This window comes from Schistocerca americana, chromosome 5 (genome assembly GCF_021461395.2).
Source record: "Schistocerca americana isolate TAMUIC-IGC-003095 chromosome 5, iqSchAmer2.1, whole genome shotgun sequence".
Classification (NCBI taxonomy): Eukaryota; Metazoa; Arthropoda; class Insecta; order Orthoptera; family Acrididae; genus Schistocerca; species Schistocerca americana.
The window spans coordinates 765,934,441-766,006,529 of record NC_060123.1 but is presented as its reverse complement, the minus strand read 5'-3'; positions in this window follow the sequence as shown (position 1 = coordinate 766,006,529).

The following is a 72,089-nucleotide window of genomic DNA, read 5'->3' as shown; positions in this document are numbered from 1 at the left end:
GTACAAGAAAACTGACTCTTCTTGCTGTCTATACTTCGAACCACTCCTGTGACACTTATTATAGATTCCGATGCTTCACTTCAGGTTGACTGTATCCCTCTGACCTTCTTATTGACGATGAAACACAGAAATTGCATCGGAATACAAACAAAAGGCACAATGCCAACTCATGTACAAGAAGACTGACTCTTCTTACTGTCTATGTTTTGAACCATTCCTGTGACACTAGTTATAGATTCCGATGTTTCACTTCACGTTTACTGTATCCCTCTGACCTTCTTATTGACGTGAAACACAGAAATTGCATCGGAATTAAATACAAAAGGCACAATAAAGACTAAAGTACAAGAAGACTGGCTCATCTTACTGTCTATGCTTTGAACCTCTCCTGTGAAACCGGTTTTAGATTCCGATACTTGACTTCCGGTTTAATGTATCCCTTTCACGTTCGTATTGACGATGAAACACAGAAATTGCATCGGAATCAAATACATAAGGCACAATGCCGATTTAAGTACAAGAAAACTGACTCTTCTTACTGTCTATGTTTTGAAATTTCCTGTGACACTAGTTATAGATTCCGATGCTTCACTTCAGGTTTACCGTAGACCTCCGACCTTCTTATTGATGATGTAACACAGAAATTGCATCGGAATTAAACAGAAAAGGCACAATGCCGACTTAAGTACAAGAAAACGGACTCTTCTTACTGTCTATGGTTTTAACCATTCCTGTTACACTAGTTATAGATTCCGATGCTTCACTTCAGGTTTACTGTATCCCTCTGACTGTCTTATTGACGATGAAACACTGAAATTGCATCGGAATTAATTAAAAAACGCACAATGCCGTCTTAAGTACAAGAAAACTGACTCTTCTAACTGTCTATGTTTTGAACCATTCCTGTGTCATTAGTTATAGATTCCGATGCTTCACTTCAGGTTTACTGTATCTTTCTGATCTTCTTATTGACGATGAAACACAGAATTTGCGTCGGAATTAAATACAAAAGGCACAATGCTGACTTAAGTGCAAGAAAAATGATTCTTCTTACTGTCTATGCTTTGAACCATTCCTGTGACACTAGTTATAGATTCCGATGCTTCACTTCAGGTATACTAAATCCCTTGGACCTTATTATTGACGATGGAACACAGAAATTGCATCGGAAATAAATACAAAAGGCACAATGCAGACTTAAGTACAGAAAACTGACTCTTCTTACTGTCTATGTTTTGAACCATTCCTGTGTCATTATTTATAGATTCCGATGCTTCACTTCAGGTTTACTGTATCCGTTGGACCTTCTTATTGACGACGAAACACAGAAATTGCATCGGAATTAAATGGAAAAGCTCAATGCCGACTTAAGTACAAGAAAACTGATTCATCTTACTGTCTATGTTTTAACCATTCCTGTGACACTAGTTATAGATTCCGATGGTTCACATTAGGTTTACTGTACCCCTTGGACCTTCTTGTTGGCGATGAAACACAGAAATTGCATCGGAAATAAATAGAAAACACAATGCCGACTTACGTACAAGAAGACTGACTCTTCTTACTGTCTTTGTTTTGAACCATTCCTGTGATACGAGTAATTGATTCCGATGGTTCACTTCAGGATTACTGTATCCCTCTGACCCTCTTATTGACGATGAAACACAGAAATTAGTTCGGAATTAAATACAAAAGGCACAAAGCCAACTCAAGTTCAAGAAGACTGACTCTTCTTACTGTCTATGTTTTGAACCATTCCTGTGACACTAGTTATGGATTCCGATGCTTCACTTCAGGTTTAATATATCCCTCCGACCTTCTTATTGACGACGAAACACAGAAATTGCATCGGAATTAAATAGAAAAGGCACAATGCCGACTTAAGCACACGGAAACTCACTCTTCTTACTGCTATGTTTCGAACCATTCCTGTGACACTAGTTATGGATTCCGATGCTTCACTTCAGGTTTACTGTATCCCTCTGACCGTCTTATTGACGATGAAACACAGAAATTGCACCGGAATTAAATACAAAAGGAACAATGCCGACTCAAGTACAATAAGACTGGCTCTTCTTACTGTCTATGATTTGAACCTTTCTTGTGAGACCGGTTTTAGATTCCGAAGCTTCACTTCAGGTTTACTATATCCCTCTGACCTTCTTATTGACGATGAAACACAGAAATTGCATCGGAATTAAATACAAAAGGCACAGTCACGACTCAAGTACAGGTAGACTGGCTCCTCTTACTGTCTATGTTTTGAACCATTCCTGTGACACTAGTTATAGATTCCGATGCTTCACTTCAGGTTAACTGTACCCCTCCGACCTTCTTATTGATGATGAAACACAGAATTTGCATCGGAATTATACAGAAAAGGCACAATGCTGACTTAAGTACAAGAAAACTGACTCTTCTTACTGTCTATGGCTTTAACCATTCCTGTGACACTAGTTATAGATTCCGATGCTTCACTTCAGGTTTACTGTATCCCTCTGACCTTCTTATTGACGACCAAACACAGAAATTGCATCGGAATTAAATACGAAAGGCACATTGCCGACTTAAGTGCAAGAAAACTGACTCTTCTTACTGTCTATGGTATTAACCATTCCTGTGACACTAGTTATAGATTCCGATGCTTCACTTCAGGTTTACTGTATCCCTCTGACCTTCTTATTGACGATGAAACACAGAAATTGCATCGGAATTAAATACGAAATGCACATTCCCGACTTAAGTACAAGAAAACTGACTCTTCTTACTGTCTATGGTTTTAACCTGTCCTGTGACACTAGTTATGTATTCCGATGCTTCACTTCAGGTTTACTGTATCCCTCTGACCCTCTTATTGACGATGAAACACAGAAAATGCATCGGAATTAATTAAAAAAGGCACAATGGCGACTCAAGTACAGAAAACTGACTCTTCTTACTGTCTATGATTTGAATCATTCCTGTGTAATTAGTTATAGATTCCGATGCTTCACTTCAGGTTTACTGTATCCCTTGGACCTTCTTATTGACGACTAAACACAGAAACTGCATCGGAATTAAATAGAAAAACAAAATGCCGACTTACGTACAAGAAAACTGGCTCTTCTTACTGTCTATGTTTTGAACCACTCCTGTGACACTTATAGATTCCGATGCTTCACTTCAGGTTTACTGTATCCCTCTCACCGTCTTATTGCCCAAGAAACATAGAAATTGCATCGCAATTAAATTGAAAAGCACAATGCCGACGTAAGTACAAGAAAACAGACTCTTCTTACTGTCTATGTTTTGAACCACTCCTGTGACACTAGTTATAGATTCCGATGCTTCACATCAGGTTTACTCTATCACTCTGACCTTCTTATTGACGATAAAATACAGAAATTGCATCGGAATACAAACAAAAGGCACAATGCCGTCTTAAGTACAAGAAGACTGACTCTTCTTACTGTCTATGCTTTGAACCATTCCTGTGACACGAGTTATTGATTCCGATGGTTCACTTCAGGTTTACTGTATCCCTCTGCCCCTCTTATTGACGATGAAACACAGAAATTGCATCGGAATTAAATACAAAAGGCACAAAGCCAACTCAAGTACAAGAAGACTGACTCTTCTTACTGTCTATGTTTTGAACCATTCCTGTGACACTAGTTATAGATTCCGATGTTTCACTTCAGGTTTACTGTATCCCTATGACCTTCTTATTGACGATGAAATACAGAAATTGCATCGGAATTACATACAAAAGGCACAATGCCGACTTAAGCACTCGGAAACTCACTCTTCTTACTGTCTATGATTTGAACCATTCCTGTGACACTAGTTATGGATTCCGACGCTTCACTTCTGGTTTACTGTATCCCTCTGACCGTCTTATTGACGATGAAACCCAGAAATTGCACCGGAATTAAATACAAAAAGCACAATGCCGACTCAAGTACAATAAGACTGGCTCTTCTTACTGTCTATGATTTGAACCTTTCCTGTGAGACCGGTTTCAGATTCCGATGCTTCACTTCAGGTTTACTATATCCCTCTGACCTTCTTATTGACGATGAAACACAGAAATTTCATCGGAATTAAATACAAAAGGCACAGTCACGACTCAAGTACAATAAGACTGGCTCTTCTTACTGTCTATGATTTGAACCTTTCCTGTGAGACCCTGTTTCAGATTCCGATGCTTCACTTCAGGTTTACTATATCCCTCTGACTTTCTTATTGACGATGAAACACAGAAATTGCATCGGAATTAATTACAAAAGGCACAATGCCGACTTAAGTACAAGAAAACTGACTCTTCTTACTGTCTATGTTTTGAACCGCTCCTGTGACATTAGTTATGGATTACGATGGTTCACTTCAGGTTTACTGTATCCCTCTGACCTTCTTATTGACGATGAAACACAGAAATTGCATCGGAATTAAATACAAAAGGCACAATCCCGACTCTAGTACAAGTAGACTGGCTCTTCTTATTGTCTATATTCTGTACCTTTCCTGTGAGACCGGTTTTAGATTCCGATGCTTCGCTTCAGGTATACTGCATCGCTCTGACTTTCTTAATGACGATGAAACGCAGAAATTGCATCGGAATACAAACAAAAGGCACATTGCCGACTTAAGTACAAGAAGACTGACTCTTCTTACTGTCTATGATTTGAATCATTCCTGTGTCATTAGTTATAGATTCCGATGCTTCACTTCAGGTTTACTGTATACCTTGGACCTTCTTATTGACGACTAAACACAGAAACTGCATCGGAATTAAATAGAAAAACAAAATGCCGACTTACGTACAAGAAAACTGATTCATCTTACTGTCTATGTTTTTAACCATTCTTGTGACACTAGTTATAGATTCCGATACTTCACTTCAGGTTTACTGTACCCCTTGGACCTTCTTATTGGCGACGAAACACAGAAATTGCATCGGAAATAAATAGAAAAGCACAATGCCGACTTAAGTACAAGGAAACTGACTCTTCTTACTGTCTATGTTTTGAACCACTCCTGTGACACTTATAGATTCCGATGCTTCACTTCAGGTTTACTGTATCCCTCTCACCGTCTTATTGCCCATGAAACATAGAAATTGCATCGCAATTAAATTGAAAAGCACAATGCCGACGTAAGTACAAGAAAACAGATTCTTCTTACTGTCTATGTTTTGAACCACTCCTGTGACACTAGTTATGGATTCCGATGCTTCACATCAGGTTTACTCTATCACTCTGACCTTCTTATTGACGATAAAATACAGAAATTGCATCGGAATACAAACAAAAGGCACAATGCCGTCTTAAGTACAAGAAGACTGACTCTTCTTACTGTCTATGCTTTGAACCATTCCTGTGACACGAGTTATTGATTCCGATGGTTCACTTCAGGTTTACTGTATCCCTCTGCCCCTCTTATTGACGATGAAACACAGAAATTGCATCGGAATTAAATACAAAAGGCACAAAGCCAACTCAAGTACAAGAAGACTGACTCTTCTTACTGTCTATGTTTTGAACCATTCCTGTGACACTAGTTATAGATTCCGATGTTTCACTTCAGGTTTACTGTATCCCTATGACCTTCTTATTGACGATGAAATACAGAAATTGCATCGGAATTAAATACAAAAGGCACAATGCCGACTTAAGTACAAGAAGACTGACTCTTCTTACTGTCTATGTTTTGAACCATTCCTGTGACACGAGTTATTGATGCCGATGGTTCACTTCAGGTTTACTGTATCCCTCTGACCCTCTTATTGACGATGAAACACAGAAATTGCATCGGAATTAATTAAAAAAGGCACAATGCCGACTTAAGTACAAGAAAACTGATTCTTCTTACTGTCTATGCTTTGAACCATTCCTGTGACACTAGTTATAGATTCCGATGCTTCCCTTCAGGTGTACTGAATCCCTTGGACCTTATTATTGACGATGGAACACAGAAATTGCATCGGAATTAAATACAAAAGGCACAATGCAGACTTAAGTACAAGAAAACTGACACTTCTTACTGTCTATGTTTTGAACCATTCCTGTGACACTAGTTATAGATTCCGATGCTTCACTTCAGGCTTACTGTACCCCTCCGACCTTCTTATTGATGATGAAACACAGAATTTGCATCGGAATTAAACAGAAAAGGCACAATGCCGACTTAAGTACCAGAAAACTGACTCTTCTTACTGTCTATGTTTTGAACCATTCCTGTGTCATTAGTTATAGATTCCGATGCTTCACTTCAGGTTTACTGTATCCCTTGGACCTTCTTATTGACGACGAAACACAGAAATTGCATCGGAATTAAATAGAAAAGCTCAATGCCGACTTAAGTACAAGAAAACTGATTCTTCTTACTGTCTATGTTTTTAACCATTCCTGTGACACTAGTTATAGATTCCGATGCTTCACATCAGGTTTACTCTATCACTCTGACCTTCTTATTGACGATAAAATACAGAAATTGCATCGGAATACAAACAAAAGGCACAATGCCGTCTTAAGTACAAGAAGACTGACTCTTCTTACTGTCTATGCTTTGAACCATTCCTGTGACACGAGTTATTGATTCCGATGGTTCACTTCAGGTTTACTGTATCCCTCTGCCCCTCTTATTGACGATGAAACACAGAAATTGCATCGGAATTAAATACAAAAGGCACAAAGCCAACTCAAGTACAAGAAGACTGACTCTTCTTACTGTCTATGTTTTGAACCATTCCTGTGACACTAGTTATAGATTCCGATGTTTCACTTCAGGTTTACTGTATCCCTATGACCTTCTTATTGACGATGAAATACAGAAATTGCATCGGAATTAAATACAAAAGGCACAATGCCGACTTAAGCACACGGAAACTCACTCTTCTTACTGTCTATGATTTGAACCATTCCTGTGACACTAGTTATGGATTCCGATGCTTCACTTCTGGTTTACTGTATCCCTCTGACCGTCTTATTGACGATGAAACCCAGAAATTGCACCGGAATTAAATACAAAAAGCACAATGCCGACTCAAGTACAATAAGACTGGCTCTTCTTACTGTCTATGATTTGAACCTTTCCTGTGAGACCGGTTTCAGATTCCGATGCTTCATTTCAGGTTTACTATATCCCTCTGACCTTCTTATTGACGATGAAACACAGAAATTGCATCGGAATTAAATACAAAAGGCACAGTCACGACTCAAGTACAATAAGACTGGCTCTTCTTACTGTCTATGATTTGAACCTTTCCTGTGAGACCGGTTTCAGATTCCGATGCTTCACTTCAGGTTTACTATATCCCTCTGACCTTCTTATTGACGATGAAACACAGAAATTGCATCGGAATTAATTACAAAAGGCACAATGCCGACTTAAGTACAAGAAAACTGACTCTTCTTACTGTCTATGTTTTGAACCGCTCCTGTGACATTAGTTATGGATTACGATGGTTCACTTCTGGTTTACTGTATCCCTCTGACCTTCTTATTGACGATGAAACACAGAAATTGCATCGGAATTAAATACAAAAGGCACAATCCCGACTCTAGTACAAGTAGACTGGCTCTTCTTATTGTCTATATTCTGTACCTTTCCTGTGAGACCGGTTTTAGATTCCGATGCTTCGCTTCAGGTATACTGCATCGCTCTGACTTTCTTAATGACGATGAAACGCAGAAATTGCATCGGAATACAAACAAAAGGCACATTGCCGACTTAAGTACAAGAAGACTGATTCTTCTTACTGTCTATGCTTTGAACCATTCCTGTGACACTAGTTATAGATTCCGATGGTTCACTTCAGGTTTACTGTATAACTCTGACCTTCTTATTGACGATGAAACACAGAAATTGCATAGGATTTAAATACAAAAAGCACAATGCCGACTCTAGTACAAGAAGAGTGGCTCTTCTACTGTCTATGTTTTGAACCTTTCCTGTGAGACCTGTTTTAGATTCCGATGCTCCATTACAGGTTTACTGTATCCCTTGGACCTTCTTATTGACGACGAAACACAGAAATTGCATCGGAAATAAATAGAAAAGCTCAATGAAGACTTAAGTACAAGAAAACTGATTCTTCTTACTGTCTATGTTTTGAACCATTCCTGTGACACTAGTTATAGATTCCGATGCTTCACTTCAGGTTTACTGTATCCCTCTGACCTTCTTATTGTCGATAAAACACAGAAATTGCATCGGAATACAAACAAAAGGCACAATGCCGACTTAAGTACAAGAAGACTGACTCTTCTTACTGTCTATGTTTTGAACCATTCCTGTGACACGCCTTATTGATGCCGATGGTTCACTTCAGGTTTACTGTATCCCTCTGACCCTCTTATTGACGATGAAACACAGAAATTGCATCGGAATTAATTAAAAAAGGCACAATGCCGACTTAAGTACAAGAAAACTGATTCTTCTTACTGTCTATGCTTTGAACCATTCCTGTGACACTAGTTATAGATTCCGATGCTTCCCTTCAGGTGTACTGAATCCCTTGGACCTTATTATTGACGATGGAACACAGAAATTGCATCGGAATTAAATACAAAAGGCACAATGCAGACTTAAGTACAAGAAAACTGACACTTCTTACTGTCTATGTTTTGAACCATTCCTGTGACACTAGTTATAGATTCCGATGCTTCACTTCAGGCTTACTGTACCCCTCCGACCTTCTTATTGATGATGAAACACAGAATTTGCATCGGAATTAAACAGAAAAGGCTCAATGCCGACTTAAGTACCAGAAAACTGACTCTTCTTACTGTCTATGTTTTGAACCATTCCTGTGTCATTAGTTATAGATTCCGATGCTTCACTTCAGGTTTACTGTATCCCTTGGACCTTCTTATTGACGACGAAACACAGAAATTGCATCGGAATTAAATAGAAAAGCTCAATGCCGACTTAAGTACAAGAAAACTGATTCTTCTTACTGTCTATGTTTTTAACCATTCCTGTGACACTAGTTATAGATTCCGATGCTTCACTTCAGGTTTACTGTATCCCTCTGACCTTCTTATTGTCGATAAAACACAGAAATTGCATCGGAATACAAACAAAAGGCACAATGCCGACTTCAGGACAAGAAGACTGACTCTTCTTACTGTCTATGTTTTGAACCATTCCTGTGACACGAGTTATTGATGCCGATGGTTCACTTCAGGTTTACTGTATCCCTCTGACCCTCTTATTGACGATGAAACACAGAAATTGCATCGGAATTAAATACAAAAGGCACAAAGCCAACTCAAGTACAAGAAGACTGACTCTTCTTACTGTCTATGTTTTGAACCATTCCTGTGGCACTAGTTATAGATTCCGATGTTTCACTTCAGGTTTACTGTATCCCTATGACCTTCATATTGACGATGAAACACAGATATTGCATCGAAATTAAATACAAAAGGCACAATGCCGACTTAAGTACAAGAAAACTGACTCTTCTTACTGTCTATGTTTTGAACCATTCCCGTGACACTAGTTATAGATTCCAATGCTTCACTTCAGGTTTACTGTATCCCTCCGACCTTCTTATTGACGACGAAACACAGAAATTGCATCGGAATTAAATAGAAAAGGCACAATGCCGACTTAAGCACACGGAAACTCACTCTTGTTAATGTCTATGTTTTTGGACCATTCCTGTGACACTAGTTATGGATTCTGATGCTTCACTTCAGGTTTACTGTATCCCTCTGACCGTCTTATTGACGGTGAAACACAGAAATTGCACCGGAATTAAATACAAAAGGCACAATGCCGACTCAAGTACAATAAGACTGGCTCTTCTTACTGTCTATGAATTGAAACTTTCCTGTGAGACCGGTTTTAGATTCCGATGCTTCACTTCAGGTTTACTGTACCCCTCCGTCCTTCTTATTGATGATGTAACACAGATATTGCATCGGAATTAAACAGAAAAGGCGCAATGCCGACTTAAGCACACGGAAACTCACTCTTCTTAATGTCTATGTTTTGGACCATTCCTGTGACACTAGTTATGGATTCCGATGCTTCACTTCAGGTTTACTGTATCCCTCTGACCGTCTTATTGGCGGTGAAACACAGAAATTGCACCGGAATTAAATACAAAATTCACAATGCCGACTCAAGTACAATAAGACTGGCTCTTCTTACTGTCTATGAATTGAAACTTTCCTGTGAGACCGGTTTTAGATTCCAATGCTTCACTTCAGGTTTACTGTATCCCTCCGACCTTCTTATTGACGACGAAACACAGAAATTGCATCGGAATTAAATAGAAAAGGCACAATGCCGACTTAAGCACACGGAAACTTACTCTTCTTAATGTCTATGTTTTGGACCATTCCTGTGACACTAGTTATGGATTCCGATGCTTCACTTCAGGTTTACTGTATCCCTCTGACCGTCTTATTGACCATGAAACACAGAAATTGCATCGGAATTAAACACAAAAGGCACAAAGCCTACTCAAGTACAAGATTACTGGCTCTTCTTACTGTCTATGTTTTGAACCTTTCCTGTGAGACCGGCTTTAGATTCCAATGCTTCACTTCAAGTTTTTCTGTATCCCTTGGACTTCTTATTGACGACGAAACACAGAAACAGCATCGGAATTAAATAGAAAAGGCACAATGCCGACTTAAGTACATTAAAACTGACTCTTCTTACTATCTATGTTTTGAACCACTCCTGTGACACTAGTTATAGATTCCGATGCTTCACTTCAGGTTTACTGTATCCGTCTGACCTTCTTATTGACGATGAAACACAGAAATTGCATCGGAATACAAACAAAATTCACAATGCCGACTTGAGTACAAGAAAACGGACTCTTCTTACTGTCTATGTTTTGAACCATTCCTGTGACACTAGTTATAGATTCCGATGCTTCACTTCAGGTTTACTGTACCCCACCGACCTTCTTATTGATGTTGTAACACAGAAATTGCATCGGAATTAAATAGAAAAGGCACAATGCCAACTTAAGTAGAAGTAAACTGACTCTTCTTACTGTCTATGGTTTTAACCATTCCTGTGACACTAGTTATAGATTCCGTGGCTTCACTTCATGTTTTACTGTATCCCTCGGACCTTCTTATTGACGATGAAACACAGAAATTGCATCGGAATAAATTAAAAAAGGCACAATGTCGACTTAAGTACATGAAAACTGACTCTTCTAACTGTCTATGTTTTGAACCATTCCTGTGACATTAGTTATAGATTCCGATGCATCACTTCAGGTTTACTGTATCCCTCTGATCTTCTTATTGACGATGAAACACAGAAATTGCATCGGAATTAAATACAAAAGCACAATGCTGACATAAGTACAAGAAAAATGATTCTTCTTACTGTCTATGCTTTGAACCATTAATGTGACACTAGTTATAGATTCCGATGCTTCCCTTCAGGTATACTGAATCCCTTGGACCTTATTATTGACGATGGAACACAGAAATTGCATCGGAATTAAATACAAAAAGCACAATGCAGACTTAAGTACAAGAAAACTGACTCTTCTTACTATCTATGTTTTGAACCATTCCTGTGACACTAGTTATAGATTCCGATGCTTCACTTCAGGTTTACTGTACCCCTCCGACCTTCTTATTGATGATGAAACACAGAATTTGCATCGGAATTAAACAAAAAAAGGCACAATGCCGACTTAAGTATAAGAAAACTGACTCTTCTGATTGTCTATGTTTGAACCAATCCTGTGACATTACATATAGATTCCGATGCTTCATTTCAGGTTCACTGTATCCCTCTGACCTTCTTATTGACGATGAAACTCAGAAATTGCATCGGAATTAAATACAAAAGGCACAATGCTGACTTAAGTACAAGAAAAATGATTCTTCTTACTGTCTATGTTTTTAACCATTCCTGTGACACTAGTTACAGATTCCGATGCTTCACTTCAGGTTTACTGTATCCCTTGGACCTTCGTATTGACGACGAAACACAGAAATTGCATCGGAATTAATAGAAAGGCACAATGCCGACTTAAGTACAAGAAAACTGACTCTTCTTACTGACTATGTTTTTAACCACTCCTGTGACCCTAGTTATAGATTCCGATGCTTCAGTTCAGGTTTACTGTACCCCTCTGACCGTCTTATTGACCATGAAACACAGAAATTGCATCGGAATTAAATACAATAGGCACAATGCCGACTTAAGTACAAGAAAACTGACTCTTCTTGCTGTCTATGGTATTAACCATTCCTGTGGCACTAGTTATAGATTCCGATGCTTCACTTCAGGTTTACTGTACCCCTCCGACCTTCTTATTGATGATGAAACACAGAATTTGCATCGGAATTAAACAAAAAAAGGCACAATGCCGACTTAAGTACAAGAAAACTGACTCTTCTTATTGTCTATGTTTGAACCAATACTGTGACATTACATATAGATTCCGATGCTTCACTTCAGGTTTACTGTATCCCTCTGACCTTCTTATTGACGATGAAACACAGAAATTGCATCGGAATTAAATAGAAAAGGCACAATGCCGACTTAAGTACACGAAAACTGACTCTTCTTACTGTCTATGGTTTTAACCATTCCTGTGACACTAGTTATAGATTCCGATGCTTCACTTCAGGTTTACTGTACCCCTCTGACCTTCTTATTGACGATGAAACGCAGACATTGCATCGGAATTAAATACAAAATTCACATTGCCGACTTAAGTACAAGCAAACTCACTGTTCTTCCTTTCTATGTTTTGTACCATTCCTGTGACATTAGTTATAGATTCCGATGCTTCACTTCAAGTTTTCTGTATCCCTCTGACCTTCTTACTATCGATGAAACACAGAAATTGCATCGGAATTAAATACAAAATGCATAATGCCGACTTAAGTATAAGAAAACTGATTCTTCTTACTGTCTATGTTTTTAACCAATCCTGTGACACTAGTTATAGATTCCAAAGCCTCACTGCAGGTTTACTGTATCCCTTGGACCTTCTTATTGACGACGAAACACAGAAATTGCATCGGAATTAAATAGAAAAGCACAATGCCGACTTAGGTACAAGAAAACTGACTCTTCTTACTGTCTATGTTTTGAACCACTCCTGTGACACTAGTTATAGATTCCGATGCTTCACTTCAGGTTTACTGTATCACTCTGACCGTCTTATTGACCTTGAAACACAGAAATTGCATCGGAATTAAATACAAAAGGCACAAAGCCTACTCAAGTACAAGATTACTGGCTCTTCTTACTGTCTATGTTTTGAACCTTTCCTGTGAGACCGGCTTTAGATTCCAATGCTTCACTTCACGTTTTTCTGTATCCCTTGGCCTTCTTATTGACGACGAAACACAGAAACAGCATCGGAATTAAATAGAAAAGGCACAATGCCGACTTAAGTACATTAAAACTGACTCTTCTTACTGCCTATGTTTTGAACCATTCCTGTGAGACTAGTTATAGATTCCGATGAATCACTTCAGGTTTACTGTATCCCTCTGACCTTCTTATTGACGATGAAACACAGAAATTGCATCGGAATACAAACAAAATGCACAATGCCGACTTAAGTACAAGAAGACTGACTCTTCTTACTGTCTATGGTTTGAACCATTCCTGTGACACTAGTATTAGATTCCGATGGTTCACTTCAGGTTTACTGTATCCCTCTGACCTTCTTATTGATGATGAAACACAGAAGTTGCATCGGAATTAAATACAAAAGGCACAATGCGGACTCAAATACAAGAAGACTGGCTCTTCTTACTGTCTATGATTTGAATCTTTCCCGTGGGACCGGTTTTAGATTCCGATGCATCGCTTCAGGTTTACTGTAATCCTTGGACCTTCTTATTGCCGACGAAACACAGAAATTGCATCAGAATTAAATACAAAAGGCACAATGCCGACTTAAGTACAAGAAAACTGACTCTTCTTACTGTCTATGTTTTGAACAATTCCTGTGACACTAGTTATAGATTCCGATGCTTCACTTCAGGTTTACTGTATCACTCTCACCTTCTTATTGACGATGAAACACAGAAATTGCATCGGAATCAAATAAAAAAGGCACAATGCCGACTTAATTATAAGAAAACTGACTCTTCTTACTGTCTATGCTTTGAACATTTCCTGTGGCACTAGTTATAGATTCCGATGCTACACTTCAGGTTTACTGTATCCCTTCTTATTGACGATGAAACACAGAAATTGCATCGGAATTATACAGAAAATGCACAATGCCGACTTAAGTACAAGAAAACTTACTCTTCTTACTGTCTATGGTTTTAACCATTCCTGTGACACTAGTTATAGATTCCGATGCTTCATTTCAGGTTCACTGTATCCCTCTGACCTTCTTATTGACGACGAAACACAGAAATTGCATCGGATTTAAATAGAAAAGCACAATGCCGACTCAAGTACAAGAAGACTGGCTCTTCTTACTGTCTATGTTTTGAACCTTTCCTGTGAGACCGGTTTTCGATTCCAATGCTTCACTTCAGGTTTACTATATACCTTGGACCTTCTTATTGACGACGAAACACAGGAACTGCAGCGGAATTAGATGGAAAAGGCACAATGCCGACTTAAGTATATGAAAACTGACTCTTCTTACTGTCTATGATTTGAACCATTCCTGTGAGACTAGTTATATATTCCGATGCATCACTTTAGGTTTACTGTATCCCTCTGACCTTCTTATTGACGATGAAACACAGATATTGCATCGGAATTAAATACAAAAGGCACAATGCCGACTTAAGTACAAGAAAACTGACTCTTCTTACTGTCTATGCTTTGATCCATTCGTGTGGCACTAGTTATACGTTCCGATGCTTCACTTCAGTTTTACTGTATCCCTCTGAGCTTCTTATTGACGATCAAACACAGAAATTGCATCGGAATTAAATACAAAAGCACAATGCACACTCAAGTACTAGAAGACTGGGTCTTCTTACTGTCTATGATTTGAACCTTTCCTGTGAGACCAGTTTTAGATTCCGATGCTTGACTTCAGGTTTACTGTATCCCTTGGACCTTCATATTGACGACGAAACACAGAAATTGCATCGGAATTAAATAGAAAATCACAATGCCGACTTAAGTTTAAGAAAACTGATTCTTCTTAATGTCAATGTTTTGAACCATTCCTGTGACACTAGTTAAAGATTCCGATGCTTCACTTCAGGTTTACTGTATCCCTCTGACCGTCTTATTGACGATGAAACACAGAAATTGCATCGGAATTAAATACAAAAGGAACAATGCCGACTTAATTATAAGAAAACTGACTCTTCTTACTGCCTATGGTTTGAACCACTCCTGTGGCACTAGTTATAGACTCCGATGCTTCACTTCAGGTTTACTGTATCCCTTCTTATTGACGATGAAACACAGAAATTGCATCGGAATTAAATACAAAAGGCACAATAACGACTCAAGTACGAGAAGACTGGCTCTTCTTACTGTCTATGTTTTGAACCATTCACGTGAGACCAGTTTTGGATTCCGATGCTTGACTTCAGGTTTACTGTATCCCTCTGACCTTCTTATTGACGATGAAACACAGATATTGCATCGGAATTAAATACAAAAGGCACAATGACGACTCAAGTACAAGAAAACTGACTCCTCTTACTGTCTATGTTTTGAACCTTTCCTGTGAGTCCGGTTTTAGATTCCGATGCTTCACTTCAGGTTTACTGTATGCCTCTGAGCTTCTTATTGACGAACAAACACAGAAATAACATCGGAATTAAATACAAAAGGCACAATGCACACTCAAGTACAAGAAGACTGGCTCTTCTTGCTGTCTATGTTTTGAACCTTTCCTGTGAGACCAGTTTTAGATTCCGATGATTGACTTCAGGTTTACTGCATCCCGTGGACCTTCATATTGACGACGAAACACAGAAATTGCATCGGAATTAAATAGAAAAGCACAATGCCGACTTATGGTCAAGAAAACTGATTCTTCTTAATGCCCATGTTTTGAACCATTCCTGTGACACTAGTTATAGATTCCGATGCTTCACTTCAGGTTTTCTGTATCACTCTAACCGTCTTATTGACGATGAAACACAGAAATTGCATCGGAATTAAATACAAAAGGCACAATGACGACTCAAGTACAAGAAGACTGGCTCTTCTTACTGTCTATATTTTGAACCTTTCCTGTGAGTCCGGTTTTAAATTCCGATGCTTCAATTCAGGTTTACTGTATCCCTTGGTTCTTCTTATTGACGACGTAACACAGATATTGCATCGGAATTATATAGAAGAGGCACAATGCCGACATAATTACAAGAAAACTGACTCCTCTTACTGTCTATGTTTTGACCCATTGCTGTGACACTAGTTATAGATTCCGATGCTTCACTTCAGGTTTTCTGTATCACTCTGACCGTCTTATTGACGATGAAACACAGAAATTGCATCGGAATTAAATACAAATTCACAATGCTGACTTAATTATAATAAAACTGACTCTTCTTACTGTCTATGTTTTGAACCATTCCTGAAGCACTAGTTATAGACTCCGATGCTTCACTTCAGGTTTACTGTAACCCTCTGACCTTCGTATTGACGATGAAACAGAGAAATTGCATCGGAATTGAATACAAAAGGCACAATGCCGACTTAAGTACAAGAAGACTGACTCTTCTTACTGTCTATGTTTTGAACCATTCCTGTGACACTAGTTATAGATTCCGATGCTTCACTGCAGGTTCACTGTATCCCTCTGACCTTCTTATTGTCGATGAAACATAGAAATTGCATCGGAATCATATACAAAAGGCACAATGCCGACTTAAGTATAAGATATCTGACTCTTCTTACTGTCCATGTTTTGAACATCTCCTTTGACACTAGTTATAGATTCCGATGCTTCACTTCAGGTTTACTGTATCCCTCTGACCTTCTCATTGACGATGAAATACAGAAATTGCATCGGAATTAAATACGAAAGGCACAATGCCGACTTAAGTTAAAGAAAACTGACTCTTCTTACTGTCTATGTTTTGAACCACTCCTGTGACACTAGTTATAGATTCCGATGCTTCACTTCAGGTTTACTGTATCCCTCTGACCTTCTTATTGACGACGAAACACAGAAATTAATTCGGCATTAAATACAAAAGGCACAATGCCGACTTAAGTACAACAAATCTGACTCTTCTTACTGTCTCTGTTTTGAACAGCTCCTTTGACACTAGTTATAGATTCCGATGCTTCACTTCAGGTTTACTGTATCCCTCTGACCTTCTTATTTACGATGAAACACAGAAATTGCATGGGAATTAAATACAAAAGGCACTATGCCGACTTAAGTACAAGAAAACTGACTCTTCTTACTGTCTATACTTTGAACCATTCCTGTGACACTTGTTATAGATTCCGATGCTTCATCTCAGGTTTACTGTATCCCTCTGACCTTATTGACGATGAAACACTGAAATTGCATCGGAATTAAATACAAAAGGCACAATGCCGACTTAAGTACAAGGAAACTGACTCTTCTTACTGTCTGTGTTTTGAATCATTCCTGTGACACTAGTTATAGGTTCCGATGCTTCACTTCAGGTTCACTGTATCCCTCTGACCTTCTTATTGACGATGAAACACAGAATTTGCCTAGGAATTAAATACAAAAGGCACAATGCCGACTTAAGTACAAGAAAACTGACTCTTCTTACTGTCTATGCTTTGATCCATTCCTGTGACACTAGTTATAGATTCCGATGCTTCACTTCAGGTTTACTGTATCCCTCCGACCCTCTAATTGATGATGAAACACAGAAATTGCATCGGAATTACACAGAAAATGCACAATGCCGTCTTAAGTACAAGAAAACCGACTCTGCTTACTGTCTATAGTTTTAACCATACCTGTGACACTAGTTATAGATTCCGATGCTTCACTTCAGGTTCGCTGTATCCCTCTGACCTCCTTATTGACGATTAAACACAGAAATTGCATCCGAATTAAATAGAAAAGCACAATGCCGACTTAAGTACAAGAAGACTGGCTCTTCTTACTGTCTATGTTTTGAACCTTTCCTGTGAGACCAGTTCTAGATTCCAATGCTTCACTTCAGGTTTACTATATCCCTTGGACCTTCTTATTGACAACGAAACACAGAAACTGCATCGGAATTAAATAGAAAAGGCACAATGACGACTCAAGTACAAGAAGACTGGCTCTTCTTACTGTCTATATTTTGAACCTTTCCTGTGAGTCCGGTTTTAGATTCAGATGCTTCACTTCAGGTTTAATGTACCACTTGGCCCTTCTTATTGACGACGTAACACAGATATTGCATCGGAATTATATAGAAAAGGCACAATGCCGACTTAAATACAAGAAAACTGACTCCTCTTACTATCTATGTTTTGAACCATTGCTGTGACACTAGTTATAGATTCCGATGCTTCACTTCAGGTTTGCTGTATCACTCTGACCGTCTTATTGACGATGAAACACAGATATTGCATCGGAATTAAATACAAAAGGCACAATGCCGACTTCATTATAATAAAACTGACTCTTCTTACTGTCTATGCTTTGAACCATTCCTGTGGCACTAGTTATAGACTCCGATGCTTCACTTCAGGTTTACTGTATCCTTCTGACCTTCTTATTGACGATGAAACACCGAAATTACATCGGAATTAAATACAAAAGGCACAATGCCGACTTAAGTACAAGTAAACTGACTCTTCTTACTCTCTATGATTTGAACCATTTGTGTGACACTAGTTATAGATTCCGATGCTTCACTTCAGGTTTACTGTAACCCTCTGACCTTCGTATTGACGATGAAACAGAGAAATTGCATCGGAATTGAATACCAAAGGCACAATGCCGACTTAAGTACAAGAAGACTGACTCTTCTTACTGTCTATGTTTTGAACCATTCCTGTGACACTAGTTACAGATTCCGATGCTTCACTTCAGGTTCACTGTATCCCTCTGACCTTCTTATTGTCGATGAAACATAGAAATTGCATCGGAATTATATACAAAAGCCACAATGCCGACTTAAATACAAGAAAATTAATTCTTCTTATTGCCTATGTTTTGAACCATTCCTGTGACACTAGTTATAGATTCCGATGCCTCACTTCAGGAATACTGTATCCCTCTGACGTTCTTATTGACGATGAAACACAGAAATTGCATCGGAATTAAATACGAAAGGCACAATGCCGACTTAAGTAAAAGAAAACTGACTCTTCTTACTGTCTATGTTTTGAACATCTCCTTTGACACTAGTTATAGATTCCGATGTTTCACTTCAGGTTTACTATATCCCTCTGACCTTCTTATTGACGATGAAACGCAGATATTGCCTCGGAATTAAATACAAATGGCACAATGCCGACTGAAGTACAAGAAAACTGACGCTTCTTACTGTTTGTGTTTTGAACCACTCCTGTGACACTAGTTGTAGATTCCGATGCTTCACTTCAAGTTTACTGTATCCCTCTTACTTTCTTATTGACGATGAAACACTTAAATTGCATCGGAATTAAATACAAAAGGCACAATGCCGACTCAAGTACAAGAAGACTGGCTCTTCTTACTGTCTATGTTTTGAACCATTCCTGTGACACTAGTTATAGGTTCCGATGCTTCACTTCAGGTTCACTGTATCCCTCTGACCTTCTTATTGGCGATGAAACACAGAAATTTAATCGGCATTAAATACAAAAGGCACAATGCCGACTTAAGTACAAGAAATCTGACTCTTCTTACTGTCTCTGTTTTGCACATCTCCTTTGACACTAGTTATAGATTCCGATGCTTCACTTCAGATTTACCGTATCCCCCTGACCTTCTTAGTGACGATGAAACACAGAAATTGCACCGGAATTAAATACAAAAAGCATAATGCCGACATAAGTACATGAAAACTGGCTCTTCCTACTCTCTATGCTTTTAACCATTCCTGTGACACTAGTTATAGATTCCGATGCTTCACTTCAGGTTTACTGTATCCCTCTGACCTTCTTATTGACGATGAAACACAGAATTTGCATCGGAATTAAATACAAAAGGCACAATGACGACTCAAGTACAAGAAGACTTGCTCTTCTTACTGTCTATGTTTTGAAATATTCCTGTGACACTAGTTATAGATTCCGAAGCTTCACTTCAGGTTTACTGTATCCCTCTGACCTTCTTATTGACGATAAACACAGAAATTGCATCGGAATTAAATACAAAAGGCACAATGACGACTCAAGTACAAGAAGACTGGCTCTTCTTACTGTCTATGTTTTGAACCTTTCCTGTGAGACCGGTTCTAGATTCCAATGCTTCACTTCAGGTTTACTATATCCCTTGGACCTTCTTATTGACGACGAAACACAGAAATTGTTGCGGAAATAAATAGAAAAGCACAATGCCGGTTCAAGTACAAGAAGACTGGCTCTTCTTACTGTCTATGTATTGAACCTTTGCTGTGAGTCCGGTTTTAGATTCCGATGCTTCACTTCAGGTTTACAGTATCCCTCTGAGCTTCTTATTGACGAACAAACACAGAAATTGCATCGGAATTAAATACAAAAGGCACAATGCACACTCAAGTACAAGAAGACTGGCTCTTCTTACTGTCTATGTTTTGAACCTTTCCTGTGAGACCAGTTTTAGATTCCGATGCTTGACTTCAGGTTTACTGTATCTCTTGGACCTTCATATTGACGACGAAACACAGAAATTGCATCGGAATTAAATAGAAAAGGCACAATGCCGACTTAAGGTCAAGAAAACTGATTCTTCTTAATGTCCATGTTTTGAACCATTCCTGTGACACTAATTATAGATTCCGATGCTTCACTTCAGGTTTACTGTATCCCTCTGACCTTCTTATTGACGTTGAAACACAGAAATTGCATCGGAATTAAATAAAAAAAGCACAATGACGACTCAAGTACAAGAAGACTGGCTCTTCTTACTGTCTATATTTTAAACCTTTCCTGTGAGTCCGGTTTTAGATTCAGATGCTTCACTTCAGGTTTACTGTACCCCTTGGCCCTTCGTATTGACGACGTAGCACAGATATTGCATCGGAATTATATAGAAAACGCACAATGCTGACTTAAATACAAGAAAACTGACTCCTCTTACTGTCTATGTTTTGAACCATTGCTGTGACACTAGTTATAGATTCCGATGCTTCACTTCAGGTTTACTGTATCCTTCTGACCTTCTTATTGACGATGAAACACCGAAATTACATCGGAATTAAATACAAAAGGCACAATGCCGACTTAAGTACAAGTGAACTGACTCTTCTTACTCTCTATGATTTGAACCATTTGTGTGACACTAGTTATAGATTCCGATGCTTCACTTCAGGTTTACTGTAACCCTCTGACCTTCGTATTGACGATGAAACAGAGAAATTGCATCGGAATTGAATACCAAAGGCACAATGCCGACTTAAGTACAAGAAGACTGACTCTTCTTACTGTCTATGTTTTGAACCATTCCTGTGACACTAGTTACAGATTCCGATGCTTCACTTCAGGTTCACTGTATCCCTCTGACCTTCTTATTGTCGATGAAACATAGAAATTGCATCGGAATTATATACAAAAGCCACAATGCCGACTTAAGTACAAGAAAATTAATTCTTCTTATTGCCTATGTTTTGAACCATTCCTGTGACACTAGTTATAGATTCCAATGCCTCACTTCAGGAATACTGTATCCCTCTGACGTTCTTATTGACGATGAAACACAGAAATTGCATTGGAATTAAATATGAAAGGCACAATGCCGACTTAAGTAAAAGAAAACTGACTCTTCTTACTGTCTATGTTTTGGACCATTCCTGTGACACTAGTTACTGATTCCGATGCTTTACTTCAGGTTTACTGTATCCCTCTGACCTTCTTATTGACGATGAAACACAAAAATTTAGTCGGCATTAAATACAAAAGGCACAATGCCGACTTAAGTACAAGAAATCTGACTCTTCTTACTGTCTATGTTTTGAACATCTCCTTTGACACTAGTTATAGATTCCGATGCTTCTCTTCAGGTTTACTGTATCCCTCTGACCTTCTTATTGACGATGAAACACAGTAATTGCCTCGGAATTAAATACAAAAGGCACAATGCCGACTTAAGTACAAGAAAACTGACACTTCTTACTGTTTGTGTTTTGAACCACTCCTGTGACACTAATTGTAGATTCCGATGCTTCACTTCAGGTTTACTGTATCCCTCTTACTTTCTTACTGACGATGAAACACTGAAATTGCATCGGAATTAAATACAAAAGGCACAATGCCCACTCAAGTACAAGAAGACTGGCTCTTCTTACTGTCTATATTTTGAACCTTTCCTGTGAGTCCGGTTTTAGATTCAGATGCTTCACTTCAGGTTTACTGTACCCCTTGGCCCTTCGTATTGACGACGTAGCACAGATATTGCATCGGAATTATATAGAAAACGCACAATGCCGACTTAAATACAAGAAAACTGACTCCTCTTACTGTCTATGTTTTGAACCATTGCTGTGACACTAGTTATAGATTCCGATGCTTCACTTCAGGTTTACTGTATCCTTCTGACCTTCTTATTGACGATGAAACACCGAAATTACATCGGAATTAAATACAAAAGGCACAATGCCGACTTAAGTACAAGTGAACTGACTCTTCTTACTCTCTATGATTTGAACCATTTGTGTGACACTAGTTATAGATTCCGATGCTTCACTTCAGGTTTACTGTAACCCTCTGACCTTCGTATTGACGATGAAACAGAGAAATTGCATCGGAATTGAATACCAAAGGCACAATGCCGACTTAAGTACAAGAAGACTGACTCTTCTTACTGTCTATGTTTTGAACCATTCCTGTGACACTAGTTACAGATTCCGATGCTTCACTTCAGGTTCACTGTATCCCTCTGACCTTCTTACTGTCGATGAAACATAGAAATTGCATCGGAATTATATACAAAAGCCACAATGCCGACTTAAGTACAAGAAAATTAATTCTTCTTATTGCCTATGTTTTGTACCATTCCTGTGACACTAGTTATAGATTCCAATGCCTCACTTCAGGAATACTGTATCCCTCTGACGTTCTTATTGACGATGAAACACAGAAATTGCATCGGAATTAAATACGAAAGGCACAATGCCGACTTAAGTAAAAGAAAACTGACTCTTCTTACTGTCTATGTTTTGGACCATTCCTGTGACACTAGTTACAGATTGCGATGCTTCACTTCAGGTTTACTGTATCCCTCTGACCTTCTTATTGACGATGAAACACAAAAATTTAGTCGGCATTAAATACAAAAGGCACAATGCCGACTTAAGTACAAGAAATCTGACTCTTCTTACTGTCTATGTTTTGAACATCTCCTTTGACACTAGTTATAGATTCCGATGCTTCTCTTCAGGTTTACTGTATCCCTCTGACCTTCTTATTGACGATGAAACACAGTAATTGCCTCGGAATTAAATGCAAAAGGCACAATGCCGACTTAAGTACAAGAAAACTGACACTTCTTACTGTTTGTGTTTTGAACCACTCCTGTGACACTAGTTGTAGATTCCGATGCTTCACTTCAGGTTTACTGTATCCCTCTTACTTTCTTATTGACGATGAAGCACTGAAATTGCATCGGAATTAAATACAAAAGGCACAATGCCGACTCAAGTACAAGAAGACTGCCTCTTCTTACTGTCTATGTTTTAACCTTTCCTGTGAGACAGGTTGTCGATTCCGATGCTTCACTTCAGGTTTACTGTATCCCTCTGACCTTCTTATTGACGATGAAACACAAAAATTTAGTCGGCATTAAATACAAAAGGCACAATGCCGACTTAAGTACAAGAAATCTGACTCTTCTTACTGTCCATGTTTTGAACATCTCCTTTGACACTAGTTATAGATTCCGATGCTTCACTTCAGGTTTACTGTATCCCTCTGACCTTCTCATTGACGATGAAACACAGAAATTGCATCGGAATTAAATACGAAAGGCACAATGCCGACTTAAGTAAAAGAAAACTGACTCTTCTTACTGTCTATGTTTTGAACCATTCCTGTGACACTAGTTATAGGTTCCGATGCTTCACTTCAGGTTCACTGTATCCCTCTGACCTTCTTATTGACGATGAAACACAGAAATGTAATCGGCATTAAATACAAAAGGCACAATGCCGACTTAAGTACAAGAAATCTGACTCTTCTTACTTTCTCTGTTTTGCACATCTCCTTTGACACTAGTTATAGATTCCGATGCTTCACTTCAGATTTACTGTATCCCTCTGACCTTCTTATTGACGCTGAAACACAGAAATTGCATCGGAATTAAATACAAAAGGCATAATGCCGACATAAGTACATGAAAACTGGCTCTTCCTACTCTCTATGCTTCTAACCATTCCTGTGACACTAGTTATAGATTCTGATGCTTCACTTCAGGTTTACTGTATCCCTCTGACCTTCTTATTGACGATGAAACACAGAATTTGCATCGGAATTAAATACAAAAGGCACAATGACGACTCAAGTACAAGAAGACTGGCTGTTCTTACTGTCTATATTTTGAACCTTTCCTGTGAGTCCGGTTTTAGATTCAGATGCTTCACTTCAGGTTTACTGTACCCCTTGGCCCTTCGTATTGACGACGTAGCACAGATATTGCATCGGAATTATATAGAAAACGCACAATGCCGACCTAAATACAAGAAAACTGACTCCTCCTACTGTCTATGTTTTGAACCATTGCTGTGACACTAGTTATAGATTCCGATGCTTCACTTCAGGTTTGCTGTACCACTCTGACCGTCTTATTGACGATGAAACACAGAAATTGCATCGGAATTAAATACAAAAGGCACAATGCCGACTCAAGTGCAAGAAGACTGGCTATTCTTACTGTCAATGTTTTGAACCATTCCTGTGACACTAGTTATAGATTCCGATGCTTCACTTCAGGTTTACTGTATCCCTCTGACCTTCATATTGACGACGAAACACAGAAATTGCATCGGAATTATATACAAGAGGCACAATGCCGACTTAAGTACAAGAAGACTGACTCTTCTTACTGTCTATGTTTGAACCATTCCAGTGACACTAGTTACAGATTCCGATGCTTCACTTCAGGTTTACTGTATCCCTCTGACCCTCTTATTGACGATGTAACACAGAAATTGCATCGGAATTTAAAAAAAACTCACAATGCCGACTCAAGTACAAGATGACTGGCTCTTCTTACTGTCTATGTTTTGACGCTTTCCAGTGAGACCGGTTTTAGATTCCGATGCTTCACTTCAGGTTTACTGAATCCCTTGGACCTACTTATTGACGACGAAACACAGAAATTGCATCGGAATTAAATACAAAAGGCACAATGCCGACTTAAGTACAAGAAAACTGACTCTTCTTAGTGTCTATGCTTTGAAGCATTCCTGTGACACTAGTTACAGGTTCCGATGGTTCACTTCAGGTTTACTGTATCCCTCTGACCTTCTTATTGACGATGAAACACAGAATTTGCATCGGAATAAAATACAAAAGGTGCAATGACGACTTAAGTACATGTAAACTGACTCTTCTTACTGGCTATATTTTGAAGCATTCCTGTGACACTTGTTATAGATTCCGATGCTTCTCTTCAGGTTTACTGTAACCCTCTGAACATCTTATTGACGATGAAACACAGAAATTGCATCGGAGTTAAATACAAAACGCACAATGCCGACTTAAATACAAGAAGACTGGCTCTTCTTACTGTCTATGTATTGAACCTTTGCTGTGAGTCCGGTTTTAGATTCCGATGCTTCACTTCAGGTTTACAGTATCCCTCTGAGCTTCTTATTGACGAACAAACACAGAAATTGCATCGGAATTAAATACAAAAGGCACAATGCACACTCAAGTACAAGAAGACTGGCTCTTCTTACTGTCTATGTTTTGAACCTTTCCTGTGAGACCACTTTTAGATTCCGATGCTTGACTTCAGGTTTACTGTATCCCTTGGACCTTCATATTGACGAAGAAACACAGAAATTGCATCGGAATTAAATAGAAAAGGCACAATGCCGACTTAAGGTCAAGAAAACTGATTCTTCTTAATGTCCATGATTTGAACCATTCCTGTGACACTAGTTATAGATTCCGATGCTTCACTTCAGGTTTACTGTATCCCTCTGACCTTCTTATTGACGTTGAAACACAGAAATTGCATCGGAATTAAATACAAAAGGCACAATGCCGACTTAAGTACAAAGTGACTGACTCTTCTTACTCTCTATGTTTTGAACCATTCCTGTGACACTAGTTATAGATTCCGATGCTTCACTTCAGGTTTACTGTATCCCTCTGACCTTCATATTGACGACGAAACACAGAAATTGCATCGGAATTATATACAAGAGGCACAATGCCGACTTAAGTACAAGAAGACTGACTCTTCTTACTGTCTATGTTTGAACCATTCCAGTGACACTAGTTACAGATTCCGATGCTTCACTTCAGGTTTACTGTATCCCTCTGACCCTCTTATTGACGATGAAACACAGAAATTGCATCTTAATTAAACACAAAAGGCACAATGCCGACTTAAGTACAAGAAAAAAGACTCTTCTTACTGTCTATGTTTTGAACCATTCCTGTGACACTAGTTATAGGTTCCGATGATTCACTTCAGGTTTGCTGTATCCCTCTGACCGTCTTATTGACGATGTAACACAGAAATTGCATCGGAATTAAAAAAAAACTCACAATGCCGACTCAAGTACAAGATGATTGGCTCTTCTTACTGTCTATGTTTTGCCGCTTTCCAGTGAGACCGGTTTTAGATTCCGTTGCTTCACTTCAGGTTTACTGAATCCCTTGGACCTACTTATTGACGACGAAACACAGAAATTGCATCGGAATTAAATACAAAAGGCACAATGCCGACTTAAGTACAAGATAACTGACTCTTCTTCGGGTCTATGCTTTGAAGCATTCCTGTGACACTAGTTACAGGTTCCGATGGTTCACTTCAGGTTTACTGTATCCCTCTGACCTTCTTATTGACGATGAAACACAGAATTTGCATCGGAATAAAATACAAAAGGTGCAATGTCGACTTAAGTACAAGTAAACTGACTCTTCTTACTGTCTATATTTTGAAGCATTCCTGTGACACTTGTTATAGATTCCGATGCTTCTCTTCAGGTTTACTGTAACCCTCTGAACATCTTATTGACGATGAAACACAGAAATTGCATCGGAGTTAAATACAAAACGCACAATGCCGACTTAAGTACAAGAAGACTGACTCTTCTTACTGTCTATGTTTTGAACCATTCCTGTGACACTAGTTATAGATTCCGATGCTTCACTTCAGCTTTACTGTATCCCTCTGACCTTCATATTGACGATGAAACACAGAAATTGCATCGGAATTACATAAAAAAATCACAATGCCGACTTGTGTACAAGTAAACTGACTCTTCTTACTGTCTATGTTTTGATCCATTCCTGTGACACTAGTTACAGATTCCGATGCTTCACTTCAGGTTTACAGTATCCCTCTGAGCTTCTTATTGACGAACAAACACAGAAATTGCATCGGAATTAAATACAAAAGGCACAATGCACACTCAAGTACAAGAAGACTGGCTCTTCTTACTGTCTATGTTTTGAACCTTTCCTGTGAGACCAGTTTTAGATTCCGATGCTTGACTTCAGGATGACTGTATCCCTTGGACCCTCATATTGACGACGAAACACAGAAATTGCATCGGAATTAAATAGAAAAGGCACAATGCCGACTTAAGGTCAAGAAAACTGATTCTTCCTTATGTCTATGTTTTGAACCATTCCTGTGACACTAGTTATAGATTCCGATTCTTCACTTCAGGTTTACTGTATCCCTCTGACCTTCTTATTGACGTTGAAACACTGAAATTGCATCGGAATTAAATACAAAAGGCACAATGACGACACAAGTACAAGAAGACTGGCTCTTCTTACTGTCTATATTTTGAACCTTTCCTGTGAGTCCGGTTTTAGATTAAGATGCTTCACTTCAGGTTTACTGTACCCCTTGGCCCTTCGTATTGACGACGTAGCACAGATATTGCATCGGAATTATATAGAAAACGCACAATGCCGACTTAAATACAAGAAAACTGACTCCTCTTACTGTCTATGTTTTGAACCATTGCTGTGACACTAGTAATAGATTCCGATGCTTCACTTCAGGTTTGCTGTACCACTCTGACCGTCTTATTGACGATGAAACACAGAAATTGCATGGGAAATAAATACAAAAGGCACATTGCCGACTTCATTATAATAAAACTGACTCTTCTTACAGTCTATGCTTTGAACCATTCCTGTGGCACTAGCTATAGACTCCGATGCTTCACTTCAGGTTTACTGTATCCCTCTGACCTTCTTATTGACGACAAAACACAGAAATTGCATTGGAATTAAATACAAAAGGCACAATGCCGACTTAAGTACAAAATGACTGACTCTTCTTACTCTCTATGTTTTGAACCATTCCTGTGACACTAGTTATAGATTCCGATGCTTCACTTCAGGTTTACTGTATCCCTCCGACCGTCTTATTGACGATGAAACACAGAAATTGCATCGGAATTAAATACAAAAGGCACAATGCCGACTCAAGTACAAGAAGACTGGCTATTCTTACTGTCAATGTTTTGAACCATTCCTGTGACACTAGTTATAGATTCCGATGCTTCACTTCAGGTTTACTGTATCCCTCTGACCTTCATATTGACGACGAAACACAGAAATTGCATCGGAATTATATACAAGAGGCACAATGCCAACTTAAGTACAAGAAGACTGACTCTTCTTACTGTCTATGTTTGAACCTTTCCAGTGACACTAGTTACAGATTCCGATGCTTCACTTCAGGTTTACTGTATCCCGCTGACCCTCTTATTGACATTGAAACACAGAAATTGCATCTTAATTAAACACAAAAGGCACAATGCCGACTTAAGTACAAGAAAAAAGACTCTTCTTACTGTCTATGTTTTGAACCATTCGTGTGACACTAGTTATAGGTTCCGATGCTTCACTTCAGGTTTGCTGTATCCCTCTGACCGTCTTATTGACGATGTAACACAGAAATTGCATCGGAATTAAAAAAAAACTCACAATGCCGACTCAAGTACAAGATGACTGGCTCTTCTTACTGTCTATGTTTTGACGCTTTCCAGTGAGACCGGTTTTAGATTCCGATGCTTCACTTCAGGTTTACTGAATCCCTTGGACCTTCTTATTGACGACGAAACACAGAAATTGCATCGGAATTAAATACAGAAGGCACAATGCCGACTTAAGTACAAGAAAACTGACTCTTCTTATTGTCTATGCTTTGAAGCATTCCCGTGACACTAGTTACAGGTTCCGATGGTTCACTTCAGGTTTACTGTATCCCTCTGACCTTCTTATTGACGATGAAACACAGAATTTGCATCGGAATAAAATACAAAAGGTGCAATGTCGACTTAAGTACAAGTAAACTGACTCTTCTTACTGTCTATATTTTGAAGCATTCCTGTGACACTTGTTATAGATTCCGATGCTTCTCTTCAGGTTTACTGTAACCCTCTGAACATCTTATTGACGATGAAACACAGAAATTGCATCGGAATTAAATACAAAACGCACTATGCCGACTTAAGTACAAGAAGACTGACTCTTCTTACTGTCTATGTTTTGAACCATTCCTGTGACACTAGTTATAGATTCCGATGCTTCACTTCAGCTTTACTGTATCCCTCTGACCTTCATATTGACGATGAAACACAGAAATTGCATGGGAATTAAATAAAAAAATCGCAATGCCGACTTGTGTACAAGTAAACTGACTCTTCTTACTGTCTATGCTTTGATCCATTCCTGTGACACTAGTTATAGATTCCGATGCTTCACTTCAGGTTTAGTGTATCCCTCTGATCTACGTATTTACGATGACACACAGAAATTTTATCGGAATGAAATACGAAAGGCACAATGCCGACTTAAGTACAAGAAAACTGACTCTTCTTACTGTCTATGTTATGAACCATTCCTATGACACTAGTTATAGATTGCGATGTTTCACTTCAGGTTTACTGTATCCCTCTGACCTTCACATTGACGATGAAACACAGAAATTGCATCGGGATTAAATACAAAAGGCACAATGCCGACTCAAGTACAAGAAGACTGGCTATTCTTACTGTCAATGTTTTGAACCATTCCTGTGACACTAGTTATAGATTCCGATGCATCACTTCAGGGTTTACTGTATCCCTCTGACCTTCTTATTGACGATGAAACACAGAAATTGCATCGGAATTAAATACAAAAGGCACAATGCCGACTTAATTATAAGAAAACTGACTCTTCTTATTGTCTATGCTTTGAAGCATTCCTGTGACACTAGTTACAGGTTCCAATGGTTCACTTCAGGTTTACTGTATCCCTCTGACCTTCTTATTGACGATGAAACACAGAATTTGCATCGGAATAAAATACAAAAGGTGCAATGTCGACTTAAGTACAAGTAAACTGACTCATCTTACTGTCTATATTTTGAAGCATTCCTGTGACACTTGTTATAGATTCCGATGCTTCTCTTCAGGTTTACTGTAACCCTCTGAACATCTTATTGACGATGAAACACAGAAATTGCATCGGAATTAAATACAAAACGCGCAATGCCGACTTAAGTACAAGAAGACTGACTCTTCTTACTGTCTATGTTTTGAACCATTCCTGTGACACTAGTTATAGATTCCGATGCTTCTCTTCAGCTTTACTGTATCCCTCTGACCTTCATATTGACGATGAAACACAGAAATTGCATCGGAATTAAAAAAAAAAATTACAATGCCGACTTGTGTACAAGTAAACTGACTCTACTTACTGTCTATGTTTTGATCCATTCCTGTGACACTAGTTATAGATTCCGATGCTTCACTTCAGGTTTAGTGTATCCCTCTGATCTACGTATTTACGATGACACACAGAAATTTTATCGAAATTAAATACGAAAGGCACAATGTCGACTTAGGTACAAGAAAACTAACTCTTCTTACTGTCTATGCTTTGAACCATTCCTATGACACTAGTTATAGATTGCGATGCTTCACTTCAGGTTTCCTGTATCCCTCTGACCTTCATATTGACGACGAAACACAGAAATTGCATCGGAATTATATACAAGAGCCACAATGCCGACTTAAGTACAAGAAGACTGACTCTTCTTACTGTCTATGTTTGAACCATTCCAGTGATACTAGTTACAGATTCCGATGCTTCACTTCAGGTTTACTGTATCCCTCTGACCCTCTTATTGACGATGAAACACAGAAATTGCATCTTAATTAAACACAAAGGGCACAATGCCGACTTAAGTACAAGAAAACTGACTCTTCTTACTGACTATGTTTTGAACCATTCCTGTGACACTAGTGATTCCGATGCTTCACTTCAGGTTTACTTTATGCCTATGACCTTCTTATTGACGATGAAACACAGAGATTGCATCGGAAAATAACACAAAAGGCACAATGCCAACTCAAGAACAAGAAGACAGGCTGTTCTTACTGTCTATGATTTGACCTTCCCTGTGAGACCGGTTTTAGATTCCGATGCTTCCTTCAGGTTTACTGTATCCATTGGCCCTTCTTATGGACGACGAAACATAGAAAGTGCATCGGAATTAAATAGAAAAGGCACAATGCCGACTTAAGTACAAGAAAACTGACTCTTCTTACTGTCTATGTTTTGAACCATTCCTGTGACACTAGTTATAGATTCCGATGCATCACTTCAGGGTTTACTGTATCCCTCTGACCTTCTTATTGACGATGAAACACAGAAATTGCATCGGAATTAAATACAAAACGCACAATGCCGACTTAAGTACAAAATGACTGACTCTTCTTACTGTCAATGTTTTAAACCATTCCTGTGACACTAGTTATAGATTCCGATGCTTCACTTCAGGTTTACTGTATCCCTCTGACCTTCATATTGACGATGAAACACAGGAAATTGCATCGGAATTATATGCAAGAGGCACAATGCCGACTTAAGTACAAGAAGACTGACTCTTCGTACTGTCTATGTTTTGAACCATTCCAGTGACACTAGTTACAGATTCCGATGCTTCACTTCAGGTTTACTGTATTCCTCTGACCCTCTTATTGACGATGAAACAGAGAAATTGCATCTTAATTAAACACAAAAGGCACAATGCCGACTTAAGTACAAGAAGACTGACTCTTCTTACTGTCTATGTTTTGAACCATTCCTGTGACACTAGTTATAGATTCCGATGCATCACTTCAGGGTTTACTGTATCCCTCTGACCTTCTTATTGACGATGAAACACAGAAATTGCATCGGAATTAAATACAAAAGGCACAATGCCGACTTAAGTACAAGAAAACTGACTCTTCTTACTGTCTATGTTTTGAACCATTCCTGTGCCACTAGTTATAGATTCCGATGCTTGACTTCAGGTTTACTGTTTCCCTCTGACCTTCTTATTGACGATGAAACACAGAAATTTCATCGGCATTAAATACAAAAGGCACAATGCCGACTCAAGTACAAGAAGACTAGCTCTTCTTACTGTCTATGATTTGAACCTTTCCTGTGAGACTGGTTTTAGATTCCGATGCTACACTTAAGGTTTACTGTATGCCTTGGCCCTTCTTATTAACGACGAAACGCAGAAAGTGCATCGGAATTAAATAGAAAAGGCACAATGCCGACTTTAGTACAAGAAAACTGACTCTTCTTACTGTCTATGTTTTGAACCATTCCTGTGACACTAGTTATAGATTCCGATGCTTCACTTCAGGTTTGCTGTTTCCCTCTGACCGTCTTATTGACGATGTAACACAGAAATTGCATCGGAATTTAAAAAAAACTCACAATGCCGACTCAAGTACAAGAAGACTGGATCTTCTTACTGTCTATGTTTTGAAGCTTTCCAGTGAGACCGGTTTTAGATTCCGATGCTTCACTTCAGGTTTACTGAATCCCTTGGACCTTCTTATTGACGACTAAACACAGAAATTGCATCGGAATTAAATAAAAAAGGCACAATGCCGACTTAAGTACAAGAAAACTGACTCTTCTTACTGTCTATGCTTTGAAGCATTTCTGTAACAATAGTTACAGATTCCGATGCTTCACTTCAGGTTTACTGTATCCCTCTGACCTTCTTATTGACGTTGAAACACAGAAATTTCATCGGAATTGAATACAAAAGGCACAATGTCGACTTAAGTACAAGTAAACTGACTCTTCTTACTGTCTATGTTTTGAACCATTCCTGTGACACTAGTTATAGATTCCGATGCTTCACTTCAGGTTTGCTGTTTCCCTCTGACCGTCTTATTGACGATGTAACACAGAAATTGCATCGGAATTAAAAAAAAACTCACAATGCCGACTCAAGTACAAGAAGACTGGCTCTTCTTACTGTCTATGTTTTGAAGCTTTCCAGTGAGACCGGTTTTAGATTCCGATGCTTCACTTCAGGTTTACTGAATCCCTTGGACCTTCTTATTGACGACTAAACACAGAAATTGCATCGGAATTAAATAAAAAAGGCACAATGCCGGCTTAATTACAAGTAAACTGACTCTTCTTACTGTCTAAGCTTTGAACCATTCCTGTGACACTAGTTATAGATTCCAATGCTTCACTTCAGGTTTACTGTAACCCTCTGAACATCGTATTGACGATGAAACACAGAAATTGCATCGGAATTAAATACAAAACGCACAATGCCGACTTAAGTACAAGAAGACTGACTCTTCTTACTGTCTATGTTTTGAACCATTCCTGTGACACTAGTTATAGATTCCGATGCCTCGCTTCAGGTTTACTGTATCCCTCTGACATTCTTATTGACGATGAAACACAGATATTGCATCGGAACTAAATACAAAAGGCACAATGCCAACGTAAGTAGAAGAAAACTGACTCTCCTTCCTATCTATATTTTAACCATTCCTGTGACACTAGTTATAGATTCCGATGCTTCACTTTAGGTTTACTGTATCCCTCTGACCTTCTTTTTGACGATGAAGAACAGATATTGCATCGGAATTAAATACAAGTGGCACAATGCCTACTTATGTACAAGAAAACTGACTCTTCTTACAGTCTATGCTTCGAACCATTCCTGTGGCACTAGTTATAGATTCCGATACTTCACTTCAGGTTTACTGCATCCATCTGACCTTCTTATTGACGACGAAACACAGAAATTGCATCGGAATAGAATACAAAAGGCACAATGCCGCCTTAAGTACAAGAAAACTGGCTCTTCTTACTGTCTATGTTTGAACCATTCCTGTGACCCTAGTTATAGATTCCGATGCTTCACTTCAGGTTTACTGTATCCCTCTGATCTTCTTATTGACGATGAAACACAGAAATTGCATTGGTATTAAATACAAAAGGCACAATGCCGACTTAAGTACAAAATGACTGACTCTTCTTACTCTCTATGTTTTGAACCATTCCTGTGACACTAGTTATAGATTCCGATGCTTCACTTCAGGTTTACTGTATCCCTCCGACCGTCTTATTGACGATGAAACACAAAAATTGCATCGGAATTAAATACAAATGGCACAATGCCGACTCAAGTACAAGAGGACTGGCTCTTCTTACTGTCTATGTTTTGAACCATTCCTGTGACACTAGTTATAGAGTCCGATGATCACTTCAGGTTTACTGTATCCCTCTGACCTTCATATTGACGATGAAACACAGATATTGCATTGGGATTAGATACAAAAACCACAATGCCGACTTAAATACAAGAAGACGGACCTTTCTTACTGTCTATGTTCTGAACCATTCCTGAGACACTAGTTATAGATTCCGATGCTTCACTTCAGGTTTACTGTATCCCTCTGACTTTCTTATTGACGATGAAGCACAGAAATTGCATCGGAATTGGATACAAAAGGCACATTGCCGACTTATGTACAAGAAAACTGACTCTTCTTACTGTCTATGTTTGAACCATTCCTGTGACACTAGTTATAGATTCCGATGCTACACCTCAGGTTTACTGTATCCTTCTGACCGTCTTATTGACGATGAAACACAGAAATTGCACCGGAATTTAATACAAAAGGCACAATGCCGACTCAAGTACAAGAAGACTGGCTCTTCTTACTGTCTATGATTTGAAGGTTTCCTGTGAGACCGGTTTCAGATTCCGATGCTTCACTTCAGGTTTACTGTAATCCTTGGACCTTCATATTGACGACGAAACACAGAAATTGCATCGGAATTAAATAGAAAAGGCACCATGCCGACTTAAGTACTAGAAAACTGACTCTTCTTACTGCCTATGTTTAGAACCATTCCTGTGACACTAGTTATAGATTCCGATGCTTTACTTCAGGTTTACTGTATCCCTCTCACCTTCTTATTGACGATGAAACGCAGAAATTGCATCGTAATTAAATACAAAAGGCACAATGCCGACTTAAGTACAAGAAAACTGACTCTTCTTACTGCCTATGGTTTTAACCATTGCTGTGTCACTAGTTATATATTCCGATGCTTCACTTCATGTTCACTGTATCTCTCTGACCTCCCTATTGACGACGAAACACAGAAATTGCATCGGAATTAAATAGAAAAGCACAATGCCGACTCAAGTACTAGAAGACGGGCTCTTCTTACTGTCTATGTTTAGAACCTTTCCTGTGAGACCGGTTTTAGATTCCAATGCTTCACTTCAGGTTTACTAAATCCCTTGGACCTTCTTATTGACGACGAAACACAGAAACTCATCGGGATTAAATAGAAAAGGCACAATGCCGACTTAAGTACATTAAAACTGACTCCTCTTTATGTCTATGCTTTGAACCATTCCTGTGACACTAGTTATACATTCCGATGCTTCACTTCAGTTTTACTGTATCCCTCTGAGCTTCTTACTGACGATCAAACACAGAAATTGCCTCGGAATTAGATGCAAAAGGAACAATGCACACTCAAGTACAAGAAGACTGGCTCTTCTTACTGTCTATGTTTCGAACCTTTCCTGTGTGACCAGCTTTAGATTCCGATGCTTGACTTCAGGTTTACTGTATCCCTTGGACCTTCATATTGACGACGAAACACAGAAATTGCATCGGAATTAAATAGAAAAGGCACAATGCCTACTGAAAGTCAAGAAAACTGATTCTACTTAATGTCTATATTTTGAACCATTCCTGTGACACTAGTTATAGATTCCGATGTTTCACTTCAGGGTTACTGTACCCTCTGACCTTCTAATTGACGAAGAAACACAGATATTGCATCGGAATTAAATACAAAAGGCACAATGCCGACTCAAGTACAAGAACACTGGCTCTTCTTACTGTCTATGTTTTGAACCTTTCCTGTGAGAACGGTTTAAGATTCCGATGCTTCACTTCAGGTTTACTGTATCCCTTGGCCCTTCTTATTGACGACGAAACACAGAAATTGCATCGGAATTATATAGATAAGGCACAATGCCGACTTAAATACATGAAACCTGACTCCTCTTTCTTTCTATATTTTTACCATTCCGGTGACACTAGTTATAGATTCCGATGCTTCACTTTAGGTTTGCTATATCACTCTGACCGTCTTATTAACGATGAAACACAGAAATTGCATCGAATTAAATACAAAAGGCACAATGCCGACTTAATTATAAAAAAACTGATTCTTCTTACTGTCTATGCTTTGAACCATTCCTGTGACACTAGTTATAGATTCCGATGCTTCACTTCAGGTTTTCTGTATCCCTCTGACCTTCTTATTGACGATGAAACATAGAAATTTCATCGGCATTAAATACAATAGGCACAATGCCGACTTAAGTACAAGAAATCTGACTCTTCTTACCGTCTATGTTTTGAACCATTCCTGTGACACTAGTTATAGATTCCGATGCTCCACTTCAGGTTTACTGGAGCCCTCTGACCTTCTTATTGACGATCAAACTCAGAAATTGCATCGGAATACAAACAAAATGCACAATGCCGACTTAAGTACAAGATGACTGACTCTTCTTACTGTCTATGTTTTGAACCATTCCTGTGACACTAGTTATAGATTCCGATGCTTCACTTCAGGTTTACTGTATCCCTCCGACCATCTTATTGACGATGAAATACAAAAATTGGATCGGAATTAAATACAAAAGGCACAATGCCGACTCAAGTACAAGAGGACTGGCTCTTCTTACTGTCTATGCTTTGAACCATTCCTGTGACACTAGTTATAGATTCCGATGCTTCACTTCAGGTTTACTGTATCCCTCTGACCTTCATATTGACGATGAAACACAGATATTAACGAAATTATATACAAGAGGCACAATGCCGACTTAAGTACAAGAAGACTGACTCTTCATACTGTCTATGTTCTGAACCAATCCAGTGACACTAGATATAGATTCCAATGCTTCACTTCAGGTTTACTGTATCCCTCTGACCTTCTAATTGACGATGAAACACAGAAATTGCATCGAAATTAAATACTAAAGGCACTATGCCGACTTAAGTACAAGGAAACTGACTCTTCTTACTGTCTATGTTTTGAACCATTCCTGTGACACTAGTTATAGATTCCGATGCTTCACCTCAGGTTTACTGTATCCTTCTGACCGTCTTATTGACGATGAAACACAGAAATTGCACCGGAATTTAATACAAAAGGCACAATGCCGACTCAAGTACAAGAAGACTGGCTCTTCTTACTGTCTATGATTTGAAGCTTTCCTGTGAGACCGGTTTTAGATTCCGATGCTTCACTTCAGGTTTACTGTAATTCTTGCACCTGCATATTGTCGACGAAACACAGAAATTGCATCGGAATTAAAAAGAAAAGGCACAATGTCGACTAAAGTACTAGAAAACTGACTTTTCTTACTGCCTATGTTTAGAACCATTCCTGTGACACTAGTTATGGTTTCCGATGCTTCACTTCAGGTTTACTGTATCCCTCTCACCTTCTTATTGACGATGAAACGCAGAAATTGCATCGGAATTAAATACAAAAGGCACAATGCCGACTTAAGTACAAGAAAACTGACTCTTCTTACTGTCTATGGTTTTAACCATTCCTGTGTCACTAGTTATTGATTCCAATGCTTCACTTCATGTTCACTGTATCTCTCTGACCTTCTTATTGACGACGAAACACAGAAATTGCATCGGAATTAAATAGAAAAGCACAAAGCCGACTCAAGTACAAGAAGACGGGTTCTTCTTACTGTCTATGTTTAGAACTTTTCCTGTGTGACCGGTTTTAGATCCCAATGCTTCACTTCACGTTTACTATATCCCTTGGACCTTCTTATTGACGACGAAACACAGAAACTCATCGGGATTAAATTGAAAAGGCACAATGCCGACTTAAGTACATGAAAACTGATTCTTCTTACTGTCTATGTTTTGAACCATTCCTGTGAGACTAGTTATATATTCCGTTGCATCACTTCAGGTTTACTGTATCCCTCCGACCTTATTATTGACGATGAAACACAGAAATTGCATCGGAATTAAATAAAAAACGCACAATGCCGACTTAAGTACAAGAAAACTGACTCCTCTTTCTGTCTATGCTTTGAACCAATCCTGTGACACTAGTTATACATTCCGATGCTTCACTTCAGTTTTACTGTATCCCTCTGAGCTTCTTAGTGACGATCAAACACAGAAATTGCATCGGAATTAAATACAAAAGGCACAATGCACACTCAAGTACAAGAAGACTGGCTCTTCTTACTGTCTATGTTTCGAACCTTTCCTGTGAGACCAGCTTTAGATTCCGATGCTTGACTTCAGGTTTACTGTATCCCTTGGACCTTCATATTGACGACGAAACTCAGAAATTGCATCGGAATTAAATAGAAAAGTCACAATGCCGACTTAAAGTCAAGAAAACTGATTCTACTTAATGTCTATATTTTGAACCATACCTGTGACACTAGTTATAGATTCCGGTGCTTCACTTCAGGGTTACTGTGTCCCTCTGACCTTCTTATTGACGATGAAACACAGAAATTTCATCGGCATTAAATACAATAGGCACAATGCCGACTTAAGTACAAGAAATCTGACTCTTCTTACTGTCTATGTTTTGAACCATTCCTGTGACACTAGTTATAGATTCCGATGCTTGACTTCAGGTTTACTGTATCCCTCTGACCTTCGTATTGACGATGAAACACAGAAATTGCATCGGCATTAAATACAAAATGCACAATCCCGACTCAAGTAAAAGAAGACTGGCTCTTCTTACTGTCTATGATTTGAACCTTTCCTGTGAGACCGGTTTTAGATTCCGATGCTTCACTTAAGGTTTACTGTATCCCTTGGCCCTTCTTATTAACGACGAAACACAGAAAGTGCATCGGAATTAAATAGAAAAGGCACAATGCCGACTTAAGTACAAGAAAACTGACTCTTCTTACTGTCTATGTTTTGAACCATTCCTGTGACACTAGTTATAGATTCCGATGCTTCACTTCAGGTTTACTGTAACCCTCTGAACATCTTATTGACGATGAAACACAGAAATTGAATCGGAATTAAATACAAAAGGCACAATGCCGACTTAAGTATAAGAAAACCGACTCTTCTTACTGTCTATGCTTTGAACCATTCCTGTGAGACTAGTTATAGTTCCGATGCTTCACTTCAGGTATACTGTATCAGTCTGACCTTCTTATTGACGATGAAACACAGAAATTGCATTGTAATTAAATATAAAAGGCACAATGCCGACTTAAGCACAAGAAAACTGACTCTTCTTAGTGTCTATATTTGAACCATTCCTGTGACACTAGTTATAGATTCCGATGCTTCACTTCAGGTTTACTGTATCCGTATGACCTTCTTATTGACGATGAAACACAGAAATTGCATCGGAATTAAATACAAAAGGCACAATGCCTACTTCAGTACAAGAAAACTGACGCCTCTTACCGTTTATGTTTTGAACCACTCCTGTGACACTAGTTATAGATTCCGATGCTTCACTTCAGGTTTACTGTATCCCTGTGCCCTTCTTATAGACGATGAAGCACAGAAATTGCATCGGAATTAAATACTAAAGGCACAATGCCGACTTAAGTACAAGGAAACTGACTCTTCTTACTGTCTATGTTTCGAACCATTCCTGTGACACTAGTTATACATTCCGATGCTTCACTTCAGGTTTACTGTATCCCTCTGACCTTCATATTGACGATGAAACACAGATATTGCATCGGAATTAGATACAAAAACCACAATGCCGACTTAAGTACAAGACGACGGACCTATCTTACTGTCTATGTTTTGAACCATTCCTGAGACACTAGTTATAGATTCCGATGCTTCACTTCAGGTTTACTGTATCCCTCTGACCTTCTTATTGACGATGAAGCACAGAAATTGCATCGGAATTGGATACAAAAGGCACAATGCCGACTTAAGTACAAGAAGACTGACTTTTCTTACTGTCTATGTTTGAACCATTCCTGTGACACTAGTTATAGATTCCGACGCTTCAACTCAGGTTTACTGTATCCTTCAGACCGTCTTATTGACGATGAAACACAGAAATTGCACCGGAATTAAATACAAAAGGCACAATGCCGACTCAAGTACAAGAAGTCTGGTTCTTCTTACTGACTACGATTTGAAGCTTTCCTGTGAGACCGGTTTTAGATTCCGATGCTTCACGTCAGGTTTACTGTAATCCTTGGACCTTCATATTGACGACGAAACACAGTAATTGCATCGGAATTAAATAGAAAAGGCACAATGCCGACTTAAGTACAAGAAAACTGACTCTTCTTACTGCCTATGTTTAGAACCATTCCTGCGACACTAGTTATAGATTCCGATGCTTCACTTCAGGTTTACTGTATCCCTCTCACCTTCTTATTGACGATGAAACGCAGAAATTGCATCGGAATTAAATACAAAAGGCACAATGCCGACTTAAGTAGAAGAAAACTGACTCTTCTTACTGTCTATGGTTTTAACCATTCCTATGACACTAGTTATAGATTCCGATTCTTCACTTCATGTTCACTGTATCCCTCTGACCTTCTTATTGACGACGAAACACAGAAATTGCATCGGAATTAAATGGAAAAGCACAATGCCGACTCAAGTACAAGAAGACTGGCTCTTCTTACTGTCTACGTTTAGAACCTTTCCTGTGAGACCTGTTTTAGATTTCAATGCTTCACTTTAGGTTTACTATATCCCTTCTACCTTCTTATTGACGACGAAACACAGAAACTCATCGGGATCAAATAGAAAATTCACAATGCCGACTTAAGTACATGAAAACTGACACTTCTTACTGTCTATGCTTTCAACCATTCCTGTGAGACTAGTTATAGATTCCGATGCATCACTTCAGGTTTACGGTATCCCTCTGACCTTATTATTGACGATGAAACACAGAAATTGCATCGGAATTAAATAAAAAAGGCACAATGCCGACTTAAGTACAAGAAAACTGACTCCTCTTACTGTCTATGCTTTGAACCATTCCTGTGACACTAGTTATACATTCCGATGCTTCACTTCAGTTTTACTGTATCCCTCTGAGCTTCTTAATGACGATCAAACACAGAAATTGCCTCGGAATTAAATACAAAAGGCACAATGCACACTCAAGTACAAGAAGACTGGCTCTTCTTACTGTCTATGTTTCGAACCTTTCCTGTGAGACCAGCTTTAGATTCCGATGCTTGTCTTTAGGTTTACTGTATCCCTTGGACCTTCATATTGACGACGAAACACAGAAATTGCATCGGAATTAAATAGAAAAGGCACAATGCCGACTTAGAGTCAAGAAAATTGATTCTACTTAATGTCTATATTTTGAACCATTCCTGTGACACTAGTTATAGATTCCGATGTTTCACTTCAGGTTTACTGTATCCCTCTGACCTTCTAATTGACGAAGAAACACAGATATTGCATCGGAATTAAATACAAAAGGCACAATGCCGACTCAAGTACAAGAAGACTGGCACTTCTTACTGTCTCTGATTTGAACCTTTCCTGTGAGACCGGTTTTAGATTCCGATGCTTCACTTCAGGATTACTGTATCCCTTGGATTTTCATATTGACGACGAAACCCAGAAATTGCATCGGAATTAAATAGAAAAGGCACAATGCCGACTTAAGTTCAAGAAAACAAATTCTTCTTAATGGCTATGTTTTGAACCATTCCTGTGAAACTAGTTATAGATACCGATTCTTCACTTCAGGTTTCCTGTATCCCTGTGACCTTCTTATTGACGATGAAACACAGAAATTGCATCGGAATTAAATACAAAAGAAAGAATGCCGACTTAAGTACAAGGAAACTGAATCCTCTTACTGTCTATGTTTTGAACCATTCCTGTGACACTAGTTATACATTCCGATGCTTCACTTCAGGTTTGCTGTATCACTTTGACCTTCTTATTGACGACGAAACACAGAAATTGCATCGGAATTAATTACAAAAGGCACAATGCCGACTTAATTATAAGAAAACTGACCCTTCATGCTGTGTATGCTTTGAACCATTCCTGTGACACTAGTTATACATTCCGATGCTTAACTTAAGGTTTACTGTATCCCTCTGACCTTCTTATTGACGATCAAACACAGAAATTGCATCGGAATTAAATACAAAAGGCACAATGCCGACTTAAGTACAAGTAAACTGACTCTTCTTACTGTCTATGATTTGAACCATTTGTGTGACACTAATTATAGATTCCGATGCTTCACTTCAGGTTTACTGTACCCCTCTGACCTTCTTATTGACGATGAAACAGAGATATTGCATCGGAATTGAATACAAAAGGTACAATGCCGACTTAAGTACAAGAAGACTGACTCTTAGTACTGTCTATGTTTTGAACCATTCCTGTGAACTAGTTATAGATTCCGATGCTTCACTTCAGGTTTGCTGTATCCCTCTGCCCGTCTTATTGTCGATGAAACACAGAAATTGCAAAGGAATTATAAACAAAAGGCACAATGCCGACTCAAGTACAAGAAGACTGGCTCTTCTTACTGTGTATGCTTTGAAACTTTCCTGCAAGACCGGTTTTAGATTCCGATGCTTCACGTCAGGTTTACTGTATCCCTTGCACCTTCTTATTGACGACGAAACACAGAAATTGCATCGGATTTAAATAGAAAAGGCACAATGCCAGGTTAAGTACATGCAAAAACCGACTCTTCTTACTGTCTATGATTTGAACCATTCCTGTGACACTAGTTATAGATTCCGATGCATCACTTCAGGGTAACTGTATCCCTCTGACCTTCTTATTGACGATGAAACACAGAAATTGCATCGGAATTAAATACAAAAGGCATAATGCTGACATAAGTACAAGAAAACTGACTCTTCTTACTGACTATGTTTTGAACCATTCCTGTGACACTAGTTATAGATGCCGATGCTTCACTACAGGCTTACTCTATCCCTCTGACTTACTTATTGACGACGAAACACAGAAATTGCATCGGAATTAAATACAAAAGGCACAATACCGACTTAAGTAAAGGAAGACTAACTCTTCTTACTGTCTATGCTTTGAACCATTGCTGTGACTCTAGTTATACATTCCGATGCTTCACTTCAGTTTTACTGTATTCCTCTGTGCTTCTTATTGACGATGAAACACAGAAATTGCATCGGAATTCAATACAAAAGGCAAAATACCGACTTAAGTACAAGTAAACTGACTCTTCTTACTGTCTATGGTTTGAACCATTCCTGTGACACTAGTTATAGATTCCGTTGCTTCCCCTCAGGTTTACTGTATCCCTCTGACCTTCTTATTGACGATGACACACAGAAATTGCATCGGAATTAAATACAAAATGCACAATGCCGACTTAAGTACAAGAAAACTGACTCTTCTTACTCTCTATGTTTTTAACCATTCCTGCGACACTAGTTATAGATTCCGATGCTTCACTTCAGGTTTACTGTATCCCTCTGACCTTCTTATTGACGATGAAACACAGAAATTGCATCGAAATTAAATACAAAAGGCGCAATGCGGGCTTAAATACAAGAAAACTGACTCTTCTTACTGTCTATGTTTTGAACCATTCCTGTGACACTAGTTATAGATGCCGATACTTCACTTCAGGTTTACTGTATCCCTCTGACCTTCTTATTGACGATGAAACACAGAAATTGCATCGGAATTAAATACAAAAGGAACAATGCCGACTTAAGTACAAGAAAACTGACTCTTCTTACTGTCTATGCTTTGAACCATTCCTGTGACACTAGTTATAGATTCCGATGCTTCACTTCAGGTTTGCTGTATCACTCTGACCGTCTTATTGACGATGAAACACAGAATTTGCATCGGAATTAAATACAAAAGGAACAATGCCGACTTAAGTACAAGAAAACTGACTCTTCTTGCTGTCTATGCTTTGAACCATTCCTAGGACACTAGTTATACATTCCGATGCTTCACTTCAGTTTTACTGTATCCCTCTGAGCTTCTCATTGACGATCAAACACAGAAATTGCATCGGAATTAAATGTAAAAGGCACAATGCACACTCAAGTACAAGAAGACTGGCTCTTCTTACTGTCTATGTTTTGAACCTTTCCTGTGAGACCAGTTTTAGATTTCGATGCTTGACTTCTGGTTTACTGTATCCCTTGGATTTTCATATTGACGACGAAACACAGAAATTGCATCGGAATTAAATAGAAAAGGCACAATGCCGACTTAAGGACAAGAAAACTGATTCTTCTTAATGTCTATGCTTTGAACCATTCATGTGACACTAGTTACAGATTCCGATGCTTCACTTCAGGTTTACTGTAAGCCCCTGACCCTTTTATTGACGATGAAACAGAGAAATTGCAACGGAATTGAATACAAGAGGTACAATGCCGACTTAAGTACAAGAAGACTGGCTCTTCTTACTGTCTATGCTTTGAACTTTTCCTGTGGAACAGGTTTTAGATTTCGATGCTTCACTTCAGGTTTACTGTATCCCTTGGCCCTTTTTATTGACGACGAAACACAGAAAGTTCATCGGAATTAAATAGAAAAGGCACAATGCCTACTTGAGTACAAGAAAACTGACTCTTCTTACTGTCTATGTTTTGAACCATTCCTGTGAACTAGTTATAGATTCCGATGCTTCACTTCAGGATTGCTGTATCCCTCTGCCCGTCTTGTTGTCGATGAAACACAGAAATTGCAAAGGAATTATAAAAAAAAGGCACAATGCCGACTCAAGTACAAGAAGACTGGCTCTTCTTACTGTCTATGTTTTGAACCTTTCCTGTAAGACCGGTTTAGATTCCGATGCTTCACTTCAGGTTTACTGTATCCCTTGCACCTTCTTATTGACGACGAAACACAGAAATTGCATCGGAATTAAATAGAAAAGGCACAATGCCACGTTAAGTTCAAGAAAACCGACTCTTCTTACTGTCTATGATTTGAAACATTCCTGTGACACTAGTTATAGATTCCGATGCATCACTTCAGGGTAACTGTATCCCTCTCACCTTCTTATTGATGATGAAACACAGAAATTGCATCGGAATTGAATACAAAAGGCACAATGCCGACTTAATTATAAAAAAACTGACTCTTCTTTCAGTCTATGCTTTGAACAATTCCTGTGACACTAGGTATAGATTACGATGCTTCACTTCAGGTTTACTGTATCCCTCTGACCTTCTTATTGAAAATGAAACACAGAAATTGCATCGGAATTAAATACAAAATGGCACATTGCCGACTTAAGTACAAGTAAACTGACTCTTCTCACTGTCTATGTTTTGAACAATTCCTGTGACACTAGTTATTGATTCCGATGCATCACTTCAGGTTTACTGTATCCCTCTGACCTTCTTATTGACGATGAAACTCAGAAATTGCATCGGAATTAAATACAAAAGGCACAATGCCGACATAAGTACAAGAAAACTGACTCTTCTTACTGTCTATGCTTTGAACCATTCCTAGGACACTAGTTATACATTCCGATGCTTCACTTCAGTTTTACTGTATCCCTCTGAGCTTCTTATTGATGATCAAACACAGAAATTGCATCGGAATTAAATGTAAAAGGCACAATGCACACTCAAGTACAAGAAGACTGGCTCTTCTTACTGTCTATGTTTTGAACCTTTCCTGTGAGACCAGTTTTAGATTTCGATGCTTGACTTCTGGTTTACTGTATCCCTTAGATTTTCATATTGACGACGAAACACAGAAATTGCATCGGAATTAAATAGAAAAGGCACAATGCCGACTTAAGGTCAAGAAAACAGATTCTTCTTAATGGCTATGTTTTGAACCATTCCTGTGACACTAGTTATAGATTCCGAAGCTTCACTTCAGGTTTGCTGTATCTCCCTGACCTTCTAATTGATGATGAAACACAGAAATTGCATCGGAATGAAATACAAAAGTCACAATGCCGACTCAACTACAAGAAGGCTAGCTCTTCTTACTGTCTATGTTTTGAACCTTTCCTGTGAGACCGGTTTTAGATTCCGATGCTTCACTTCAGGTTTACTGTATCCCTTGGCCCTTCTTATTGACGACGGAACACAAAAATTGCATCGGAATTATATAGAAAAAGCACAATGCCGACTTACATTCAAGAAAACTGACTCCTCTTACTGTCTATGTTTTGAACCATTCCTGTGACACTAGTTATAGATTCCGATGCTTCACTTCAGGTTTGCTGTATCACTCTGACCGTCTTAGTAACGACGAAACACAGAAATTGCATCGGAATTAAATACAAAAGGCACAATGCTGACTTAGTTATAAGAAAACTGACTCTTCTTACTGTCTATGCTTTGAACCATTCCTGTGACACTAGTTATAGATCCCGATGCTTCACTTCAGGTTTACTGTATCCCTCTGACCTTCTTATTGACGATGAAACACAGAAATTGCATCGGAATTAAATACAAAAGGCACAATGCCGACTTAAGTACAAGTAAACTGACTCTTCTTATTGTCTATGATTTGAACCATTTGTGTGACACTAGTTATAGATTCCGATGCTTCACTTCAGGTTTACTGTAACCCTCTGAGCTTCTTATTGACGATGAAACAGAGAAATTGCATCGGAATTGAATACAAAAGGAACAATGCCGACTTAAGTACAAGAAGACTGACTCTTCTTACTGTCTATGTTTTGAACCATTCCTGTGACACTAGTTATAGATTCCGATGCTACACTTCAGGTTCACTGTAACCCTCTGACCTTCTTTTTGACGATGAAACACAGAAATTGCATCGGAATTATATACAAAAGGCACAATGCCGACTTCAGTACAAGAAAATTGACTCTTCTTATTGTCTATGTTTTGAACCATTCCTGTGACACTAGTTATAGATACCGATGTCTCACTTCAGGAATACTGTATCCCTCTGACCTTCTTATTGACGATGAAACACAGAAATTGCATCGGAGTGAAACACATAACGCACAATGCCAACTTAAGTACAAGTAAACTGACTCTTCATACTGACTATGTTTTGAACCATTCCTGTGACACTAGTTATAGATGCCGATGTTTCACTACAGGCTTACTGTATCCCTCTGACCTTCTTATTGACGACGAAACACAGAAATTGCATCGGAATTAAATACAAAACGCACAATGCCGACTTAAGTAACAGAAGACTGACTCTTCTTACTGTCTATGCTTTGAATCTTTCCTGTGAGAAAGGTTTTAGATTCCGATGCTGCACTTCAGGTTTACTGTATCCCTTGGCCCTTCTTATTGACGACGAAACACAATTTTGCATCGGAATTATATAGAAAAGGCACAATTCCGACTTAAATACAAGAAAACTGACTCCTCTCACTGTCTATGTTTTGAACCATTCCTGTGACACTAGTTATAGATTCCGATGCTTCACTTCAGGTTTGCTGTATCACTCTGACCGTCTTATTGACGATGAAACACAGAATTTGCATCGGAATTAAATACAAAAGGCACAATGCCGACTGAATTATAAGAAAACTGACCCTTCATGCTGTGTATGCTTTGAACCATTCCTGTGACACTAGTTATTGATTCCGATGCTTCACTTAAGGTTTACTGTAACCCTCTGACCTCCTTATTGACGATCAAACACAGAAATTGCATCGTAATTAAATACAAAAGGCACAATGCCGTTTTAAGTACAAGTAAACTGACTCTTCTTACTGTCTATGATTTGAACCATTTGTGTGACACTAATTATAGATTCGGATGCTTCACTTCAGGTTTACTGTAACCCTCTGACCTTCTTATTGACGATGAAACAGAGAAATTGCATCGGAATTGAATACAAAAGGTACAATGCCGACTTAAGTACAAGAAGACTGACTCATCTTACTGTCTATGTTTTGAACCATTCCTGTGACACTAGTTATAGATTCCGATGCTTCACTTCAGGTTCTCTGTATCCCTCTGACCTTCTTATTGACGATGAAACACAGAAATTGCATCAGAATACAAACAAAAGGCACAATGCCGACTTAAGTACAAGAATACTGGCTCTTCTTACTGTCTATGTTTTGAACATTTCCTGTGAGACAGGTTTTAGATTCCGATGCTTCACTTCAGGTTTACTGTATCGCTTGTCCCTTTTTATTGACGACGAAACACAGAAAGTTCATCGGAATTAAATAGAAAAGGCACAATGCCTACTTGAGTACAAGGAAACTGACTCTTCTTACTGTCTATGTTTTGAACCATTCCTGTGAACTAGTTATAGATTCCGATGCTTCACTTCAGGTTTCCTGTATCCCTCTGCCCGTCTTATTGTCGATGAAACACAGAAATTGCAAAGGAATAATATACCAAAGGCACAATGCCGACTCAAGTACAAGAAGACTGGCTTTTCTTACTGTCTATGCTTTGAACCTTTCCTGTGAGACAGGTTTTAGATTCCGATGCTTCACTTCAGGTTTACTGTAACCCTCAGACCTTCTTATTGACGATGAAACAGAGAAATTCCATCGGAATTGAATACAAAAGGCACAATGCCGACTTAAGTACAAGAAGACTGACTCTTCTTACTGTCTATGTTTTGAACATTTCCTGTGAGACAGGTTTTAGATTCCGATGCTTCACTTCAGGTTTACTGTATCCCTTGGCCCTTTTTATTGACGACGAAACACAGAAAGTTCATCGGAAATAAATAGAAAAGGCACAATGCCTACTTGTGTACAAGAAAACTGACTCTTCTTACTGTCTATGTTTTGAACCATTCCTGTGAACTAGTTATAGATTCCGACGCTTCACTTCAGGATTGCTGTATCTCTCTGCCCGCCTTATTGTCGATGAAACACAGAAATTGCAAAGGAATTATAAAGAAAAGGCACAATGCCGACTCATGTACAAGAAGACTGGCTCTTCTTACTGTCTATGTTTTGAAACTTTCCTGTAAGACCGGTTTTAGATTCCGATGCTTCACTTCAGGTTTATTGTATCCCTTGCACCTTCTTATTGACGACGAAACACAGAAATTGCATCGGAATTAAATAGAAAAGGCACAATGCCAGGTTAAGTACAAGAAAACCGACTCTTCTTACTGTCTATGATTTGAACCATTCCTGTGACACTAGTTATAGATTCCGATGCATCACTTCAGGGTAACTGTATCCCTCTCACCTTCTTATTGACGATGAAACACACAAATTGCATCGGAATTAAATACAAAAGGCACAATGCCGACTTAATTATTAAAAAAACTGACTCTTCTTTCAGTCTATGCTTTGAACAATTCCTGTGACACTAGGTATAGATTACGATGCTTCACTTCAGGTTTACTGTATCCCTCTGACATTCTTATTGAAAATGAAACACAGAAATTGCATCGGAATTAAATACAAAATGGCACAATGCCGACTGAAGTACAAGTAAACTGACTCTTCTTACTGTCTATGTTTTGAAACATTCCTGTGACACTAGTTATTGATTCCGATGCATCACTTCAGGTTTACTGTATCCCTCTGACTTTCTTATTGACGATGAAACTCAGAAATTGCATCGGAATTAAATACAAAAGGCACAATGCCGACATAAGTACAAGAAAACTGACTCTTCTTACTGTCTATGCTTTGAACCATTCCTAGGACACTAGTTATACATTCCGATGCTTCACTTCAGTTTTACTGTATCCCTCTGAGCTTCTTATTGACGATCAAACACAGAAATTGCATCGGAATTAAATGTAAAAGGCACAATGCACACTCAAGTACAAGAAGACTGGCTCTTCTTACTGTCTATGTTTTGAACCTTTCCTGTGACTCCAGTTTTAGATTCCGATGCTTGACTTCTGGTTTACTGTATCCCTTGGATTTTCATATTGACGACGAAACACAGAAATTGCATCGGACTTAAATAGAAAAGGCACAATGCCGACTTAAGGTCAAGAAAACAGATTCTTCTTAATGGCTATGTTTTGATCCATTCCTGTGACACTAGTTATAGATTCCGATGCTTCACTTCAGGTTCGCTGAATCTCTCTGACCTTCTTATTGACGATGAAACACAGAAATTGCATCGGAATGAAATACAAAAGTCACAACGCCGACTCAACTACAAGAAGACTAGCTCTTCCTACTGTCTATGTTTTGAACCTTTCCTGTGAGACCGGTTTTAGATTCCGATGCTTCACTTCAGGTTTACTGTATCCCTTGGCCCTTCTTATTGACGACGAAACACAAAAATTGCATCGGAATTATATAGAAAAAGCACAATGCCGACTTAAATTCAAGAAAACTGACTCCTCTTACTGTCTATGTTTTGAACCATTCCTGTGACACTAGTTATAGATTCCGTTGCTTCACTTCAGGTTTGTTGTATCACTCTGACCGTCTTATTGACGACGAAACACAGAAATTGCATCGGAATTAAATACAAAAGCACAATGCCGACTGAATTATAAGAAAACTGACTCTTCTTACTGTCTATGCTTTGAACCATTCCTGTGACACTAGTTACAGATTCCGTTGCTTCACTTCAGGTTTGCTGTATCACTCTGACCGTCTTATTGACGACGAAAGACAGAAATTGCATCGGAATTAAATACAAAAGGCACAATGCCGACTGAATTATAAGAAAACTGACTCTTCTTACTGTCTATGTTTTGAACCATTCCTGTGACACTAGTTATAGATTCCGATGCTACATTTAAGGTTCACTGTATCCCTCTGACCTTCTTTTTGACGATGAAACACAGAAATTGCATCGGAATTATATACAAAAGGCACAATGCCGACTTCAGTACAAGAAAATTGACTCTTCTTATTGTCTATGTTTTGAACCATTCCTGTGACACTAGTTATAGATACCGATGTCTCACTTCAGGAATACTGTATCCCTCTGACCTTCTTATAGACGATGGAACACAGAAATTGCATCGGAGTGAAACACATAACGCACAATGCCAACTTAAGTACAAGTAAACTGACTCTTCTTACTGACTATGTTCTGAACCATTCCTGTGACACTAATTATAGATGCCGATGCTTCACTACAGGCTTACTGTATCCCTCTGACCTTCTTATTGACGACGAAACTCAGAAATTGCATCGGAATTAAATACAAACGGCACAATGCCGACTTAAGTAACAGAAGACTGACTCTTCTTACTGTCTATGCTTTGAACCATTACTGTGACACTAGTTATACATTCCGATGCTTCACTTCAGTTTTACTGTATTCCTCTGAGCTTCTTATTGACGATGAAACACAGAAATAGCATCGGAATTAAATACAAAAGGCACAATGCCGACTCAAGTACAAGAAGACTGGCTCTTCTTACTGTCTATGTTTTGAACCTTTCCTGTGAGACCGGTTTTAGATTCCGATGCTTCACTTCAGGTTTACTGTATCCCTTGGCCCTTCTTATTGACGACGAAACACAGAAATTGCATCGGAATTATATAGAAAAGGCACAACGCCGACTTAAATACAAGAAAACGGACTCCTCTTACTGTCTATGTTTTGAACCATTCCTGTGACACTAGTTATAGATTCCGATGCTTCACTTCAGGTTTGCTGTATCACTCTGACCGTCTTATTGACGATGAAACACAGAATTTGCATCGGAATTAAATACAAAAGGCACAATGCCGACTGAATTATAAGGAAACTGACCCTTCATGCTGTGTATGCTTTGAACCATTCCTGTGAACCTAGTTATAGATTCCGATGCTTCACTTAAGGTTTACTGTATCCCTCTGACCTTCGTATTGACGATCAAACACAGAAATTCCTTCGGAATTAAATACAAAAGGCACAATGCCGACTTAAGTACAAGTAAACTGACTCTTCTTACTGTCTATGATTTGAACCATTTGTGTGACACTAATTATAGATTCTGATGCTTCACTTCAGGTTTACTGTAACCCTCTGACCTTCTTATTGACGATGAAACAGAGAAATTGCATCGGAATAGAATACAAAAGGTACAATGCCGACTTAAGTACAAGAAGACTGACTCTTCTTACTGTCTACGTTTTGAACCATTCCTGTGACACTAGTTATAGATTCCGATGCTTCACTTCAGGTTCACTGTATCCCTCTGACCTTCTTATTGACGATGAAACACAGAAATTGCATCGGAATACAAACAAATGGCACAATGCCGACTTAAGTACAAGAATACTGGCTCTTCTTACTGTCTTTGTTTTGAACATTTTCTGTGAGACAGGTTTTAGATTCCGATGCTTCACTTCAGGTTTACTGTATCCCTTGACCCTTTTTATTGACGACGAAACACAGAAAGTTCATCGGAATTAAATAGAAAAGGCACAATGCCTACTTGAGTACAAGGAAACTGACTCTTCTTACTGTCTATGTTTTGAACCATTCCTGTGAACTAGTTATAGATTCCGATGCATTACTTCAGGTTTGCTGTATCCCTCTGCCCATCTTATTGTCGATGAAACACAGAAATTGCAAAGGAATTATATACCAAAGGCACAATGCCGACTCAAGTACAAGAAGACTGGCTTTCTTACTGTCTATGCTTTGAACCTTTCCTGTAAGACCGGTTTTAGATTCCGATGCTTCACTTCAGGTTTACTGTATCCCTTGCACCTTCTTATTGACGACGAAACACAGAAATTGCATCGGAATTAAATAGAAAAGGCTAGATGCCAGGTTAAGTACAAGAGAACCGACTCTTCTTACTGTCTATGATTTGAACCGTTCCTGTGACACTAGTTATAGATTCCGATGCATGACTTCAGGGTAACTGTATCCCTCTGACCTTCTTATTGACGATGAAACACAGAAATAGCATCGGAATTAAATACAAAAGGCACAATGCCGACTTAATTATAAAAAAACTGACTCTTCTTTCAGCCTATGCTTTGAACAATTCCTGTGACACTAGGTATAGATTACGATGCTTCACTTCAGGTTTACTGTATCCCTCTGATCTTCTTATTGAAAATGAAACACAGAAATTGCATCGGAATTAATTACAAAATGGCACAATGCCGACTTAAGTACAAGTAAACTGACTCTTCTTACTGTCTATGATTTGAACCATTCCTGTCACACTAGTTATTGATTCCGATGCATCACTTCAGGTTTACTGTATCCCTCTGACCTTCTTATTGACGATGAAAATCAGAAATTGCATCGGAATTAAATTCAAAAGGCACAATGCCGACATAAGTGCAAGAAAACTGACTCCTCTTACGGTCTATGCTTTGAACCATTCCTAGGACACTAGTTATACATTCCGATGCTTCACTTCAGTTTTACTGTATCCCTCTGAGCTTCTTATTGACGATCAAACATAGAAATTGCATCGGAATTAAATGTAAAAGTCACAATGCACACTCAAGTACAAGAAAACTGGCTCTTCTTACTGTCTATGTTTTGAACTTTCCTGTGAGACCAGTTTTAGATTCCGATGCTTGACTTTTGGATTACTGTATCCCTTGGATTTCCATATTGACGACGAAACACAGAAATTGCATCGGAATTAAATAGAAAAGGCACAATGCATTCTTAAGGTCAAGAAAACATATTCCTCTTAATGGCTATGTTGTGAACCATTCCTGTGACACTAGTTATGGATTCCGATGCTTCACTTCAGGTTTCCTGTATCTCTCTGACCATCTTATTGACGATGAGACACAGAAATTGCATCGGAACGAAATACAAAAGTCACAATGCCGACTCAACTACTAGAAGACTAGCTCTTCTTACTGTCTATGTTTTGAACCTTTCCTGTGAGACCGGTTTTAGATTCCGATGCTTCACTTCAGGTATACTGTATCCCTTGGCCCTTCTTATTGACGACGAAACACAAAAATTGCATCGGAATTATATAGAAAATGCACAATGCCGACTTAAATTCCAAAAACTAACTCCTCTTACTGTCTATGTTTTGAACCATTCCTGTGACACTAGTTATAGATTCCCATGCTTCACTTCAGGTTTGCTGTATCACTCTGACCGTCTTATTGACGACGAAACACAGAAATTGCATCGGAATTAAATACAAAAGGCACAATGCCGACTTAATTATAAGAAAATTGACTCTTCTTACTGTCTATGCTTTGAACCATTCCTGTGACACTAGTTATAGATTCCGATGCTTCACTTCAGGTTTACTGTATCCCTCTAACCTTCTTATTGACGATGAAACACAGAAATTGCATCGGAATTAAATACAAAAGGAACAATGCCGACTTAAGTACAAGAAGACTGATTCTTCTTACTGTCTATGTTGTGAACCATTCCTGTGACACTAGTTATAGATTCCGATGCTTCACTTCAGGTTCACTGTATCCCTCTGACCTTCTTTTTGACGATGAAACACAGAAATTGCATCGGAATTATATACAAAAGGCACAATGCCGACTTAAGTACAAGAAAATTGACTCTTCTTATTGTCTATGTTTTGAACCATTCCTGTGACACTAGTTATAGATACCGATGTCTCACTTCAGGAATACTGTATCCCTCTGACCTTCTTATTGACGATGAAACACAGAAATTGCATCGGAGTGAAACACATAACGCACAATGCCAACTTAAGTACAAGTAAACTGACTCTTCTTACTGACTATGTTTTGAACCATTCCTGTGACACTAGTTATAGATGCCGATGCTTCACTACAGGCTTACTGTATCCCTCTGACCTTCTTATTGACGACGAAACACAGACATTGCATCGGAATTAATTACAGAAGGAACAATGCCGACTTAAGTAAAAGAAGACTGATTCTTCTTACGGTCTGTGCTTTGAACCATTGCTGTGACACTAGTTATACATTCCGATGCTTCACTTTAGTTTTACTGTATTCCTCTGAGCTTCTTATTGACAATGAAACACAGAAATTGCATCGGAATTAAATATAAAATTCACAATGCCAACTCAAGTACATGAAGACTGGCTCTTCTTACTGTCTATGTTTTGAACCTTTCCTGTGGGTCCGGTTTTAGATTCCGATGCTTCACTTCAGGTTTACTGTATCCCTTCGCCCTTCTTATTGACGACAAAACACAGAAATTGCATCTGAATTATATAGAAAATGCACAATGCAGACTAAAATACAAGAAAACTGACTCCTCTTACTGTCTATGTTTTGAACCATTCCTGTGACACTAGTTATAGATTCCGATGCTTCACTTCAGGTTTGCTGTATCACTCTGACCGTCTTATTGACGATGAAACACAGAAATTGCATCGGAATTAAATACAAAAGGCACAATGCCGACTTAATTATTAGAAAACGGACTCATCTTACTGTCTATGGTTTGAACCATTCCTGTGACGCTAGTTTAGATTCCGATGCTTCACTTCAGGTTTACTGTATCCCTCTGACCTTCTTATTGACGATTAAACACTGACATTGCATCGGAATTAATTACAAAAGGCACAATGCCGACTTAATTATAAAAAAACTGACTCTTCTTTCTGTCTATGCTTTGAACAATTCCTGTGACACTAGGTAAATTACGATGCTTCACTTCAAGTTTACTGTATCCCTCTGACCTTCTTATTGAAAATGAATTACAGAAATTGCATCGGAATTAAATACAAAATGGCAAAATGCCGACTAAAGTACAAGTAAACTGACTCTTCTTACTGTCTATGTTTTGAACCATTCCTGTGACACTAGTTATTGATTCCGATGCATCACTTCAGGTTTACTGCATCCCTCTGACCTTCTTATTGACGATAAAACTCAGAAATTGCATCGGAATTAAGTACAAAAGGCACAATGCCGACGTAAGTACAACAAAACTGACTCTTCTCACTGTCTATGCTTTGAACCATTCCTAGGACACTAGTTATACATTCCGATACGTCACTTCAGTTTTGCTGTATCCCTCTGAGCTTCTTATTGACGATCAAAAACAGAAATTGGATCGGAATTAAATATAAAAGGCACAATGCACACTCAAGTACAAGAAGACTGGCTCTTCTTACTGTCTATGTTTTAAACCTTTCCTGTGAGACCAGTTTTAGATTCCGATGCTTGACTTCTGGTTTACTGTATCCCTTGGATTTTCATATTGACGACGAAACACAGAAATTGCATCGGATTTAAATAGAAAAGGCAAAATGCCGACTTAAGGTCAAGAAAACAGATTCTTCTTAATGGCTATGGTTTGAACCATTCCTGTGACACTAGTTGTAGATTCCGGTGCTTCACTTCAGGTTTGCTGTATCTTTCTGACCTTCTTATTGACGATGAAACACAGAAATTGCATCGGAATGAAATACAAAAGTCACAATGCCGACTCAACTACAAGAAGACTAGCTCTTCTTACTGTCTATGTTTTGAACCTTTCCTGTGAGACCGGTTTTTGATTCCGATGCTTCACTTCAGGTTTACTGTATCCCTTGCACCTTCTTATTGACGACGAAACACAAAAATTGCATCGGAATTATATAGAAAAAGCACAATGCCGACTTAAATTCAAGAAAACTGACTCCTCTTACTGTCTATGTTTTGAACCATTCCTGTGACACTAGTTATAGATTCCGTTGCTTCACTTCAGGTTTGCTGTATCACTCTGACCGCCTTATTGACGACGAAACACAGAAATTGCATCGGAATTAAATACAAAAGCCACAATGCCGACTGAATTATAAGAAAACTGACTCTTCTTACTGTCTATGCTTTGAACCATTCCTGTGACACTAGTTATAGATTCCGTTGCTTCACTTCAGGTTTGCTGTATCACTCTGACCGTCTTATTGACGACGAAAGACAGAAATTGCATCGGAATTAAATACAAAAGGCACAATGCCGACTGAATTATAAGAAAACTGACTCTTCTTACTATCTATGCTTTGAACCATTTGTGTGACACTAGTTATAAATTCCGATGCTTCACTTCAGGTTTACTGTAACCCTCTGAGCTTGTTATTGACGATGAAACAGAGAAACTGCATCGGAATTGAATACAAAAGGAACAATGCCGACTTAAGTACAATAAGGCTGACTCTTCTTACTGTCTATGTATGGAACCATTCCTGTGACACTAGTTATAGATTCCGATGCTACACTTAAGGTTCACTGTATCCCTCTGACCTTCTTTTTGACGATGAAACACAGAAATTGCATCGGAATTGTATACAAAAGGCACAATGCCGACTTCAGTACAAGAAAATTGACTCTTCTTATTGTCTATGTTTTGAACCATTCCTGTGACACTAGTTATAGATACCGATGTCTCACTTCAGGAATACTGTATCCCTCTGACCTTCTTATAGACGATGGAACACAGAAATGGCATCGGAGTGAAACACATAACGCACAATGCCAACTTAAGTACAAGTAAACTGACTCTTCTTACTGACTATGTTCTGAACCATTCCTGTGAAACTAGTTATAGATGCTGATGCTTCACTACAGGCTTACTGTATCCCTCTGACCTTCTTATTGACGATGAAACAGAGAAATTGCATCGGAATAGAATACAAAAGGTACAATGCCGACTTAAGTACAAGGAGACTGACTCTTCTTACTGTCTATGTTTTGAACCATTCCTGTGACACTAGTTATAGATTCCGATGCTTCACTTCAGGTTCACTGTATCCCTCTGACCTTCTTATTGACGATGAAACAAAAAAATTGCATCGGAATACAAACAAATGGCACAATGACGACTTAAGTACAAGAATACTGGCTCTTCTTACTGTCTATGTTTTGAACATTTCCTGTGAGACAGGTTTTAGATTCCGATGCTTCACTTCAGGTTTACTGTATCCCTTGACCCTTTTTATTGACGACGAAACACAGAAAGTTCATCGGAATTAAATAGAAAAGGCACAATGCCTACTTGAGTACAAGGAAACTGACTATTCTTACTGTCTATGTTTTGAACCATTCCTGTGAACTAGTTATAGATTCCGATGCTTCACTTCAGGTTTGCTGTATCCCTCTGCCCGTCTTATTGTCGATGAAACACAGAAATTGCAAAGGAATAATATACCAAAGGCACAATGCCGACTCAAGTACAAGAAGACTGGCTTTTCTTACTGTCTATGCTTTGAACCTTTCCTGTAAGACCGGTTTTAGATTCCGATGCTTCACTTCAGGTTTACTGTATCCCTTGCACCTTCTTATTGACGACGAAACACAGAAATTGCATCGGAATTAAATAGAAAAGGCAAAATGACAGGTTAAGTACAAGAAAACCGACTCTTCTTACTGTCTATGATTTGAACCATTCCTGTGACACTAGTTATAGATTCCGATGCATGACTTCAGGGTAACTGTATCCCTCTGACCTTCTTATTGACGATGAAACACAGAAATTGCATCGGAATTAAATACAAAAGGCACAATGCCGACTTAATTATAAAAAAACTGACTCTTCTTTCTGTCTATGTTTTGAACTATTCCTGTGACACTAGGTATAGATTACGATGCTTCACTTCAGGTTTACTGTATATCTTGGCCCTTCTTATTGACGACGAAACACAAAAATTGCATCGGAATTATATAGAAAAAGCACAATGCCGACTTAAATTCCAAAAACTAACTCCTCTTACTGTCTATGTTTTGAACCATTCCTGTGACACTAGTTATAGATTCCGATGCTTCACTTCAGGTTTGCTGTATCACTCTGACCGTCTTATTGACGACGAAACACAGAAATTGCATCGGACTTAAATACAAAAGGCACAATGCCGACTTAAGTAAAAGAAGACTGATTCTTCTTACGGTCTGTATTTTGAACCATTGCTGTGACACTAGTTATACATTCCGATGCTTCACTTCAGTTTTACTGTATTCCTCTGAGCTTCTTATTGACGATGATACACAGAAATTGCATCGGAATTAAATACAAAATTCACAATGCCAACTCAAGTACAAGAAGACTGGCTCTTCCTACTGTCTATGTTTTGAACCTTTCCTGTGAGACCGGTTTTAGATTCCGATGCTTCACTTCAGGTTTACTGTATCCCTTCGCCCTTCTTATTGACGACAAAACACAGAAATTGCATCTGAATTATATAGAAAAGGCACAATGCAGACCTAAATACAAGAAAACTGACTCCTCTTACTGTCTATGTTTTGAACCATTCCTGTGACACTAGTTATAGATTCCGATGCTTCACTTCAGGTTTGCTGTATCCCTCTCACCTTCTTATTGAAAATGAATTACAGAAATTGCATCGGAATTAAATACAAAATGGCACAATGCCGACTAAAGTACAAGTAAACTGACTCTTCTTACTGTCTATGTTTTGAACCATTCCTGTGACACTAGTTATTGATTCCGATGCATCACTTCAGGTTTACTGCATCCCTCTGACCTTCTTATTGACGATGAAACTCAGAAATTGCATCGGAATTAAGTACAAAAGGCACAATGCAGACGTAAGTACAACAAAACTGACTCTTCTCACTGTCTATGCTTTGAACCATTCCTAGGACACTAGTTATACATTCCGATACGTCACTTCAGTTTTGCTGTATCCCTCTGAGCTTCTTATTGACGATCAAACACAGAAATTGCATCGGAATTAAATATAAAAGGCACAATGCACACTCAAGTACAATAAGACTGGCTCTTCTTACTGTCTATGTTTTGAACCTTTCCTGTGAGACCAGTTTTAGATTCCGATGCTTGACTTTTGGTTTACTGTATCCCTTGGAATTTCATATTGACGACGAAACACAGAAATTGCATCGTAATTAAATAGAAAAGGCACAATGCCGACTTAAGGTCAAGAAAACTGATTCTTCATAATGTCTATGTTATGATCCATTCCTGTGACACTAGTTATAGATTCCGATGCTTCACTTCAGGTTTCCTGTATCCCTCTGACCTTCTTTTTGACGATGAAACACAGAAATTGCATCGGAATTAAATACAAAAGTCACAATGGCGACTCAACTACAAGAAGACTAGCTCTTCTTACTGTCTATGTTTTGAACCTTTCCTGTGAGACCGGTTTTAGATTCCGATGCTTCACTTCAGGTTTACTGTATCCCTTGGCCCTTCTTATTGACGACGAAACACAGAAATTGCATCGGAATTATATAGAAAAGGCAAAATGCCGACTTAAATACTAGAAAACTGACTCCTCTTACTGTCTGTGTTTTGAACCATTCCTGTGACACTAGTTATAGATTCCGATGCTTCACTTCAGGTATGCTGTATCACTCTGACCGTCTTATTGACGATGAAACACAGAAATTGCATCGGAATTAGATACAAAAGGCACAATGCCGACTTAATTATAATAAAACTGACGCTTCTTACTGTCTATGCTTTGAACCATTCCTGTGACACTAGTTATAGATTCCGATGCTTCACTTCAGGATTGCTGTATCCCTCTGACCTTTTTATTGACGATGAAACACAGAAATTGCATCGGAATTAAATACAAAAGGCACAATGCCGACTTAAGTACAAGTAAACTGACTCTTCTTACTGTCTATGATTTGAACCATTTGTGTGACACTAGTTATAGATTCCGATGCTTCACTTCAGGTTTACTGTAACCCTCAGACCTTCTTATTGACGATGAAACAGAGAAATTGCATCGGAATTGAATACAAAAGGCACAATGCCGACTTAAGTACAAGAAGACTGACTCTTCTTACTGTCTATTTTTTGAACCATTCCTGTGACAATAGTTACAGATTCCGATGCTTCACTTCAAGTTCACTGTATCCCTCTGACCTTCTTTTTGACGATGAAACACAGAAAATGCATCGCAATTATATACATAAGGCACCATGCCGACTTAAGTACAAGAAAATTGACTCTTCTTGTTGTCTACGTTTTGAACCATTCCTGTGACACTAGGTATAGATACCGATGTCTCACTTCAGGAATACCGTATCCCTCTGACCTTCTTATTGACGATGAAACACAGAAATTGCATCGGAGTGAAAAACGAAACGCTCAATGCCAACTTAAGTACAAATAAACTGACTCTTCTTACTGACTATGTTTTGAACCATTCCTGTGACACTAGTTATAGATGCCGATGCTACACTACAGGCTTACTGTATCCCTCTGACCTTCTTATTGACGACGAAATACAGAAATTGCATCGGAATTAAATACAAAAGGCACAATGCCGACTTAAGAAAAAGATAACTGAGTCTTCTTACTGTCTATGCTTTGAACCATTCCTGTGACACAAGTTATACATTCCGATGCTTCACTTCAGTTTTACTGTATTCCTCTGAGCTACTTATTGACGATGAAACACAGAAATTGCATCGGAATTAAATACAAAAGGCACAATGCCGACTCAAGTACAAGAAGACTGGCTCTTCTTACTGTCTATGTTTTGAACCATTCCTGTGACACTGGTTATAGATGCCGATGCTTCACTACAGGTTTGCTGTATCACTCTGACCGTCTTATTGACGATGAAACACAGAAATTGCATCGGAATTATATACAAAAGGCACAATGAAGACTTAATTATAAGAAAACTGACTCTTCTTACTGTCTATGCTTTGAACCATTCCTGTGACACTAGATATAGATTCCGATGCTTCACTTCAGTTTTTCTGTATCCCTCTGAGCTTCTTATTGACGATGAAACAGAGAAATTGCATAGGAACTGAATACAAAAGGCACAATGCCGACTTAAGTACAAGAAGACTGACTCTTCTTACTGTCTGTGTTTTGAATCATTCCTGTGACATTAGTTACAGATTCCGATGCTTCACTTCAGGTTCACTGTATCCCTCTGACCTTCTTATTGACGATGAAACACAGAAACTGCATCAGAATTAAATACAAAAGGCACAATGCCGACTTAAGTACAAGAAAACTGACTCTTCTTAATGTCTATGTTTTGAACCATTCCTGTGACACTAGTTATAGATTCCGATGCTTCACTTCAGGTTTACTGTATCCCTCTGACCTTCTTATTGACGATGAAACACAGAAATTTCATCGGCATGAAATACAAAAGGCACAATGCCGACTTAAGTACAAGAAATCTAACTCTTCTTACTGTCTATGTTTTGAACCATTCCTGTGACACTAGTTATAGATTACGATGCTTCACTTCAGGTTTACTGTATCCCTCTGACCTTCAAATTGACGATGAAACACAGAAATTGCATCGGAATTAAATACAAAAGGCACAATGAGGACTTAAGTAAAAGACAACTGACTCTTCTTACTGTCTATGTTTTGAACCATTCCTGTGACACCAGTTATAGATTCCGATGCTTCACTACAGGCTTACTGTATCCCTCTGACCTTCTTGTTGACGATGAAACACAGAAATTGCATCGGAATTAAATACAAAAGACACAATGCCGAATTAAGTACAAGTAAACTGACTCTACTTACTGTCAATGTTTTGAACCATTCCTGTAACACTAGTTATAGATTACGATGCTTCACTTCAGGTTTACTGTATCCCTCTGACCTTCAAATTGACGATGAAACACAGAAATTGCATCGGAATTAAATACAAAAGGCACAATGAGGACTTAAGTAAAAGACAACTGACTCTTCTTACTGTCTATGTTTTGAACCATTCCTGTGACACCAGTTATAGATTCCGATGCTTCACTTCAGGTTTACTGTATCCCTCTGACCTTCTTATTGACGATGAAACACAGAAATTTCATCGGCATGAAATACAAAAGGCACAATGCCGACTTAAGTACAAGAAATCTAACTCTTCTTACTGTCTATGTTTTGAACCATTCCTGTGACACTAGTTATAGATTCCGATGCTTCACTTCAGGTTAATTGTAAACCTCTGACCTTCTTGTTGATGACGAAACACAGAAATTGCATCGGAATTAAATACAAAAGGCACAATGCCGACTTGAGTACAAGTAAACTGACTCATCTTACTGTCTAAGTTTTGAACCATTCCTGTGACACTAGTTATAGATTCTGATGTTTCACTTCAGATTTACTGTATCCCACCCATCTACGTATTGACGATGACACACAGTAATTGTATCGGAATTAAATACAAAAGGCACAATGCCGACTTAAGTACAAGAAAACTGACTCTTCTTACTGTCTATGTTTTAACCATTCCTGTGACACTAGTTATAGATTCCGATGCTTCACTTCAGGTTTACTGTATCCCTCTGACCTTCTTTTTGACGATGAAACACAGAAATTGCATCGGAATTAAATACAGATGGCACAATGCCGACTTAAGTACAAGAAAACTGACACTTCTTACTGTCTATGTTTCGAACCATTCCTGTGACACTAGTTATACATTACGATGCGTCACTTCAGTTTTGCTGTATCCCTCTGAGCTTCTTATTGACGATCAAACACAGAAATTGAATCGGAATTAAATATAAAAGGCACAATGCACACTCAAGTACAAGAAGACTGGCTCTTCTTACTGTCTATGTTTTGAACCTTTCCTGTGAGACCAGTTTTAGATTCCGATGCTTGACTTCTGGTTTACTGTATCCCTTGGAATTTCATATTGACGACGAAACACAGAAATTGCATCGTAATTAAATAGAAAATCCACAATGCCGACTTAAGGTCAAGAAAACTGATTCTTCTTAATGTCTATGTTATGATCCATTCCTGTGACACTAGTTATAGATTCCGATGCTTCACTTCAGGTTTCCTGTATCCCTCTGACCTTCTTATTGACGATGAAACACAGAAATTGCATCGGAATTAAATACAAAAGTCACAATGGAGACTCAACTACAAGAAGACTAGCTCTTCTCACTGTCTATGTTTTGAACCTTTCCTGTGAGAACGGTTTTAGATTCCGATGCTTCACTTCAGGTTTACTGTATCCCTTGGCCCTTCTTATTGACGACGAAACACAGAAATTGCATCGGAATTATATAGAAAAGGCACAATGCCGACTTGAATACAAGAAAACTGACTCCTCTTGCCGTCTATGTTTTGAACCATTCCTGTGACACTAGTTATAGTTTCCGATGCTTCACTTCAGGTTTGCTGTATCCCTCTGACCGTCTTATTGACGATGAAACACAGAAATTGCATCGGAATTAAATACAAAAGGCACAATGCCGACTTAATTATAATAAAACTGACTCTTCTTACTGTTTTTGCTTTGAAGCATTCCTGTGACACTAGTTATAGATTCCGATGCTTCACTTCAGGTTTGCTGTATCCCTCTGACCCTTTTATTGACGATGAAACACAGAAATTGCATCGGAATTAAATACAAAAGGCACAATACCGACTTAAGTACAAGTAAACTGACTCTTCTTATTGTCTATGATTTGAACCATTTGTGTGACACTAGTTATAGATTCCGATGCTTCACTTCAGGTTTACTGTAACCCTCAGACCTTCTTATTGACGATGAAACAGAGAAATTCCATCTTAATTGAATACAAAAGGCACAATGCCGACTTAAGTACAAGAAGATTGACTCTTCTTACTGTCTATGTTTTGAACCATTCCTGTGACACTAGTTACAGATTCCGATGCTTCACTTCAAGTTCACTGTATCCCTCTGACCTTCTTTTTGACGATGAAACACAGAAAATGCATCGGAATTATATACAAAAGGCACCATGCCGACTTAAGTACAAGAAAATTGACTGTTCTTATTGTCTATGTTTTGAACCATTCCTGTGACACTAGTTATAGGTACCGATGTCTCACTTCAGGAATACTGTATCCCTCTGACCTTCTTATTGACGATGAAACACAGAAATTGCATCGGAGTGTAACACAAAACGCTCAATGCCAACTTAAGTACAAATAAAATGACTCTTCTTACTGACTATGTTTTGAACCATTCCTGCGACACTAGTTATAGATGCTGATGCTTCACTACAGGCTTACTGTATCCCCCTGACCTTCTTATTGACGACGAAACGCAGAAATTGCATCGGAATTAAATACAAAAGGCACAAGGCCGACTTAATTATAAGAAAACTGCCTCTTCTTACTGTCTATGCTTTGAACCATTCCTGTGACACTAGTTACAGATTCCGATGCTTCACTTCAGGTTTACTGTATCCCTCTGACCTTCTTATTGTCGATGAAACACAGAAACTGCATCAGAATTAAATACAAAAGGCACAATGCCGACTTAAGTACAAGAAAACTGACTCTTCTTAATGTCTATGTTTTGAACCATTCCTGTGACACTAGTTATAGATTCCGATGCTTCACTTCAGGTTTACTGTATCCCTCTGACCTTCTTATTGACAATGAAACACAGAAATTGCATCAGAATTAAATACAAAAGGCACAATGCCGACTTAAGTACAAGAAAACTGACTCTTCTTACTGTCTATGTTATGAACCATTCCTGTGACACTAGTTATAGATTCCGATGCTTCTCTTCAGGTTTACGGTTTCCCTCTGACCTTCTTATTGAAGATGAAACACGGAAATTGCATCGGAGTTAAATACAAAAGGCACAATGCCGACTTAAGTTCAGGATGACTGATTCTTCTTATTGTCTATGTTTTTAACCATTCCTGTGACACTAGTTATAGATTCCGATGCTTCACTTCAGGTTTACTGTATCCCTCTGACCTTCTTATTGACGATAAAACACAGAAATTGCATCGGAATTAAATACAAAAGGCACAATGCCGACTCAAGTACAAGAAAACTGGCTCTTCTTACTGTCTATGTTTTGAACCATTCCTGTGACACTAGTTATAGATTCCGATGCTTCACTGCAGGTTTACTGTTTCCCTCTGACCTTCTTATTGACGACGAAACACAGAAATTGCATCGGAATTAAATGGAAAAGCACAATGCCGTGGTAAGTACAAGAAAACTGACTCTTCTTACTGTCTATGTTTTGAACCATTCCTGTGACACTAGTTATAGATTCCGATGCATCACTTCAGGGTTACTGTATCCCTCTGACCTTCTTATTGACCATGAAACACAGAAATTGCATCTTAATTAAATACAAAGGCCACAATGCAGACTTAAGTACAGGAAGACTGATTCTTCTTACCGTCTATGTTTTGAACCATTCCTGTGACACTAGTTATAGATTCCGATGCTTCACTTCAGGTTTATTGTATCCTTCTGACCTTCTTTTTGACGATCAAACACAGAAATTGCATCGGAATTAAATACAAAAATCACGATGCCGACTCAAGTACAAGAGGACTGGCTCTACTTACTGCCTATGTTTTGAACCTTTCCTGTGAGACCGGTTGTAGATTCCGATGCTTCACTTCAGGTTTACTGTATCCCTTGGACCTTCTTATTGACGACGAAACACAGAAATTGCATCGGAATTAAACAGAAGAGCACAATGCCGACTTAAGTACAAGAAAACTGACTCTTCTGACAGTCTTTGTTTTGAACCATTCCTGTGACACTAGTTATAGATTCCGATGCATCACTTCATCTATATTGTATCTCTCTGACCTTCGTATTTATGATGAAACACAGAAATTGCACCGGAATTAAATACAATAGGCACAATGCCGACTTAAGTATAAGAAAACTGACTCTTCTTACTGTCTATGCCTTGAACCATTCCTGTGACATTAGTTATAGATTCCGATGCTTCACTTCAGGTTTACAGTATCCTTCTGACCTTCTTAACTACGATGAACCACAGATATTGCATCGGAATACCAACAAAAGCACAATGCCGACATAAGTACTACAAAACTGACTCTCCTTACTATCTACGTTTTGAACTACTCCTGTGACACTAGTTATAGATTACGATGCTTCACTTCAGGTTTACTGTATCACTCTGACCTTCTTATTGACGATGAAACACAGAAATTGCATCGGAATTAAATCCAAAAGGCACAATGCCGACTCAAGTAGAAGAAGACTGAATCTTCTTACTGTCTATGTTTTGAGCCTTTCCTGTGAGACCGGTTTTACATTCCGATGCTTCACTCCAGGTTTACTGTATCCCTCTGACCTTCTTATTGAAGATGAAACACAGAAATTGCATCGGAATTATATACAAAAGGCAGAATGCCGACTCAAGTACAAGAGGACTGGCCCTTCTTACTGCCTATGTTTTGAACCTTTCCTGTGAGACCGGTTATTGATTCTAATGCTTCACTTCAGGTTTACTGTATCGCTTGGACCTTCTTATTTACGACGAAACACAGAAAATGCATCGGAATTAAATAGAAATGCACAATGCCGATTTAAGTACAAGAAAACTGACTCTTCTTACAGTCTTTGTTTTGAACCATTCCTGTGACACTAGTTATAGATGCCGATGCTTCACTACAGGTTTGCTGTATCACTCTGACCGTCTTATTGACGATGAAACACAGAAATTGCATCGGAATTATATACAAAAGGCACAATGCCGACTTAATTATAAGAAAACTGACTCTTCTTACTGTCTATGCTTTGAACCATTCCTGTGACACTAGTTATAGATTCCGATGCTTCACTTCAGTTTTTCTGTATCCCTCTGAGCTTCTTATTGACGATGAAACAGAGAAATTGCATAGGAATTGAATACAAAAGGCACAATGCTGACTTAAGTACAAGAAGACTGACTCTTCTTACTGTCTATGTTTTGAATCATTCCTGTGACATTAGTTACAGATTCCGATGCTTCACTTCAGGTTCCCTGTATCCCTCTGACCTTCTTATTGACGATGAAACACAGAAATTGCATCGGAATTATATACAAAAGGCATAATGCCGACTTAAGTACAAGAAAATTGACTCTTCTTATTGTCTATGTTTTGAACCATTCCTGTGCCACTAGTTATAGATTCCGATGCCTCACTTCAGGAATACTGTATCCCTCTGACCTTCTTATTGACGATGAAACACAGATATTGCATCGGAATGAACACAAAACGCACAATGCCAACTTAAGTACAAGTATACTGACTCTTCTTACTGTCTATGTTTTGAACCATTCCTGTGACACTAGTTATAGATTCCGATGCTTCACTACAGGCTTACTGTATCCCTCTGACCTTCTTGTTGACGATGAAACACAGAAATTGCATCGGAATTAAATACAAAAGACACAATGCCGAATTAAGTACAAGTAAACTGACTCTACTTACTGTCAATGTTTTGAACCATTCCTGTAACACTAGTTATAGATTACGATGCTTCACTTCAGGTTTACTGTATCCCTCTGACCTTCAAATTGACGATGAAACACAGAAATTGCATCGGAATTAAATACAAAAGGCACAATGAGGACTTAAGTAAAAGACAACTGACTCTTCTTACTGTCTATGTTTTGAACCATTCCTGTGACACCAGTTATAGATTCCGATGCTTCACTTCAGGTTTACTGTATCCCTCTGACCTTCTTATTGACGATGAAACACAGAAATTTCATTATCATGAAATACAAAAGGCACAATGCCGACTTAAGTACAAGAAATCTGACTCTTCTTACTGTCTATGTTTTGAACCATTCCTGTGACACTAGTTATAGATTCCGATGCTTCACTTCAGGTTTATTGTAACCCTCTGACCTTCTTGTTGATGACGAAACACAGAAATTGCATCGGAATTAAATACAAAAGGCACAATGCCGACTTGAGTACAAGTAAACTGACTCTTCTTACTGTCTATGTTTTGAACCATTCCTGTGACACTAGTTATAGATTCCGATGCTTCACTTCAGATTTACTGTATCCCTCCCATCTACGTATTGACGATGACACACAGTAATTGTATCGGAATTAAATACAAAAGGCACAATGCCGACTTAAGTACAAGAAAACTGACTCTTCTTACTGTCTATGTTTTAACCATTCCTGTGACACTAGTTATAGATTCCGATGCTTCACTTCAGGTTTACTGTATCCCTCTGACCTTCTTTTTGACGATGAAACACAGAAATTGCATCGGAATTAAATACAGATGGCACAATGCCGACTTAAGTACAAGAAAACTGACACTTCTTACTGTCTATGTTTCGAACCATTCCTGTGACACTAGTTATACATTCCGATGCGTCACTTCAGTTTAGCTGTATCCCTCTGAGCTTCTTATTGACGATCAAACACAGAAATTGCATCGGAATTAAATATAAAAGGCACAATCCACACTCAAGTACAAGAAGACTGGCTCTTCTTACTGTCTATGTTTTGAACCTTTCCTGTGCGACCAGTTTTAGATTCCGATGTTTGACTTCTGGTTTACTGTATCCCTTGGAATTTCATATTGACGACGAAACAGAAATTGCATCGTAATTAAATAGAAAAGGCACAATGCCGACTTAAGGTCAAGAAAACTGATTCTTCTTAATGTCTATGTTATGATCCATTCCTGTGACACTAGTTATAGATTCCGATGCTTCACTTCAGGTTTCCTGTATCCCTCTGACCTTCTTATTGACGATGAAACACAGAAATTGCATCGTAATTAAATACAAAAGTCACAATGGAGACTCAACTACAAGAAGACTAGCTCTTCTCACTGTCTATGCTTTGAACCTTTCCTGTGAGACCGGTTTTAGATTCCGATGCTTCACTTCAGGTTTACTGTATCCCTTGGCCCTTCTTATTGACGACGAAACACAGAAATTGCATCGGAATTATATAGAAAAGGCACAATGCCGACTTAAATACAAGAAAACTGACTCCTCTTACTGTCTATGTTTTGAACCATTCCTGTGACACTAGTTATAGATTCCGATGCTTCACTTCAGGTTTGCTGTATCACTCTGACCGTCTTATTGACGATGAAACACAGAAATTGCATCGGAATTAAATACAAACGGCACAATGCCGACTTATTTATAATAAAACTGACTCTTCTTACTGTCTATGCTTTGAAGCATTCCTGTGACACTAGTTATAGATTCCGATGCTTCACTTCAGGTTCTCTGTATCCCTCTGACCTTTTTATTGACGATGAAACACAGAAATTGCATCGGAATTAAATACAAAAGGCACAATACCGACTTAAGTACAAGTAAACTGACTCTTCTTATTGTCTATGATTTGAACCATTTGTGTGACACTAGTTATAGATTCCGATGCTTCACTTCAGGTTTACTGTAACCCTCAGACCTTCTTATTGACGATGAAACAGAGAAATTGCATCTTAATTGAATACAAAAGGCACAATGCCGACTTAAGTACAAGAAGATTGACTCTTCTTACTGTCTATGTTTTGAACCATTCCTGTGACACTAGTTACAGATTCCGATGCTTCACTTCAAGTTCACTGTATCCCTCTGACCATCTTTTTGACGATGAAACACAGAAAATGCATCGGAATTATATACAAAAGGCACCATGCCGACTTAAGTACAAGAAAATTGACTCTTCTTATTGTCTATGTTTTGAACCATTCCTGTGACACTAGTTATAGGTACCGATGTCTCACTTCAGGAATACTGTATCCCTCTGACCTTCTTATTGACGATGAAACACAGAAATTGCATCGGAGTGTAACACAAAACGCTCAATGCCAACTTAAGTACAAATAAAATGACTCTTCTTACTGACTATGTTTTGAACCATTCTTGTGACACTAGTTATAGATGCTGATGCTTCACTACAGGCTTACTGTATCCCCCTGACCTTCTTATTGACGACGAAACACAGAAATTGCATCGGAATTAAATACAAAAGGCACAAGGCCGACTTAATTATAAGAAAACTGCCTCATCTTACTGTCTATGCTTTGAACCATTCCTGTGACACTAGTTACAGATTCCGATGCTTCACTTCAGGTTTACTGTATCCCTCTGACCTTCTTATTGTCGATGAAACACAGAAACTGCATCAGAATTAAATACAAAAGGCACAATGCCGACTTAAGTACAAGAAAACTGACTCTTCTTAATGTCTATGTTTTGAACCATTCCTGTGACACTAGTTATAGATTCCGATGCTTCACTTCAGGTTTACTGCATCCCTCTGACCTTGTTATAGACGATGAAACACAGAAATTGCATCGGATTTAAATACAAAAGGCACAATGCCGACTCAAGTACAAGAAGACTGGCTCTTCTTACTGTCTATGATTTGAACCATTCCTGTGACACTAGATATAGATTCCGATGCTTCACTTGAGGTTTACTTTATCACTCTGAGCTTCATATTGACGATGAAACACATAAATTGCATCGGAATTATTTACAAGAGGCACAATGCTGACTTAAGTACAAGAAAACTGACTCTTCTTACTGTCTATGTTATGAACCATTCCTGTGACACTAGTTATAGATACCGATGCTTCTCTTCAGGTTTACGGTATCCCTCTGACCTTCTTATTGAAGATGAAACACAGAAATTGCATCGGAGTTAAATACAAAAGGCACAATGCCGACTTATGTTCAACATTACTGATTCTTCTTATTGTCTATGTTTTTAACCATTCCTGTGACACTAGTTATAGATTCCGATGCTTCACTTCAGGTTTACTGTATCTCTCTGACCTTCGTATTTATGATGAAACACAGAAATTGCACCGGAATTAAATACAATAGGCACAATGCCGACTCAAGTAGAAGAAGACTGACTCTTCTCACTGTCTATGTTTTGAGCCTTTCCTGTGAGACCGGTTTTAGATTCCGATGCTTCACTTCAGGTTTACTGTATCATTCTGACCTTCTTATTGAAGATGAAACACAGAAATT